Source organism: Cricetulus griseus, chromosome 4 (genome assembly GCF_003668045.3).
Source record: "Cricetulus griseus strain 17A/GY chromosome 4, alternate assembly CriGri-PICRH-1.0, whole genome shotgun sequence".
NCBI lineage: Eukaryota > Metazoa > Chordata > Mammalia > Rodentia > Cricetidae > Cricetulus > Cricetulus griseus.
In genome coordinates, this window is record NC_048597.1 from 81106729 (window position 1) to 81167676 (window position 60948).

Consider the following 60948-nt stretch of genomic DNA (forward strand, 5'->3'; position numbering starts at 1 on the left):
TGTACATGTAAGGTGGGTGTCTGCAGAGGACATTGGATTCCCCAGGAGCTGGAGGTAAAGGTGGTTGTGAGCTTCCTGGCATAGGTTTTGAACACTCAGCAAGAGCAATATGTGCTCTTAACCACTGGGACATCCCTCCTTCCCTGATTTAGAGTGTTACCTGGGTTTTTACCTCAAAAAAACTTCCATCCCGTGGAATGGCTCGCTGCCTCTCTTTCAGGCACTGTCCCAGTTTTCTTTCTGTTGTTGTGATAAAATACCTTGGCTGACAAAAAGCAACTTAGGGAGGAAGGGCTTTATTCCACTTACAATTCCAAGTTATAATTCATTATTTCATAGAGGCAGGAGTTTGAGACAGCTGGTCACAGTCAAGAGCAGAGAGAAATTAATGTACCCATGCTACCTGCTTGCTTGCTGCTACTTAGCTAGCTGTATTCACTCATATGATTCAGGGCCCAGCCTAGGGGATGATGCCACCCACTATGGACTGGTTCTTCTTACATCAATTAGCAGTTATGACAATCCTCCCACAAACCAACCTGACCTAGACAATTCCTCAGCTGAATGATCTCCTCTCTGATCATTCTAAATTGTGGCAAGTGACCTTTTATTATTTTTATTGTGAGTGTGTATGTGTGTGCCCATGCATGCCTTGGAGACCAGAAGGAGCCAGATTCCTTGGAGCTGGAGTTATTATAGACAGCTGTGAGCCACTTCATAAGTATTGGGCACTGAACGTAGACCCTCTACAGAAGTAGGACAATCTCTTAAGAGCTGAGTCATCTCTCCAGTTGACATTTAAGACCAACCGTCTCAACTAGGTTCTTAGCTCAGTTCTGGGAATTTAGATACAGCATTTTATTCCATAACACTTGCAGCTGACTCTCAGAAGTTACCACCTTCCCAAATTCTTGGCTGCTTTGCCCTTCAGCCATGCACTAAGGCCAATGTATATTATTTTGGAACGTTGTCCCTAGACAGAGCCTAAAGACTCAGGGTAAGGGTGGTCACCAGGCTACGGGAAGATTATGACAGGTGGCCCTAGGGGCACAGGCCTTGACAGGTTGTGAAAAACATTGAAGGAAACAGGTGCAAGAGCCTGTACTGGGTGACAGTTATCCACCAGTTGAGAGCCAAACAAAAAGCCTATCCTCTGCTTGGCAGAGACATAGTAATCTCCTCCCCCATGCTCATTCAAGGTCTAAGCATCAGGAAAGCCCCAGGGACACAGTCATCCAAGGGGTCTCTGTTGTACTCCAGCTGTCTTGGGCTTCATAATCGTCTGCCTATCACAGGTTCAATTTCCAAAGATTTGGTTGTTGTTAATGATAATTACTATACTGCTAAAGAGAGGATAATGAACCCACAAACATCTGGAGACAGAGCAGTCGTCTGCCACAGGGCCTGTCGTGCAGAGTAAATGAATCAAACCTCATAATTAATAAAATTGGATGCCAGACATGGTATGCAAGCTTGTAATGCCAGAGCCTGGGAGGTAAAGGCAAGAGTTCAAGGTCATCCTCAACTACATGGTCAATTCAAGACCAGCCTGGGTTTTACATAAGACCTTGCCTGGGGGAAAAAACAAAAACAAAAACAAAAAACTGGACTGAAGAGTTGGTTCCACTATTAAATCTTATGCTACTCTTGCAGAGGACCTGAGTTTGGTTCCCAGCACACACAGCACCAGTTCACAACCACCTCTAACTCCAGCTCCATGGACATCTTATGCCTCTGGCCTCCAGGGTCACATGCACTGAGGTGCACATGACCACATGCACACATACACATAATTAAGAATAAAGAGTAAATCTTGGGGCTGGAGCAATGTAGTTAAAAGTATGGCATTCTCTTGAAGAGGAACTAAGTTCAGTTCCCAGAACCCACATGGAGGCTCACAACTGTCTGTAACTCCAGTTCTAGGGGGTTTGGACACCCTCTTCTATCCTCTGTGGACACTGGGTATGTGCATAGTATAGACATGTAGGCAAAACACCCATACATGTTAACTTTATAAATTAAAAATAAATCTTAAAATGTGTGTATGTGTGTATGATATCCATGCATGTATGTATGTTTGCATGTGTGGGGAGGGGTGTGCATGTGTGTGTGCATGCATGAGGAGATCCAAGATTGATGTCCAGAGTCATCCTCTATCACTTGTTCACCTTATTCATCGAGGCAAGGTTTCTCAGTCAAACCCAGAGCTTATCAATATGGCTAGTCTCTAGTCTCTCTAGCCAGCTTGCTCTGGGAATCTTGTTTCCCCTTTCCAAGCCTGGAATTATACAGGCAGGCCATCAAGTCCCCCTGACATTTACATGGGTTCTGGGGATCTGAACTCAGGTCCTCATGCTTGCGGGGGTAGGTGATTTTTACCTACTGAGACATCTCCCCAGTCCCTCCACCTTATTTTTGAGACTCTCTCTGAACCTCGAGCTCACCGATTTCCACAGACTTGACACCTGACCTTTGTGTCTTTACTTGATGAAGCCTGTCCCTGACATAGCTCATCTCAGTCCTATGCTTGCTTCATTATTCTGCATGAAGGTCCATTCTCCCAAAAAGGAGCTGTTAGAATCCCTCTTGCTTGGGACGAGGGATATATTTATCTGCTGCTAGCCTCCCTTGCTCCCTTCTGCATTCTCCGTATAAGGCTCCAGTTCCTTTGTAATTCATCAACAGAGGCCATGCAGAATGAGCTCAGCTCTTACCCTGTAGCCAAATTGCCAGCTCACCTTTTAGAAGCCCACACCTCAGTGGAGGACCCTCAGATCTCTGTGTCCTGAGGCTGGGGATGACTCGCCCATGAGTCAGGCATGGGGCTGAGCCGGCACTACTATCCTGAGCTGCACCCTGTCTTCCTGAGCTATGTGTGAGGGAATAGGCTGAGGACATTGGTTCATTCATTGAACAAGCATGTCCTGGGTGCCTGCTGGGTGCCAGGCACTGGGCTGGGACCTCTTGTTGATGCCATCTGTGGTGGTTAGCTTTATTTATTTCCTAGAGTCACATGGGAAGAGAGTCTCAGTGAGGGGCTATTTAGGTCAAGTTGGCCTGGGGACATGTCTGTGGGGATTGTCTTACTTGAGTTAATTGATTTGGGGAGACTCAGCCCACCATGGACAGCACCATTCCCTAGGTTGGGGGGCACCATGGACAACACCATTCCCTTAAGTTGGGAAGGGGGTACACTAGGAACAACACTATTCCCTAGGTTGGGGTGGGGGGCACCATGGATAGCACTATTCCCTAGGTGGGGGGAAGGGTGGGCACCATTGACAGCATCATTCCCTAGGCTGTGGGATGGTGGTCCTGAACTGTACAAAAGAGGAGACATTGGGCTGAACGCATGCATCCATTCAATTCTCTCTGCTCTTGACTGTGAATGACATTCTTGACTGTGGGTGTCATGTGACCAGCTGTTTGAAGTCCTTGCCTTGAGTTCCCCACAATGATGGAGTGTGATCTGGAATCATAAACCAGACTAAGACCCTTCTTCCCCTAAATTGCTTTTTGCCAGGGTATCTTATAGCAACAGAAATGAAACTAGGACAACCTCTTACATAATTCCCCTGCTGATGCTGGGAGGAAGATGCCCACATGTCCATCCTATAGATATGGAATCTGAGGTTCCAGGAGACTACAGTCCCTTGTCAATGTCACCTAGCTGGTGCATAACAATGAGTCTTTGTGGACACCTGCCATCCAAGCACTATGGGGGGGGGGTAGAGGTAAGTGGATGGGGTGTTTAGGTGGGACTACAATATGGAATGAGTTTGAGGTCAGCCTGGGGTACATGAGACTATCTCAAAACAAAACAAACAAGGGCTGGCAAGATGGCTCAGCTTCTTGTAACCATGGTGGAAGGAGAGAACCAACTCCCAAAAGGTTTTGTTATTGTTGTTTTCTGAGACAGGATTTCTCTGTCTGGCTTTGGATGTCCTGGAACTCACTATGTAGACCAGGCTGGCCCTCAAACACAGAAATCTGCCTGCCTCTGCCTCCGGAGTGCTGAGATTAAAGGTGTGTGCCACCACCCATCTCCAAAAGTCTTCTAGCTTGGTGAAGCCATGAATTTATTGAAAGCTTACTTGCAGTAGCATGGATGAGGGGTTACTTGCAAGAGTGACTCCCAAAAATACCATGAAAAGCCCAGACCCAAGAGAGACTCCTGAAAATTTCAAGACAGAGAACCCCCCCATTCAATTAACTTTCTGCCTCTTGTACGCTCTAACATCTCCCAAGACTACCTGTAATAGGCAGGATTACATGGGGGCTCAGAGAGGGTTGCTCAGGAGGGAAGCCAATTCCAAGACATCTCTGAGCCCAGGATAACTTCATCTCGAGATCCTTAATTCTGTCTGTACAGACCCTGCTCCCCAGGATGACACAACCTGAGGTCTGGGTAGACATGGATTTTTTCTTTTAACTTTCACACGTATTTATTTATTTGTTTATTGACAGGGGTCAAAGGGAGTTGCATGCCACGGTGCCCAGGTGGCAGTCACAGGACAACTTGCAGGAGTCCATTCTCCCTTCCCACCCTATAGGTTTGGAATTCCTCCAACTTGGCAGTGGTGCATTCACCCAGAACCATCTTCCTGGCTCATGAATTTCAGAGGGGACAGTTTTCCACAAGTCTTTCTCCTAACAAAATTCCAAATTCCAGTAGACCTGAATTAACAGACATTTGAGGGCCAGGTACTGTGCTGGGTGCTCTGGAGCTACAGCTGTCAATGACTCCCATGAGGCCATTTCTCTCATAGATAATCCTTTCATGTGGAGGGATAGTTCAAGGGACATGTGTATATGGTGACCCACCTCCATTCTGCATCTCCACCCTCGAGGCAAAGGCTCTGGGATGCCAGGCACTGCCTGTTCTAGAACATATTCCACTTGTTCTGGAGTGTATCCGACCTGTTCTGGATTGGGCTCTGCCTCTTCTGGAGCCAGGCCCTGGCTTCCACAGCATGTGCGCTCAGGAGATTGTCATGTTGATGAAAATACCAGGGAGCCATCTGCAGGGTTCTTCCTCTCGATGCCTCTCTGGAGCCTGAAATAAACGAGAAAGAGATGTTCCTGGCAGGATCTGCTGAGGAGTTTCACCGCAGGAATGAAAATTGGCTGCAGTAGCAGAGAAATCCTGGAAGGGAGAGGGATTTCTAGGCTAACACACCTCTAGGAAAGAATGTAGGTGTGAGGCTGCGGAGGAGGTGAGCCCGCCGCCACCCATCCATACTGCATGTGCCTACTGTGTGCATGCATACAGGTCCATACACACCAACGCAGGTGTGCGCACCTGCCGGCCACAGGCAAGTATGAACATGAACTTGAGGAGCCCAGCAGACATTCCAGCCTAGATTTTCTCACACTGTTCACAGCCTCCCCTGTCACCTTCAAGCCTGCCCAACATCTGGAGTCACCTTGTCCTGATATATTTCGACCAAATTGGGCTCGGCACCCATCCAGGACCTGGGAGGGAAGCCAGATTCTCCCTGGCTCCCTGGGGATCCTTTGCGAGCTGACATGGCTCTGGGCCCACCTGGCAGCATATTCTGGCTTCCTCTGTGTTCTCCATCTGCCCTGCGATGTGGCATGCCCCAAGCCAGCCGGTCCTTCCTCAGCCAGACGCCACAACCACAGAGTAACAGACTCAAAGCAGCCGATAGGTGGCTTTTCCCAGGCTCTGTCACAGCCTTGACTGCAGTCAAACTGAAAGGAGAAAACCTTGACTCTAGATGTCCCTCAGCCAACCAGGCCTCTGGGTATCGCTCCTGACCCCTTCTCTTGCCATCAGAAACTGGCCTCTAGACTCCTTTACCCAGCAAAACATTGCTTAGTGACATGTGTGTTTATAATTTCAGCACTTGGGGACTGGAGGCAAGAAGACCAGAAATTCAAGGTCATCCCTGGCTACAGGAACCCTGCCTCATGACAACAACAAAATGAACGGCCTATAAAGAATTTGAAATTACCTTCTCACCTCCTGCCTCATCTCTTGCCTCTCAGGTCCTGCTCTGAGTACCCTAGGGTATTATCCCAAAGGGTAATAGATCTCTGAATCCTTCTAGAAACATAAGCTCAACAGCCTGGTATTTGCCTGAGAAGCTCTGGCCTTAAGCTGAACTGGCAAGTATCCAGGAATTTATAAACTGAGGCCTGCAGTCTTACAGAGGTGAAACCTAGGCCAGGAAGCACTGTGCTTATCTGAGTCAAGCCACAAGGTAGTGTATTTGGTGTTTGTTCATTTGGAGACATGGTCTCAAGCAGCCCACGATGGCTTCATGTATATATAGTCCAGGATGACTTCTAACTTGAGACCTCCTACCTCCATCTCCCTAGTACTGGGATGCTAAGGATCAAACCCAGGGCTTCATGCATGCTAGGCAAGCACTCCACCAACTGAGCTATCTCCCCAGCCTTCCCATTTTGAGTCAGTGGTTCTGGATATGCTGAGGTCTTCACCCCATCCCACAGGACCAATAAAGCTATGAGGGAGTGGGGGCTCCATACCTCAGAATCCTGCATAGACAGGGCTCTGTTATAGCTGAAGGTTCTAAACCTGCAGAAAATGCCTCCCCTAACATCTTGTTTCTCACTTTATATTTGACTATGAGATGGGCAGACCTTAGTGCCCTTCTGTCCCTTCCTTCCACGGCAACCTGCAAAGTATAGGGTGGCCCCATCCTCCTTCCCTCATGGGAAGCAGCTTTGCTAAAACCATAGTACTATTATGAATGGAACACTTGTTCCCTAACCCAAAACTCACATACTAGAGCTCTAACCCTCAGTGGAATCATAGTCAATAAGGAAGTATAAACAAAGCTAAATAAAGTCTTAAATGTAGGGCCCTGAATCTCGGTTCTGTTCCCAGCACCCATACTGCAGCTCATAACCACGCATAAGTCCATTTCCAGGAGATCCAGTGCTCTCTTCCGACCTCCAAAAGCACTAGGCACATACGTGGTACACACTGATATATATGTAGGGAAATGCACATAAAATAAAATAAATAAATCTTTTTAAAAATTTTAAGCTTGTGAAAACAGGACATGAAGCCAGGCGTTGGTGGCTCATGCCTTTAATCCCAGCACTCGGGATGCAGAAGCAGGCGGATCTCTGTGAGTTCGAGGCCAGCCTGGTCTCCAGAGCAAGTGCCAGGATAGGCTCCAAAGCTACACAGAGAAACCTTGTCTCAAGAAAAAAAAAAAAAAACAGGACGTGAAATTACTTTAATGGGTCTCCCTCAACACTTGTGTGTATTTGTGTTCATGTGTGTATCACAAGTGTGCGCCACCATACCTGGCTTTTTACATAGGTGTCAGGGATGGCGCTCAGGTCCTTGTGTGTGATTTTAGTAGAGTCCACAAAAGCCTGGATAAAGGGAAGTCAGGTATCTATTGGGGAATCACTGATGAATGGCAAAGCAATTGTCTGCGTACTTTGCCCTTAGGTGTCTGACAACACCATCTGCTCCTAGACCACTTCCCTGGGGCAGCTTCAGGAAGAATGGCTTTGATTCACATGGGACCTCCAGCCCTCACATGGCTAGTACACTCCTCAGAGGCCTGGTCTGTGGAAAGAGTCAGTAAACATTCTGGTTATAAGTGAAGTGATTCCAGGAGAGTGGGACAAGTAAGATGGCAAGAAAGAATAAAGACCTGAGACATCAGAGTTCTGGAGATGCAGCTCAGTGGTAGAGCACCTGCCTAGAATCCTCCAGTGAGGGGTTGGGTTGTGGCTTCAGTTGTAGAGCACCTGACTAGAATCCCCAGTGAGGGGCTAGGGACATGGCTGAGGGATAGAGAGAGGCAAGGGCATGCCTGGGCTGTGCCCTTGGGTGTCTCTGAAGCAGTGGTTCACATATACATGGTAAATAGCATGGGTTTGGCCACATGCTCATCCTCAGTGTCCCCAACAGATGTGGTTTCAGAGTGAGAAGCAGGGGGAGACACACAGAGAGAAACAGAAACAGAGACAGAGAGACAGAGACAGAGGATGCACAATTCTTTCCAGAAATTCAGGAAGCCAGGCCGACTTATGTGAGTCTCAGCACCCAGTATTACCATTCTTTTCCTGGGACCCAGGTCTTCACACATGTTGTCAAGTTCTTTAACATGAAGCTATGTTTCTCTTTCTTCATTCTGAGATGCTCAACTCTGGAGCCCAGGCTGGACCTGAACTCATTCTGTAGTCTACAGCAGTCTCCAATTTGTAATCTTCTGGCCTCAGCCTCATAAATAGCTAGGATTCCAGACCCGTTCTTGTTATGTATTTGTTGTTGGGGACACACATGTGCGCGCATGGAGGTCAGAAGCCAGCTTCCAAGAGAGTCAGTTCTCTCCTTCCACCATTGGGTCCCAGGGATTGAACTCAGGTCACCAGGTCTGACAGCAAGCACCTTTACCCACTGAGCCATCTTGCCGGCCCTTATTCATTATCAGTTGTTATTTCCAGCATGCATTTACAGAAAGACAGGCTCAGAGAAGTGGGATGACTGTCCTAGCTTTGCAAAGCACGCCTTGTTCCCTAGGCCACCACCCACCTGGGCTCCATTACCCCCCTCCCTGTCTACCCTCCCTTCCTCCTGTTTTGTCTTTAATGAGCCGGGTTCTTTGATAATAGCAGTGGGCCTTTTATGAACTAAACAAACTAAAGCTGAGGTTTTTTTTTTCCCCTTTCACAAAAGAGCTCATTGAATAAGCAATGGGCTTTTCTGCAACTATTTTTAAAGATGGAGCTGCAGGCACGGCAGTGAGCAAAGTCATATAGAGTCAGTCCACTCCTGAAGGTCACCCAGAACTCGGGGACAAGATCCACTGTTGGTGGCTACCCTGTAGACCCCATGTACTGGGCCTTTTTGCAAAACATTGCCACTATCAGGCAGTCTTCTTGGAACAGCCCTGGTAGCGGTATCCCTTTGTCTTCTAGAGGGTCCCCCAGCCTGGTCTCTTTGGCCCAAGGATTTTGTGCTATTTAGACATTGGTCCCCCTGGAACATTGCACTTAACTTCATAGAGCACCAACAGGGGCCGCCATTCCCACAAGCAAAGCTTTTCCATACTCCCCACATCTCATTCCTAGCCACTTCTTTTCCTTTGATGTACACACATGCCTGTGTGGGAGTGGGTACATGTGAGCGCAGTGTTCACAGAGGACAGAAGAGGGCGTCAGAGCCCCTGGAGCTGGAATACAGGCTTTTACATGCATTCCAACCTAGGTGCTGGTCCTCTACAAGAATAGCAAGTGCTGGGCAGTGGTGGCACGTGCCTTTCCTGCACTCGGAGGCAGAGGCAGGAGGATCTCTATGAGTTTGAGGCCAGCCTGGTCTACAAAGTGAGTTCTAGGACAGCCAGGGCAGTTTCACAGGGAAAGGGCACATGTGTGTCCCCAACAATAAATAAAAGTTAGCCTTGCTGGAAAAAAAAAAAATACAAGCAATGCTAGTACTCTCAGCCCCAGAACCATCTCTTTGTCCCCCAATTCACAACTACTTCTAAGGCCTCAGGGAGACTAAGGCCCAGAGAGGTCCACAAGGCTGTGTTTAGTCAAGATACCAGCAATCAAACCTGAGGTTCTCTGCTTCCTTGTGACTCTAGCTTTCAACATTGTTCCCTAACCCATTATAAATAACATGGAAGGTTCTAGAACTTTAAAGGCCTATCTGGGCCATGCTGCTGGGAACTGGGTTTTTATAAGAAGTAGGTGGAGAAATCTTAGTCGCTGTATAGAAATCTTACTTGCTATGTGCAAGTAGCCTCAATTAGCCGATCTGTAGATTGGGTTGATAGTGGCAATAGTGACATTTAATGTTTCCTGGCTCCTCAGCTCATAATTAAGAGTCCACTAGAGGGAGTCTTTGTGGCTTGTGCAAGGCCACAGAGCTTGCAGGGATGTGAGCCCAGGCAGCCCTGCTTACCTTACATGGTTGTTAAGAGCACAGTTTTTATTATACCATGTATTTATTTGTGTGTGTGGTGGGGCATGCTACAGCAGCCATCCACCATGTGGGAACTGAACTCAGGTCACCAGACTTGGTGTCACATGCCTTTAGCCATCTCACTGGATCTTGAACCTGAATTTAAAAAGAGAGAGAGAAACCCTGTCTCGAAAAACTAAATAAATAAATAAATAAAATCTTGGGGACTAATGCACGTATCAGTGTGGGTGTGCTAACCTGCAAGTGGGTTGATGTCCATGTCTTCCTGTCACCACCCTAGTTTTGAAATAACTTTCATTATATTTTGTTTTGTTTTAATTCTCATTCTCTCTCTCTCTCTCTCTCTCTCTCTTCTCTCTCTCTCTGTCTCCTCTCTCTCTCTCTCTGTGTGTGTGTGTGTGTGTGTGTGTGTGTGTGTACATGAGCCATGGTATACTTATGAAGGTCAGAGGATAACTTGTGGGAATCAATTCTCTCCTACCACGTGGGTTAACTCAGGATGTCTGATAGCAAGCACTTTTATCCCCTAAACTATCTAGCCTGCCCCACCTTGTCCTTATCTATCTCACTAAACCTAAAGCCGAAGCTTGCAGTTCTGACTAGTGCCAAGAGAACCCCCGGCCCCTAGAGTTTTACTCGGGATCTGGGGATCCGAACTCAGGTCTTCAACTGAGCCGCCCTCTCTGCCCTTCAATCTGGTATTTCTCCAGGAAAGTCCTTCAAGGCACAGGGCCTCTATTTCTCCTTTGGAGCCTTCATGCCCCCTGGTGGCCACAGAAGATCCTGCAACTCCACCACTCCTGATCCAGCTTCCACCTGGTTACTCCCAGAACAGGCTGGCTGTAGGCAGGTGGGCTTTCTGTTGCACTGGGGAGCAGCTGGGAAGCCCACCATGAGGGTGTCGAGGAATCCAGAGACGATTCTCAGCTGTGTCATCCCCAGCTCTGTGGTTTCGGAGAGATATTCAGTTAGGCAGAATATCATCATCACTAAACAATTTATGCATTTAACGAAATCCACCTGTCTAATTTCACACACAGAGAGCAACAGTGTTGTGTGCTCAAACGTCGAATCTGATAATCCCTCTTTCCTGCCAGGTACCTAGAGCCTGAAAACATCCCCCTGGGGAGGTAAGGAACGGGAGACAGTGGTTGCGTGGCTGTTAGGATCCACCCTAGAGGGAGTTACAAAGCCACTGTCTCTGGATTGGTAGTGTAATCCAGGCAAACCTGGCTCCGCCCCTTGAATTTGGCACGGTGCCTCTGCGCACCCTGGCAGGCACGGAAGTTTCTTTAAGAGAAAAACTCCGCCTACTTCTCTTTTTCTTCTGCTGTTGTCTCTCTGTCTATCTGTGTCTCTGCCTCTATCTCTTCTCCATTTCCTTCCCTTATCTTCTTACCTCCTCTCCAATAAACTTTCATACAAGTCACGTCTGCAGGTCTCTGTTCCCCATCTGCCCAGTCCCAGCCTTCTGTAGTGGAATCCGCCAAGGTCCCACGCGTTGTATTCCCGCCGCTGTATTATAACAGGTAGGACCTCTGCGCTTTTGTAACTGTCCTGGAAAGATGGAAGATGTTCTAAAGAGACACTTGTGTCCCTCCTTCAGTTATCAAACTCTTGAAACAATGGACCCCCAAGAACTTGAACTTCCGGCCAGAACAAGCTGAGGCCTGGTGCCAGCCAGAGCTTGTCTTCAGAAGATTTCACACAGTCAGACCATCTTGCAGGGGATTAAACCTATGGACCACTATGCCCTGCTGTTTTTTTTTTGTGTGTGTGTGTGTACTTTTAATTGTCTAATTGAGACACCAACCAAGCTTGGCTTGTTACGGTTTGCTGGGGCCCAGATTCTGACCCTAACAATTCTGGTAACAAGAAATCTCTTTGTCCCAACAACTTTGGGACACCTCCTTCCCCTATGGTCCCGCTCCCTGGGGGACCGGGTCATCAGGCACCCCAGGCCACCTGCTGGTCTCTTGAAATTTGACTCATCCTGGTGCTCTCTCAGAGACAACTACACTATAAACAAATCCGGTTTATCCGGGAGAGCCTTTCACAAAAGAATCATTGCCTGTGCCCTAGGCCCTCCGGGAAAGAAAGGGACCTGCCAGGATGTGGCCAACCTCTCACTGTGAGGCTGGCTTGAAGCTCAGAAGTTAGACACACAAATGGTTCTGGTTTGGGTTTGTTGGTGTTTTATCACATATTCTTATTTATTTATTGTCAAGGAGGCATGAATACAGAGGTTAGAGTACAACTTTTGGGAGTCTGTTTGAAGAACCAGCCTGCCTCCATCTTAGGCTTAAAAACCATCTTACAGTAAAGATAAAGTTCATTCCTGTTATGATTAAGCCTCTGTTTCTCAAGGACTGAGCTATACCCCACCTGTAACCTTAACTACAAATTCCTCTTCCAGGAATGGCAATCATGTCTTTGTTTCAAAAAGTTTATATAACCATCTTGCACCCCTACCTTTGTTTCAAAAGGTTGTTATATGACCACCTATGAGTACCTTGTCATGACACGCTGTTGTGGTCACCTTGCTTTGACCACATGTTATGTTCTGCTCCTGTAACCCCTCCCTTTTACCCCCATTTGTAAACCCCCTACCCCTGAGCTCTATAAAAAACCTTGTCTTCCTCACATCCAATGCTGACCTCTTGAACCCCACCTTAGGGGGAGGCAGCCTATGTACACGAATAAAAATCTTGTTTTAATTAATTTGGCCATGATGATTTGGGTCAGTGGTCTTTCTCTTCCCATCTTTGAGATTAATAGTTTTTCTTCTTCTACCATGTAATGAAGGAACCAGCTTCCTTTTGGCAGCCATAACTGCCGAACACGTGCTTGCCATAAACCTGCCTTGGTCACTTAGAGGTCAGATGCCTGTCTCGTGACAAGGAATCTTAGTCACTAGAAAGTCAGATGCCTGTCTCGTGACAAGTAACCAATCAGAGGTTAGCTGGTGGCACTATGCTTTACGACCCTGGGTGTGCTTTACGGACAAGCGCACAGCAATGACGTAGAGAGCATAGCAACCACCCTGGGAGGGCCTATGGGCCATAACAACCAGTTGACCAATCAACACAGGGCAAGCCCTCCAAGCCTGGAGGCACACCAATCGTGAGCCTGTGCGTACCCCTAGACACTCCCCTTACGCTGCTCTATAAGATCTTTTGGGAGCCCGTTGGAGCCGTCTTTTCTAGCTATCCACCATGGCGGGTGGGTTAAAGACCCGAGCTAACATGGGGTTAACTCGTTAAATTACAATAAAGCCTCGTGCAGTTTGCAGCAAGCTCTCGAATCCGCCTGGTGATTGGGGTGACCGTGAACGTGGCCTGGGACCCCGGAAACTTGAGTTTTCGGGGGTCTAACAGTAAGACCTGGGTATTGAACTTTTACCCACTGAGCTGTGTCCACAGCCCTGGTTTGTTTTTTTGTTTGTTTTTTGTTTTTTGTTGTTGTTTGGTTGGTTTTGGTTTTGTTTGTTTCTAATAGACAGAAGTAAACAAGGTAGACATAGGTGAAGAGGGTAGGAGAGACAGGGTGCTTTGTCCCTAGCCACCCCAGTGTTACCAAGGACCAGGAGCTCCAGGGCTAAAAAGGCCAGATGTGGTGGCATGGACTTGTAATTCCAACACTCTAAAAAGCAGAGGCAGGAGGCTTGCTGCAACTTCATGACTAGCCTGATCTACCCAGAGAGTTCCAGACCAGCCAAGGCTACTTAGTGAGTTTTGTTTAATTCTCTCCTCTTTCTCTTTCCCTCCCTCCTTTTCTTCCTTCCCTCCCTTCCTCTCTCTCACAACACACACACACACACACACACACACACACACACACACTACAGAAAGGGTGGGGTGGCAGTGGCTAGCAAACATTTTGTTCCAATTGGCCACTTTACTTAGCTCAACACATGCCTCACCCTCTTCTTGACATTGTGGGCCACACAGCCTCATGTCTCAGTCTCCTAGCAGCTGGGATGATAAGCATGCACCGCTGTGCCCAGGTTAGTAAGTGTTTCTGAGGCAAAGGAAGAGAAGTCCGAGGGTCTTTGTGATCTGACCTTGTCTCGTGGTAAACTAGGGTGAAGAGAAGCCTCCATCAGGTTTTTTTCTAAGTCTTTGTCTACCTGTCTGGACTACATTATCAAATGGATGTTTTGTTTTGTTTTGTTTTGTTTCATTTTATTCTGTGTATGAGTATTTGCATGTGTGTCTGTGCATGTGTATGCAGTGCCTACAAGTGCCAGAAGAGGGCTTCAGCTCCCCTAAAACTGGGGTTATAAATAGTTGTGAGCTGCCATGTGGAAGCTGGGAATCGAACCCAGTCCTCTGAAGATCAGGCAGTGCTCTTATTTAGAAAAAGACTGGAAAATGTCACTCCTTAATTTTAGTATGTGGGTCTTACGGCATTTTCCTTTATAAAAGGGTGAAGAGACAACACTGTCCACATTAGTCAGTTGATTCTGATGATAACAAGAATGATCACTGGGTACAAGGTGAAACAGAAGAAACTAACTTAGCACCAGAGCACCTATGTAGAATCCCCCAGGGAGGGGCTGGGGTGTGGCTCAGTGGTAGAGCACCTGCCTAGAACCCCCCAGGGAGGGGCTGGGGTGAGGCTTCAGTGGTAGAGCACCTACCTACAATCCCCAGGGAGGGGCTGGGTGTGGCTCAGTGGTAGAGCAATTCTTTGGAATCTGACTCCCTCTCTGGCCTCTGGGAATACTTCATGCACAGGCACATACCCTGCCTCCCTTCCCCACGTATACAGTGAATTTTAAAAATTAAAGTTAGGGACTGGAGAGATGATTCCGCAGTTGAAAGCATTTGCTGCTCTTGCAGAGGACCCTGGTTTGGGTCCCAGTAGCTGCATGGCAGCTCACAACCATTTGGGTTCCAGTTCTAGGGAATCTGATGCCATATTCTGACTCCCTGGACACATGGATAATACTACACACACATACACACACACACACACACACACACACACACACAACCCAATATTTTTAATTAAAATTTTAAAAATCTTTTGAGAGAGAATCTTTGGGGAGGGATCTGAGCAAGCATTGCTAACTGGGGAACAGGTGAAGCCACCACCTATCCTGATTCTACTAAGGAACATCCTTCACATTCTGACTTAGAATGCTCTCTCCCTCCAGGTACAGGAAGGATGCCTCCCATGTGACAGCTGTGCCTCAAGGGAAGGTCCATGTACTTGATACACCTCCAGTTTCTTTACTTTCAAATACTTCTTAAACAGAGGTAACATCTGTGGGGTACTACATCCCAAGCCCCATCATTGGCTCTTTGTTGCTGTCTTTGTGTCCCTTGGGGGAAAAGCAGTGACCCACAGGGTGACAAGCTGTGAACTGGTTCACCCCATGAATGAAATCCTTGTGGAACTCGAGCTTTCCTCAATGGCTCTCCTGCTGAGCCACACCCACCCACCCCCCAGCTCTACTTACTCTTCATTTTGATGCCCTGTCACAACTGCTAAACTAAAACCAGTTCTGTTACTCTTTATTTTGAAACAGGGTCTCACTAAGTTGCCCAGGCTGACCTTGAACTCCCTCTGTAGCCAGGATGTGGACCTCCTGGCTCAGTTTCCCCAAAATCAAGAATGACAGACCTGGTCTGTCAGTAGCTCTCAGCTACTGCTCCAGCCCCATGCCTCCCTGTACGTGGCCATGCTCCCCGCCATGACAATAATGGACTAACTCTCTGAAACTGTAAGTCAGCCCTCAGTTAAATGCTTCCTTTTAGATGAGCTGCCCTGGTCATGGTGTCTCCTCACAGCAATAGAACAGTGACTAAGACAGTCACCAAAACTCTTCATAATTATTGGGACCAATGAAGAAATTTGGCTTCTTCTGTGATAGACTTCAAGCTGAGTAGCAGTCAAGTTTCCATCATGTTCCCCAGGAAAGGTCAAGAGAAAAGGCTTAGGCCGCCTGATGTTCCCAAATCATGCCACTATCTGTGTGGGTTGATACCCCACAACACTTTCCAGTGTGGTGATTATATATATATATATATATATATATATATATATATATATATATATTCATATACCATAACCAAAAATAACTTGAGGAGGAAGGGGTTTATTTCATCTTACAGATGACAGTCTGTGCTGTGATACTCGAGATGAGGGGACCTTGGAGGATCCCATGATGGAATGAACACACCAGACAGAAAGAGGTCATTTGGGAAGCGTTATTGGGAAAGAGAAGGGAAGGGGGTAAGGGAAGGGAAGAGAGTGGGGAAGAGACAAAGAGAGACAGAGAGACTGGGAGACGTGCCTCCTCAGAGAGAGAAAGTAGGCAGAGCTTGCCTCTTAAAGAGACCTTTTGCACCTTCGTACAGAGACGGGGTGACTCTGCCAGGTCCCCAGGGGCAGAGCCAGGTTTGCCTGGATGATAGCAGTCCATCCCTGTCAGGCTTCTCTAAAGGAAGAACCGATGGGATGAATTACATTAAACGGTATTTGTTAGACCCATATGCAGGATGTAGTCCAGGTGGTCCAACAATGTCTGCTTCACACTAAAGAGGCCCAATATCCTGTAGTTGTTCAGTTCACAAGGCTAGATGTCTCAGCAGTGTCGGTCTGGCACTTAAGGCCTGGAGCAGTGGTTCTCAACCTTCCTAATGCTGCAAACCTTTAATCAATACAGTTCCTCATGTTGTGGTGACCCCTAACCATAAAATTATTTTTGTGGCTGCTTCATGACTGTAATTTTGCTGTTATCAATCATAACATAAATATCTGTGTTTTCCGATGGTCTTAGGCAACCCCTGTGAAACAGTTCTCAACCCCTCAGGTTGAGAACCACTGGTCTGGAGGTTTCCTGGAGAGCTGCTGGTCTTCAGTTCATGTTGGAATCCAGAAGTTAGTTTTAATACGGGTGAAGGGAATGCCTCAGGAGAGAGCAGGATAGATGAACTTGCCAGAGAGAGCATGGGCAAGCAGGCAGAAAACAAAACTTCCATCCTCCATGGCCTTTAATCCCAGCTACACCAGAAGCTGTAGGCTGGATTCAAGGGTGGGTCTTCCTGCTTCAGATAATGGGAAGCTGCCCAGCGGTTAGCCAGGAAACATGAAGAAATGCTGCTAACTTCTTGTTCCCAACCTTTCTTATACAGTCCAGGTCTACCTTGGGTGGGGTGGGGGGGGCATATGTGACCTCCCACCATGGGCTGGGCCTTCCCATATCAATTAGCAATTATGACAGTCTCTATCTCCAGCTGTTACATCCAGAGGCTAATCTGTTCCAGTCAGTACCCACCCACCCCCAACTGAGTGAGATGCCCTCAGATAACTGCTGGGCTGTGTCAAGTTGACAGCTGACCATTAATCAGGAGAGATGGCAAAAGCTGAGGCCACCCTGGCTTTGTTCACTGTAGCATCCTGAGTGTGGGAATAGGGAAGATTTCCTGAGTGGACAAGAGGTAAACTCCAACACCAAATGGTGTGATTTGTACAATGCTGTACCTTAGCTGTTGGCTGTCCCTGGAGACCCACATATTTTTTTCTTTTTAAAAATTTCCTTTTTTCCATTTTCATGTGTGCTTATGTATGTACATGTTTTTACATGTGTGTGGCCATTCGTGTGAAGGTCTAAGGCTGATGTCCAGAATCATCTTCCACCATACTCTTCTTCAATGAGGCAAGGTCTCTTAGTCAACCCCAGAGCTCACCAACATGGTTAGTCTAACTTGACAGTTTGCTCTGAGGAATCCCCTGTCTCTCCCTTCTGAGGCTGGAATTATGAGCAACTGCCATGCCCACCCACGACCTGAGGCCACTCACCATCCACAGCCACCCATGATCTACAGTCACCCACGATCTGTGGGTTCTGGAGATCCCAACTCTGGTCCTCAACACCTGCCAGGCAAGGGCTTTAACACTGAGCCATCTCTCCAGTCCTAGTCTGCTTTTTGATACAGAGTCCCAAGGGGTGCCAAACTCACTATGTCACTGAGGATGACCTTGAACTCTTGGTCCTCCTGCCTCCACATCCTGGGGATTACGGGTGCCTGGTTTATGGGGTGCTTGGTTTCATGCATGCCAGGCAATCACTGCCAACTGAGTCACCTCACTGTCCCAAGACCCACTAGTTAAAGAAGCACCCTTAATTCCCAGAGTGAGGCTATTGGGAAAGGATGAAGATGACAGAAGAGGAACCCGTGTGTGTGTGGGGGGGGGGGGTTGTTATTGGAGCAAGCTCTCAGAAGGGATGGAGGCACTCCATGTCTTTCTCTTTTGCTTTATAGCCATGGCATGCCTTTCTGCCATGCATTTCTCACCATGGGCCTTTGGTACCTCACCAGAGACTCAAAGCAAACTGGACTGGAGTCTCCAAAACTCAGCCAAAGAAATCTTGACTCGATGTTGGATCCTGGGAATTTAGATTAGTGCTGAAAATCCTGGGAATCGCGGAGGATTTGAGCGGGGATGAGTTGATCAGTAGTTTGAAAAACTGCATGGCTGCAGATAAACTAGGCTATGGCTCAAGAACCAAATAAATACTCAAGGACCTAGAGTAGAAGGAAGTTCATCCTCTGCCTGGCTAGCCTTCTGTGACTTCTTGCAAAAGCTTGTAGCACTCCCTGGTGTCTATTACTGGAATTGCACTGGGATTTCATGGAGGAACCAGGTGGTGAGAGGTTTGGATTATGCAGAAGGTTCCAGTTTAGAGGACAAGCTTGGGGTAGACTGGAATCAGATGTGAGAAGTTGAGAACTCAAAGGGCAAGCCAAATGTAGATAGGCTCATCATGGGCTCATGGTATCGTCTGAGCTGGAGACAAATATTAGGAGTCATTTCAATGGAAAGTGTGCTAGCTAGTTTTATGTCAATTTGACACAGTTAGAACCATCTGAGAGGAGGGAGCCACAGCTGAGAAAATGCCTCCATAAGATCAGACTGCAGACATGCCCATAGGGCATTTTCTTTTTTAAATTCCTAACATTTTTATTATTTGGGAACTTCACACCATGAATCCCAAACACACTTAACTTCCCAGTCCTCCCAGGTCTGCCCCCCTCCCTTGTAACCTATCCCTCTACCAAAAAGGAGGAGGAGGAGAAGGAAGAGGAGGAGGAGGAGGAGGAGGAGGAGGAGGAGGAGGAGGAGGAGGAGAAGAAGAAGAAGAAGAAGAAGAAGAAGAAGAAGAAGAAGAAGAAGAAGAAGAAGAAGAAGAAGAAGAAAAGTCCAATTTGTGTTGCCCATATACTCCCTGGAGCATGGGCAAACTCCCGCTGCCAGCCCCTTAAAGGAAACTGAGTCCCTTCCCCACCTGTACCCCCACCAGAAGCCATCAACTGTGGGGAGCTACACTTCAGCATCCCTATCACAGTTTTTAAGAGTTCCCTTCAATGGCTTCCTATCTAGGCTGCTAACTTTTTTGGAGGGTGGGGTGAGGTGGAGATAGGAGTTTGTTACAGAAGCCTCCTCTGTCCTTCTTTCTCAGCTGTGAGTCTGCAGTCATTGATACCATGGCAAAGTGCTTCCTTGCCCTCTACAGTCAGTGGGAGCATGGAGCATGGGCTTACACATGGTTTCTGGAGATAGCATGGACCACAGACATCCACATGGTCTCCGGCATCATCATGTCTCTGGTAGCAGTACAGGCTACAAACATCAACATGGCTCTCTGCCGCTGTGTGCAAGAGGATTATTCCACAGCAGTCCTATTATGTCTCTCTCTGTCTGCCTTATTCTTTTGAGACAGGTCTGTCACTGAACCTGGAGCTAGGCTGGCAGCCATCTTCCTGTTTCCATCCCCACAGTACTTGGGTTATAGGTGCGTCCGTGTGCAGCCATGCCTGTACATAAGAGTGCTAGAGATTCTCAGCTGTTCTGTCCTGGAAGGGGTTGAATGATCTAGAAGCTGATTGCCACTCGAGCATGGGAGTGGGAGTGTGAGCCTGCTTGCATGTGTAACATTTTGCTAAGTCTTCAGGAAGGTGATGCAGCTGTGGGGGTGTCTTGGGAATCTGTGCCCCTCTTGACTCTTGGACTTGGCCAAGGCTAGGCAAAGGAAACAGTCAGATAGGACACATGACCTAGTGGGTACTGCCACCTTCTGGAAACATTGGGAACTATAGGCAGACAGCCCTGCTCTCTTGGATCCTCTGAGAACTCCAACAGCCCTTTCTGCCCCCCAACAGAAAACAGGGTCCCCCTCCATACCCTACAGACCCAGAGGCCTCTCTAAGTAACCTCTCAAAGAGCTGTTGTTTTTTCAAAAGCATAATAAAGTCGTATTGCAAAGGAAAGCAATCACATTACAATTCTAGTAAGTTTCTGTATATGAATATATATGTGCATGTTTGCCTATGTGAGTAATTGTGCACATATGTGTGGTTAAAGGTTAGACTAAAGGCAACCTCAGGTCTCATTCACAGTAGCTCTCCACCTTGCATTTCTCACTAACTTGGAGACTGCTGATTTGGCTAGGCTGGCCAGCCAATGAGTGAGTCCCAAGGATCCATTTCTGCCTCCCCAGCACTGGGGTTACAAACACAGGCCCCCACACCTGTTTTCTTCCTTCCTTCCTTCCTTCCTTCCTTCCTTCCTTCCTTCCTTCCTTCCCTCCTTCCTCTCCCCCCTTTCTTTCTTTTGATTTTTTTGAAACAGGTTTCTCTGTGGTCTAACAGCCTTAGCTGTCATAGAACTCACTCTATAGACCAGGCTGGCCTGGAACTCAGAGATCCTCCTGCCTTTGTCTCCCTAATGCTGGGATTAAAGGTGTGTGCCACCACTGCCTGGCTACCACCATGCCTGTTTTTTGTTTTGTTTTGTTTTGTTTTTTTTATTGTCGTTGTTGTGCTGTTTTTTGTTTTTTTAAACATGGACTCTGGGAATCACACTCAGAGTCTTAAGCAAAGCACTTTTCCCGGTTCAGCTCTCTCCTCAGGGCCTGTAATGATTAATCTTCACTGTCCCTTTGATGGAATTTAGACGCATCTAGGAGAGAAACCTTTGGGCAAGCCTGTGAGGGCATTTTCAGATAACAAGGAGGAAAGACCCTCTCTGAATGTGGGCACAATTTCATGGACGCATGGAGTAAATCTTAAAAAGGAAAAGTGGCTTTTTCACCTCATGCTTCTGCTGCCACACCTTCCCTGCCATGATAGGCTGTCTGCCTTGGCACACCACGAGCCAGAACAAAACCCTCCTCAAGTCACTTTGGCCAGGTGTTCTAATGGCACTAACACAGGTGGGTCATTGCACCTATAAGGGTTTTACTTAGTCCTCGTCATCGCAGGATGCCTGAGAGACAGCCTGCTGCTTCCAGCATCGCTTACAAAGCTTCATTGACACACAGGGAACAAAAGCACTCTGCCACCAAGTGTTCTTGATGAAGCTTTTATTCAGGGACAATGGCAGGATGTTATGGGAATGAGGGGTACAAAAGAGAACACTGTTTTAGCAGGATGTCCAAGGGCCAACCAACAGTTACAGTGACAGGGAGCTACCTTTACAGTCTTGTCTGTCCTTATCCAACAGGTGCAGGCTGCCATGGCACACCTGGATGTGTGCACCTGTGCCCATCCATCCAGCAGGTGCAGGCTGTCCTAGTGTGCTAGTTATGCAGCTAAGCCTGGATGCTTATATCTGTACCTACTTCCCATCCTTAGTTCTTTCCTTTCCTTTCTTTCTTCTTCTTTCTCTTTTTTTTTTTTTTTTTTTTTTTTGAGACAGGGACTCCTATGTGGCTATGGATGTCCTAGAACTCACTATGTAGACAAGGCTGACCTCATACTCTGGTCAGAGATCCACTTGCCTCTGCCTCCCCAGTGCTGGGATTAACAGTGTGTGTCACCACACCAGGCTTCTACTTAAAATCTTTCAAGGTATCTTTTGCCTCCTGATTCTGCCTTCTGCTACCTTGGGAGTAACTGAGTGGGTAAGGTGCCTCACATAAACACACACACACACACACACACACACACACAGAGAGAGAGAGAGAGAGAGAGAGAGAGAGAGAGAGAGAGGGGGGGGGAGGAAGGGAGGGAGAGAGGGAGGGAGAGAGAGAGAGAGGTGCCAAATCCACACTAACCCAACCTTTATTTTTGCTCCAATTCTTTCTCTTAGTGGACACTGATCTTAACAGATTTCTTCAAAAGAGGGTCAATTTATAGAGCATTCTACACTCATTAGTGTTTATTCTGCCCTGCCCCCACCACCACTCAGCTTCCAGCCAACAGGCAGGGGACAGAATGGCCTGGTAATGGAACTGCAGAGGCAAAGGACAGAGGGCCAGGCTCAGGCACTGCATTTGAGTTTTGGTTCAGGCCCACCCCAGCAGCAAGCCTTGTAGATACCCAGAAGATGATGTGCCGTCACATCCGTGTGTATCCTTCCTTGTAGTGAGTGTGCCCATCTGAGTGTGTGCTATGCTACCTTTCACTATGCAGCCTTAACCACTTGTGACCTCCTTCCTAATTCTCTCTGGTTCCAGCAGAGCTGCATTGACAAAGGCTTTATGAATCCCCCGTGAGCAACAGCAGTGCTAACAAGAAAGCAACGGGGAAGAGGCAGCCAGGTCCACTTGGGAGAGTCTTAACAGAACACAACGAATATCAGAATCCTGCTCAGGAGGCGGGGGGGGGGGGGTGACAGGGGAAGGTGTACAGCGGTGACTAGAGTGCACAGATGAGTGGATGACAACTGGGACGGGGACACAAAGGACATATGACAGTAGCTGAACTGTACAGATCAGTGGCTAGTCTGGGCAAATGGCCACACCCGAGTAAACCCCTCCTGCTCAGTAGCATATGCCACCCTGCCCGAAGCTCCCAATGGGTGATCAGTGAACACAGAGAGGTACGAGGTGGGGAGTTCACACGTTGTAAGTTTTCACAGGTTTGTAGAGAGGTGGCAGCAGCCCGTGGTTCTCCCGGACGATTTCCAGGTACTCAGATGGTGAGTCCAGAAAGAGGGAGCCACAGCACAACTGGCAGCAGCACTTGAGCCCAGTGACCTCGGGGCTCTGGTCAGACAAGGGGGAAAAGTCAAAGTCAGCCACTCACGGTGAATAAAACGCGTGGGTCACTACCACCCCCAGGAGCCTCCTCCGCCAGCCCATTCGGTGGGTTTGAGAGCTCAGCAGAGAGGAGACAGTCAGATGGGGAACCAGCTAGCTGGGCAATTAATTCTACCCATGACTCTTTGGTGTATCATCCCAAACATCAGGGTTTAGCAGGAGTCCCTCCAGGCATCATACCTGGATCAGTGGTTCAGCCTCCATCCTACAGAGCACCTACCTCCACTATGTCCTTCTGTTGAGTAGCGCTCCGCACAGTCATGTACATGATGAAAACCAGCAACACAGTGATCAGCGTGGCACATGGGAAAGCAAAGACAAATGGCTGGAAGGCTGGGAGGGAGAGAGGAAAATTAGAGGATTGTATAGCTGGTGTTGAAATTCTGCTTCGAGGGTAAAAGCAGGTACCGCCAAGCCTGATGACCTGAGTTCCGTCCCAGGCGTGAACACTTGAGAGAAGGGGATATCTGACTCCTCAGAGCTGTCCCCTGGCCTCCACATGTGTGTTGTGACAAACATATACAAGCACACACAACAGGCGTATAGTAGTGGTGCGTGCCTTTAGTCCCAGCACCGGGGAGGCAGAGGCAGGTGGATCTCTGAATTTGAGGCCAGTCTAGTGTACAGAGTGAGTTCCAGGACAGCCGAGGCTACACAGAGAAACCCTGTCTCAAAAAAAAAAAAAAAAAGAAAGAAAGAAAGAAAAGAAAAATAAGAAAGAAAAGAAGAAGGATACACAATAGGTAAATACATAAGTGTTTCTAAAGATATATTAGCGTGTATGTGTTTATGAGTGTGTGGACATGTTATGTGTGCAGGTGTGTGTGTGTGTGTGTGTGTGTGTGTGTGTGTGTGTGTGTGTGTGTGTGTGCGCACAGATGTGTATGCACGTGGAAATCAGGACAACTTCAAATGTCATTCCTCAGGTTCCTTTGGCTTTTTGCTTGAAACGGGATCAAGACCTTCCGCAGGCTGGCAGCACCAGAGATCCATCTGTCTTTGTCTCCTAACTGTGTCCAGCTTTTTAATGGATTCTGGGGACCAAATTCTGATCCCATGTTTGCAAGGCAAGCACTTTCCTGACTGAGCTCAAATGTCTGGCTCTAAAGAAGCAAGCACAATGGAGGCAAGCACAGGCAAACCCCATTGGAGAAGTTCTTCTCCCATGTACATGTATTCTAACTAGACAAAGTCCATAGAAAATCCAGGACTTAATTTTAAAAGGGGGAAAGCTGGGGAGATGGTTCAGTGGTTGACCACTTGCTGCACAAGTCTGAGGATTAGAGTTCAAATCCCCAGAACCCACATAAATCCCAGGTGGGCACAGTGGCTTACCTGTAGCTCCAGCCATGGAAGGTGGGGACAGGAACACTGGAGCCAACAGGTACAGAGACTAGCCATATTAGCAAGCTCTGGGTTTGATTGGGAGACCCTACCTTATTGATTAAGATGGAAGAGTGATCAAGAATGGTTCTTTTAGATATTTTATTAATATTTAATTATATGTTATGTATATTAGTGCAGTGCCCATAGAAGCCAGAAGAGAGCATTGGATCCCCTGGACCTGGAATTACAGAGGCTGCGGGCTTCCCAATGTGGCCGCTGGGAACCTAACTCCAGTTCTCAGCAGGAGCAGTGCGCACTTTTAACCCCACTTTGGTTGTATTTGTATTTTGGCTGTCACTTTTATTTCTGTTTGTGTGTGATTGTTTTGCCTATATGTGCACATGTATCTGGTGTCTGTGGAGGTCAGAAGAGGGCATTGGATCCCCTGGAACTAGAGTTACAGCTGGTTGTGAGCCTGCCTCTGCCTCCCAAACACTGAAATTGTAGGCATGCACCATCACACTCAGCTTCTACCTTATTTTTAAAGATAGGGTCCCTTAACTGAACTCAGAGCTCACCAATTTGGCTAGACTGGCTTGCCAGGGAGCCCTAGGAACCTTCCTGTCTCTATATCCCTGCCCCTAGTACTGGGGTTACAGACACGGATTGCTGCACCCTGCTTTTATGGGTCCTGGGGATCAGAACTTGAGTCCTTGAGCTTGCACAGCAAGCATTTCACCAACTGAGCCATCTCCCCAAACCTGGACTAGTATCTTCTCTATGGAGTTTGTGGGGTTCTGGACACTCACCATAGCAATGTTGGAGCCAGCAGAGCCCAAGGGCCCCAATGAAACCCATGAGGTCATCCAGTGCCTGGATTGGGGTAGAGTTCTCAGGGTTCAGAAAGAAACCAGAGAATAGAGTGAGCAGTAAGGATGATGGCAATGAGGAAGTGGGAGCACGTGGGAGCAGACTTCATTGTTACTGTTTAATGATGTTGATGCTCATGGAGGTATTGGTGGAGTTGATAGGGGCTGTGCTACTAGGTTGGCAGAATTTGGTAGTGGTGCTGGTGGTGGTGCTAGGGTGGGTAGAGTATGGTAAATAATATTTAGTGGGGGTGATGAAGTTGGTAGAGTGTTAGGATAGTATGATGGAATTTGGTGGATGACACTGGTGCTGCTAGAGAGTTGGTGGTGGTATTGATGGAGTTTGGTGGTGGTTTAGAGGCCAGTAGAGTGCGATAGCATTGGTAGAGATTGCCAGTGGTGCCTAGACATTGGTAGAGTGTTGAGGATGATTCTGGTGGTGTTTGGTGTTGGTGCAGAAGTTGACAGAGTGCTAGTGTTGGTAGAGTTGGTGGTGGGGCTGAAGTGATAGAGTGCCATTGATGGTATTGGTGGAGCTTGTTATTGGTACTAAAGTTGGCAGGGAGTTCAGGATAATAATGGTGGAGTTTTGAGTTGGTGCTGAGGTTGGCAGTATTGATTGTTAGTGGAGTCTGGTGATGATGATGTTGGCAGAGTGTGGGGGTGGTGGTGGTGGTGGTGGTGGTGGTGATTTCAGCATTTGGTCATTGTAATGTGGGCTGTTTCTTTACCCAAGAGAACCACTCATGACCTTAGTGCTGGTGGAGTCAATTCTTAATGACCTAGGTAGGTTCAGCTACCAGATAGGGTTTTGATGCCTGTTAGTGGCACTGCAGCAGAAGGCAAGGCGTCACTTACTGGAGGGCCACACTTGAATCCTGTGGTACTGGTGAGCCCTGCTGATGGCATTCTCAGCACGGAAGATGAAGCAGTAGTCCCCAGGGTCCTGGAAGACGTGGGTCACGTTAAAAGACGTGCTGGTCACCAACACGGCGTGGCACTCTCTGTCCTCCACTGGGAGACATTCCGGCTTGAGGCCCCAGCACACCTCCAGAGGTGGGCTACGGAACAACAGATACACATTTTCAGAAGTGACTTAAGGAGCAGGAGCCTGACCAAGCCCAGGGATGGTGAATAGGGCAGAGACTTCAGAGTCTTCTCCATACAGGATTCCAAGCTGCCCTGGTCCATGTGATGGTTCATCTTTAATCAGACTTAGAATCACCATGGAAACAAACCTCTGGGCATGTCTGTGATGGGGTTTCAAGGTTAGCTTAATTAAGGTGGGAAGACCCATCCAGAATTCAGGTGGCACCATTCAATGGCTTATAGTCCTGGATTAAATAAAAAGGGGAAAGTGGGCTGAGCACCAACATTCATCACTCTCTGCTTCCTGACTGTGGATGTCACATGACCAGCTGTCCAAAGATCCCTCTGCTATGCCTCCCCACCATGAATGGTGAGCTCAAACAAACCCTGCCTTCCTTAGGTTGCTTTCACCAGGTACTTTGTCACAGCAAAGACAAAAATTAACTAATACATCTCAACATCAAACATTCCAGATGCAAGATGGGTAGAGAGGCCACAGAACACCCATACAGCACTCCAGGGGTTCACTCACCTCCCGAGGAAGTTCAAGGTCATTGTCAACTTTTGGAATGTCTGCAGGAGGGTGGGCCCCGAAATCTGGATGCCTTGAAGGGCCTCTGTAAGGAAGGAGGAACCCATAAGCCTGAGGATTAACACAAGCTGCATAGGTTGCATGCCCACCTCTGTGTCCCTGCCTCTCACCCATTCTCTTACCCACTGTCACTAAGTCATTGACTATGCCAGAAGAAAAGTGCCAGCCATTATCAGAGGCAAGGAAATCCTCCCAAGAGCTGGAGAGACAGCTCATTGATGACCTAGTTAGTTAACTCTGTCAGCTTGATGCAGCCTAGAGTCACCTGAGAAGGGAGTCTCAATTGAGGGATAGTCTAGGTCAGATTAGTCTGTGGGCATCTCTGTGATGGATTGCAGGAGGACCCAGGCCAATGTGGGCAGCACCATTGTCCAGGCAGGTGGTCCTGGACTGTATAAGAAAGCTATCTGAGCGTGAGCCAGTGATGAGCTGCCATGCAGCAGTCCTCCATAGTTTCTGCTGTGCTTCCTTGACATGAGTTCCCTTGTGAGAGGTAATGTTGTGTGGAATGGCAAGCAGGTGGCCTTCAGGTTCCTGCCTTGAGTTTTCGTCCTGACTTCCCTCAGTGATGGACTGTGACCTGGAACATCAGCCAAATAAACCTTTTCCTCCCCTGAGTTGCTTTTAGTCAGAGTGGGGCTTGTTGTTGTTGTTGTTTCTTTTGTTTGTTTCTGAGACAGGGTTTCTCTGTGTAGCCCTGGCTGTCCTGGAACTCACTCGGGAGACCAGGCTGTCCTGGAACTCAATGATCCACTGCCTCTGCCTCCCGAGTGCTGAGAGTAAAGGTGTGTGCCACCACCACCTGGCATGTCAGAGCGTTTCATCACAGCAACAGAAATGAAAATAGGACAATCAGTAAAGTGTAGAACTGAATTCCACCCTCGGCACCTGGAAAAATGTTGGGTACAGTAACATCGGCTTGAAATCCCAGAGCTGGGGTGGTGGAGATGTGTGGATCTCTGGGAGTCACTGGCTAGTCAAACTAACCTACTAGGTGAGCTCCAGGCTAGTGAGAAATGCTTATATCAAAAGAAGGTTGTTGAGGCAGAAGTGGTGGCTCACTCCTTTTACCCCAGCACTTGAAGGCAGAGGTAGGCCAATCTCTGTGTGTTCTGGGCCAGCCAGGACTACACTGTCAAAAACAATTAATTAATTTGAAAAATGTGGATTGACATCTGAAAACTTAATGTTTTCCTCTGACCTCCACACACAAATCCACACATGTGCATACTCACCTACACACACACACACACACACACACACACACACACACACACACACAAAGCATGAACTCAGCTGAACATGTACATCATGCACAAACCCCCACATATACACACATACAAAGAAATCTCTGAAAACTGCTCAATGCCAGATAGCAAGACTGATGTTTGCCATTCTCCATAGCCAGCTTAGATCCGAAACCATAATGACTGGAAAACAAGGAGCATCAAGGACCAGCGAGCTCCCTTGTGGTAGGTGTCGGGTCAAGCTCAGGCTCTGGGGGCAGGATGGCCTGGGCTCAAATGCCAGCTTTGCTACAGAGTGACTCTGTGACTCTGTCTGTGGCCTTGTGTGTCTCTCGAACAGACATTAACAAAGGAGATGGCTCCAAGAATATTCTTTCAAGTGTAGCCTGATGTTGGCCCAGAATCACGTGCATCTGGAAGAACTGTTGTCTGGGGTTCAAGTACAGCCAACCTGGAGGGAAACCTACCCCGAAGCCTTAAGGTGGCTGAGAAGTCGCCACTCTTCTGTGCGATGCCCTTCGTGGCATCCGGCTTTGTCTGCTCCCATTCTGCCACCACCCTGACGTTCACCGTGAAGGTTCCAACACTCGAATAGTTGTAATAGGCCACAGGGTTGTCAGTTATCAGCAAGGTCCTATACGATGACAAAGAGAAGGGACATAGACGTGACTGTTTCCCCTTCAGGGAATTCAGAAATGAATCCAGCAAGGCATCCTGGGAACACCTGCACTTAAAACATTTGAGAGACTGAGGCACCATCTTAAATTCAAGGCCAGCCTGGCCTACACAGACAAGCTTTGTCCCAAAAGTCAAAACAAACAAAAACCCATAGCTTTTAAATTTGTTGGTTCTAGCTTTCTACATTTCTGTTTGTTTGTTTTTGTCTTTTGAAGTGGAGTCTTATGAGCCCAGACTAACCTTGGACTTGCTCTGTAGCCCAGACTTGCCTGGGCTACATGTCCTGATCCTCTTGCCCACACCTCCTGAGTGTTGGAATTAAAGGCCTGTGCCATCATACCAGGCTCTCATTCTTTCTTAGGGATGAAAAGATTTCTCAGTGGTTAAGACCATGCATTTGCAAAGGATCTGAGTTCAGATGGTTCCCAGAATCCTTGTTGGGCAGCTCACAACCACCTATAACTCCAACTGGGGAATGTGTCACCCTCCTGTGGCCTCCATGGTAACTGACACTCATTTGCACATATCCATACACAGACATGATCCCATATTCACATGACTAAGAAAAATAAAAACAAAGCCTAAAAAAAAAACCCAAGAACAATTAAAATTACAAATATGAGGTTAATAAGATGGCTCAGTGGGCAAAGGTACTTGCTACCACGTCTAATGACCTGAGTTTAATTGATCCCAGGGATTCATGCAGTGGAAAGAGAAAACCAAATCCTCCAAGGTGTCCTCTGAACTTCACACTCAGAGACAAAGAGAGGGAAATATGTCTGCATAGTTCTGGCTGTCCTGGAACTCTCTTTGTAGACCACGCTGGCCTCGAACTTACAGATATCTGCCTGCCTGCCTCTGCCTCTGCCTCTGCCTCTGCCTCTGCCTCTGCCTCTGCCTCTGCCTCTGCCTCTGCCTCTGCCTCTGCCTCTGCCTCTGCCTCTGCCTCCTGAGTGCTGAGACTGAAGGTGTGTGCCACTTCCGCCAATAGGAAATTTTTCTAAAAAGAGTAAGTAGCTGGTCATGACGGCCCACACCTTTAATCCTAGAGAGGCAGAAGCTTGTGTATCTCTGCATTTGAGACCACCCTGGTCTGTATAATGGGTTGCTATGCAATCAAGATTACATCGTGAGACCCTGGGGAAGGGGGAGCATACCCATCTCCGAAGTCCCATCGGTAGAAGAAGGAAGCCGACTTGAAGAAGTCACTCGGGTCATGGAGGATAAAGGAGAATCTAAGGCTTTTCTTGGTGATGTAGGAGTTTGGCCAAGACACGGAGGAGTTTTGAGTAATGACTAGGTTTCCTACAAGAGACTCTGAGAAAGACAAAGGGAGAGTGAGTCCACAGAGGCACAAGGCAGGGAGAGCCTGAGTATGGCCTTGGGCTGGAGCAAAGCAGCCACTCCCTGGCTCAGCCTCCTCCCGCCGGTCAGAACTATGTGTAGTTTTGGGGACCCATAGGTCCTTCAACACAGAGACATCCCAGTCACCCCTGCTGGGAGCTACGCAGCACATGTTAGATGCTCAACCTGTGTCCCTGCCCCCACCTCCCTTTTACAGTGGCACCACTCTTCCTGGCAAAGGGCCACCCACCAGGAAGAAAGGCACAAGCCAAAGCAGAACATGATGCCCACATTTGTAATTCCAGCACCTGGGAGGCTGATACAGAAAGATCAAGAGTTCAAAGCCATCCTTAGCTACACAGTGAATTGGAGGCCAGCGTGGGCTACAGGAGGCCCTGTCTCAAAACAAATTTTCATCAAAACTGAACACATGTAGACTATCTTTGCTGTTAATATCCTCTAAGAAATATAGCATAGCAACTATTTACATAGTGTTTACATTGTATCAGACACTGTAAGGCATCCGGAGATAATTTAAAGGATGTAGGAGGGGTTGGGAATGTGGCTCAGAAGTGAGGCAATTGCCTAACACACAGGAGGAGGCTCTGATTCCATCCCCAACACAAAAAGCATAGTGGAGGAATAGAGCTGGAGAAATGACTCAGTGCTTAAGAGCATTTGGTGCTCTGTCATGAGGACCAGAGTTCAGATCCCATCATCTAGGATTCACAGGCTATCTGGAGCTGGAGTTTTGAGGTATCTGGTGCCCTCTTCTGGCCTCTGTGGCAACTGCATGCATTTACATTAGAGTTTATGGGCTTAGTAACAAATTCTATACTTGTATCATTTTCTATATAATTTTACAAACATGGGTGTTTCCACTCAGGACATTATAGACTCACTGGAAATGTCATGATTAATAATTACATAAGTTGGGGCTATTGAGATGCCATCTCAATAGTTAAAGGCACCTACCATCGAGTCTGAAGGTCTGAGTTCAATCCCCAGGTCCCCCAGAGTAGAAAGAGAAAACCAATTTTTGCAAATTATCCTCTGACTTCCACATGGACACCATGGCATGGGTACCCACATGCCTACACACCCTCACTAAATAAATAAACGTAAGTAAAGAGATTTTAAAAATATTTACATACATTAGCTATGTGTCATAGCACATGCCTATAGTCTTAGCACTGGGGAGACTGAGGCAGGAGGATCTTCTTGAGTTCAAAACCAGCTTGACATCTTTATCAAGATGTTTTCCCTCCCCCAACTCCAGAAAAAGGCTCACAAATTACTTCAGTGTCTTCAGCCAGTCCCCTAAGGATTGTGGATTTCACTTATTTAAATCTTTGTTCTATTACTGTCCTCTTGTACAGAAAGCATTGCCTAAATGCAGGCTCATTTCCTGAAGGCAGATTCATTTCTACTGTGAGCTCCAGGTGGATGCTAGGAGCTGGGCTCTGAACTCTACCAGAAAAACCAGTCCTCTTAGCTGCCCAACCATTTCCAGTCCCTGATTCTTTATTTTTTAAATTGTTTTATGTGTATGAGTGTGTGTGCCTAGCGCTCTAGGAAGTCAGGAAAGGGCATTGGATCGCCTTGGGCTAGAGTTACAGACAGTTGTGAGCTGCCATGTTCAGGCTGGAAATTGAATCAGAGTTGTCTTCGAGAGCAACAAATGCCCTTATCCACTGAGCCAACTCTCCTTTTTTTTTCTCTCTATGTAATAGCCCCAGCTGTTCTGGAACTCACTCTGTAGACCAGACTGACCTCCAACTCACAGAGATCCACCTGCCTCTGCCTCCCAAGTGCTGGGATTAAAGGCATGTGCCGCCACCACCACCTGGCCAGTCCTTTTTTTTTTTTAAATAAAATGTTTTAATTACATTTATCTATTTATTCATTGTGTGTGTGTGTGTGTGTGTGTGTGTGTGTGTGTGTGTGTGTGTGTGCACCTGTGCCATGATATGGATGTCAAGGTCAGAGGGTAACTTGTAAGAGTGGGTTCTCTCTTTCCACAGTGTAGGTCCTGGGGATCAAACTTAGGTCCTTAGGCTTTGCAGCAAACACCTTTACCTGATGAACTATCTTGCTGGCCCTATTTTTTTTTATTCTTTTTAACTTAATAAACAGCCAGGAAAGAATCCACACTTATAATTTGCATTGGTTTGATTAGTGATGATTATCAAGGCTGGATGTTTTTCTCTGGACCAAGATCGTGGTAGCAGGGAGATGGCTCAGTCAATGAAATACTTGGTTTGAAAGCTTGAGAACCTGCATTTGATCGCTCAAACCCACATTTTTTCAAAAAAAAAAAAAAAAAAAAACAAAGCTGGGCATGGTGGTGGATTACATTTGTAATCCTGCTGCAGAATATTTGTCTAACTATGTAAAGATGTGTTGTATTTGTTTAATTATTTTAAAATGTGCTGCTGTTTTACCTTGCCTACCTAAGGCACCTGACTGGTCAAATAAAATGCTGAACAGCAAGTATCGAGGGAGATGGAATAGGTGGGACTTCTGGGCAGGGAGAGTAAGTAGGAGGGGGAATTTAGGCTCAAGGAAGAAAAGGAGACAACACACCAGGATCAACCAGCCAGACATGGAAGAAGCAAGAAAACAGGACAGACACAATGAAAGGTAAAAAGCCCCAAGGCAAAATGTAGATGAATGGAAACAGATTAAATTAAGTTAAAAGAGCTAATGGGAGAAGCCTACGCTAAGGCTGAGCATTCATAATTAATAAGTGTCTTTATTTGGGGACTGGATTTTGGCCCAAAGAAAATGCCATCTACATAATCCCAGTGCTGCCAGCTGTCTAATTTGTGAGCTGGATAATGAGATATTCAGCCTCAAATAAAAGGGGGGGTGGATGCAGCCTGTAGAACAATGCCGGAGGTGCTCTCTATCTCTCACACACATGCTCACACACACAAACACACACTCGAACATATACACACAAACACACATGCACAAGACTTGAAAACAGGTCTGGTGGTATAGCTCAGTGGTGAAGCACTTGCATACCATGAAAGAGTTTGAAAGCAAATAGGTAAACATAAAATATTCTCACCTTTGATGGGGAGGACCAGGGCACTCCTGGCTAATGGCTTGCACGTCCAGCAGTCAGGAGCAGTGACCCAGACAGTGACTGGGAAGTCCCCAGGCACATTGCCCACCACATGAATGGTCGAGGTTAGATTCTTCTCAGTTTTGGCAGTGAGTACCAGTGGTGCGTGGATCCAGTGGAAACGGTAGAGGTGGGTGTCTGCAGGCAGGGACAGGCTGCCGTTGTCCTTGACCACTAGGCTGGCTGAGATGGTCACTTCTGTGCCAATGGTAGCAGGTCCATCAGAGGAAAGACTAAGATTATAGAGACCTAGGAGACATATGCAGGCCATGTTTCAGGAAGGCAATGAGAAGCCCTTCAGCTGCATTTCCAATCATCAATAATAACAGTGGGGCCAGTGAGGTGGCTCATCACACCAAATCTGATGATGTGAGTTTGATTTCCAGGTCAAAGAAGAAAGCCACCTCCCTCCAAGTCTTCTTCTGCCCCCCCCCCAATAAATGTAGCATCACAGAATGTCCCTATTTATTTACAGGGGATCCTTACCAAGACCCATACTTGATGTCTGAAATCAGATCAAAGACAGCATCAAAGCCAATATATCCTATGTTTTCTTCCTTATTTGTTCATTCATTCACTCACTCATTCATACACACAATCATAGTGAACTTTAAATCAGGCACAATAGGAGATGTACAATAGTAACTAATAATAAAATGGAAATAAGATTGGCGGGTATGCCAGTAATCCCAGCACCAGGGAGGTTGAGGCAAGAGGATTGAATGTTTGAGTCCTCTCCAGGCTATATAATGTCTGTGTTCAAGGCCAGTTTGGGCTATATAGTGAGACTCCAGCCAAAGAAACAACAGAGCTGGGCAGTGGTAGTGCATGCCTTTTATCCTATTGATGACTCAGGAGACAGAGGCAGACCTTCATAGTCCAGACTGGTGTTGAACTTGTGCCATTCTTCCTGCCTCCGCATCTAGAGTGCTCCGATTACAAGCACATGCCACCACACCCAGCTTGACTCCACTCATTTCACCCAAACCCACTTTCCCGGCTGAAGTCCGTATTGGAGGCTAAAGCCTTCCTAGGCCTCAATACAGCAAGTGGTGTATATTCCCTTTCTATTCTATTCTGTCTGCACTGTAACCACGTGTAACTAAGTGTAAATTAACCTATTGTGGCTGCTTACCTATACTTAAACTAAGCATTGTGTTTCCCAGTCACTGCCCCCACATCCCACAAGTTGAACAACAATGTATCTAGTGGTCAATCTTCCGCAGGCGCACAAAGCGTCTCTGTTTGCTCAAGGCTCTATTTCCCATAGACAGTTGAGTCCTCTGAAGTTTTGCTCTCTTCACTTCTTGTTTAGGTAAAAAGAGACAGCTGGGGTCAGGTCAGGGGCCCCTTATACAGCTCAGCAGGTAGAGTGTTTGCCTGGAGTGAATGGAGCTCTGGGTTCCATCCCATCATTCCATGAATGATGCTGACAAACACCAATAATCCTAGCACTCTGGAAGTGGGAACAGGAGATCCAGAAGTTCAAGGCCGTACTCAGCTACATAGTGAGTTTGTGGCCATCCTGTGCTATAGAAAAGTTTGCTTAAAAAAAAAAAAGCCAGCTGTCCCAAACACACCCTCTTCTGCATCACCACTCTATACCATTTCCAGGGTTCCCACATTCAGTCATCTGGATTTCTGCTCCTGGCCCAGATCTATATCCTACCTCTCCTTGCCCCAACAAGCTTCAAGCATTCGATCTAATCTTAGAACTTTCTTTCGGGGTCTAGATTCACATCTGGAAAACTTCCACCTGGAAGTCAGCCACTTTAATTAACTCTTGCAGTTCCAGGAGGCCCACAGTGGCACATACCTTTAATCCCAGCACTCAGGAGGCTGAGGCAAATGGATCTCTGTGAGTTCAAGGCCAATGTGGTCTCCATAGTGAGTTCTAGACCAGCTAGGGCTAAAAAGTGAGACCCTGTCTAAAAAATAAAACATTTCCAATTCCCAGGATGCTTTGGTCCTTCTGACTTCAGGGCTTTTGTTTATGCTAGATCAGAGGGCAATGGCACTTGCTTCCAAGCCTGGCGACCTGAGTTTGATCCCTGTATATGCAAACACTCTACTGAAAATAAATCAAACCTAGAAATAAAAAGAATGCCTGTCCTACCTTCTGACCCACAGTAAGTTTTAGGAAGTTCTCCCATGCCCTGACCCCTCAGTGTTCTCCTGATAGGTTGGACACACTACTGTCACTGACACACCACCATCCTGAACGACGATTTCTTCATCTGCTTCTGTATTGTACAAGAAAAAGGCTTACCATGTAGTAAGGAGCTGGGGACATAGCTCTGTGAATAACAATGCTTGCTGCATAGGCGTGAAGACCTGGGTTCAATCCCCAAGACCTATGTAAAAAAGCCAGGCATGATGAGGTACACCTGTCCCTAGACTGGGGTGGCAGGGACAGGAGGATCTCTGGGACTTGTGAGCTAGTCAATCTAATGGAATTAACAGGCTCCAGAGTCTACTGTGGTTGTTTAAATTTAATTAAAACTAAGAATTGGGTCTCAAGGTCACATTAGCAAAAAAGCTAAGTGTTTAATCACAACAATATGCTATTAGTGGCCAGTATGAGGCAGTGCCTGAGGTGGACAGCATCTGAGGAAGACATCCCAGGTCACCTCTCACCTCCACATACAGGAGCATGCACGTGAATGCAGTGCACCATTGTGTATACCCATGCACACACATGTGCACGCACATGTGCACACACACGCACACACAGTATGGTAAGTGTTCAGTGGTACTTCCAGTGATTAGCTGGAAAGGAAGATGTGACACAGAGTCCAAGCCACCTGGCACTGTGGCAGAAGACTGTTCACCTGGGGGTTACTGCCTGAACCCCTCCTGTGTGCCCCACTCCCATAGGTGCTGGCACTACCTAGCATGGTCATGTTCCTCCTCAGAAGATACTTTCTGGAGTCTTCAGCAGAACCAGGAGAGGAGTCCATCTGCCCTGTTTACCTCACAACATTCCCAGTCCCAACTAGGGACTTTGGTTTCAGTCTTTTCTGTTGTTCTGCCCCCATGTTCCTCTTATGAATTCCTTTTCTTCAAATCCATTTGTTGAGTTATAAAGCTGTTTGAATCAAGATGCACTTTGGTGCAAGGTTGACAGGTTAAATGGTATTTATAAATTAGTGTATTAGCCGGGCATTGGTGGCGCACGCCTTTAATTCCAGAACTCAGGAGGCAGAGGCAGACGGATCTCTGTGAGTTCCAGGCCAGCCTGGTCTCCAGAGTGAGTGCCAGGATAGGCTCCAAAGCTACACAGAGAAACCCTGTCTCGGGGAAAAAAAAATGCTAAAGGCATGGGCCACGACTTTGATCCAAGATACCATGGGTTTGAGGGTTAATATGGTCAACATGGTGGGATTTAGTTTAGTTTTGAGACAGGATCTCTCTACAGAGTCCTGGCTGTCCTGGAACTCTCTATGTAGACCAGTCTGGCTTCAAACTCACAGACATCCACCTGACTGTACATTCAGTGAGACCAGCTGCCATGGCCCTTACTGCCATAAATTCCCTGACATGATGGACTCCAATTCTGAACACTTATTTATTCATCTCTTTTGGTGAGGCACATCTGTGTGCATTCTCAGACATACGTGTGCATGTGTGTATAATAATGGGCATGTAGCAGGGGTCAGTTTTCTCCATCTAATATATGGGTTCCAGGAATCAAATTCAGATCTTCATCGTTGGCAGCAAGTACCTTTATTACCCTCTGAGGCACCTGTATAGCCCCATTTCCAGTTATTTTGTTCATACCGCCCAGGCAAGTACATAATACAAAAGGAAAGAGCTGCTTTTGCTATCCCCCGGGGGCTATTTGCCCTCCCTCTAGTTGACAGGCAGCATATCCCTTTCCTCAAGGGCTCTTACCTTTCTCCCCTCCACCACACAGCCCTTCCTTCCTCCCACTCAAGTGGAGGAGGAACAAGGACCAGAGTGAGGCTCTAAGGTGGCAGGGATACTAAGCTGCATGTTAATTGCCATCCTGCATCTGCAGTGAGATCGGGCTGACGCAGATAGGTTGCCATGGAAATGGAATCAGGGGGCAGCTGGCTGGAGCGGAGAAGGAGGAGGATCCACATTGTTGCAAATGGTTGCTCAGCTCATAGTAACTCCCACTAGCCCACAATGATCTTTTAAAAAACAAAAGCTGGGATAGAGAGGTTAAGAGCCCTTTCTGTTCTTGCATAGGACCAGAATTAAGTTCCCATCATCTACTATAGACAGCTCAGGATAGCATCCAGATCCTGGGGATCCAAAGCCCTCTTCTAATCTCTACAGGCATCCAAACACATGCGTGTATACATTCACACTGATAAATGTGCACACACATAGATAAAAATGAATTTAAAAATTAAAAAGAGATTTAATTAAAATGGAAGCTGCACCAGGCATGGCGGTGCAGCATGTCTCCACTGCACTTGAGAGGCAGAGGGATGAAGATCTCTATGAGTTCAAGGCCCAATTGGTCTACACAAATGAATTCCAGGCCAGTTGGGGCTACATAATGAGACCCTGTCTCAAAACAGAACAAAATACCACCAACAATAAAAACACCCAAAACAACAACAAATTGGAAGCTGGGGCTTAGTTAGTAAAGTGACAACCTAACACCCATGGTGTCTCAGATCTATCCCCAGTACCTCGTCATACTGAGTGTGGTGGCACACACCTATAATTCCCAAAACTCTGGAGGTGGAAGCAAGGGGATTAGAAGTTCAAGGTCGTCTTTGGCTGTATTAGTATGAGACCAGCCTCCCAGGTGGAATGAGAGCCTGGACCCCTTTCACTGGGTCAAGGTGACCTCCTTCTTCCTCTGGGCTTTTGGGTAGTGTCCAGGGTATCCAGGCTAAAGTGGACAGTGAAGACCTTTGCCAAGTGTGGCTGAAGGAACCAGACTCAGTGCATCCCCTGTGACTCTTCTCATCCAAATCCATCTTTTAGGTTTGGGAGCCCTGGTGAATATGGAGCCTAGGAACACAGGGAACAGCCAGCCACCAATGCAAGGACTTGGGAGCACCCCAAAGTGCATTCAAGTGACATAGAACTAAAAGTGACAAAACAGAAAGAAGGGGCAACTTCCTCAAAAGCATGGTGGCCCCAGTTTCCTACAAGGTTTCCAGGGCTTCAGTGTTTTCCCGTGATACATGTGAAGCCTGGAACATTCTAGAAAATGACTACTGTGGCCTTTTCACATAGCACATGTAGGCAGCCAAAAATACTTGTCAAAATACCTGTGATGGTCTAAATAACACAAAAATCCACCTGCTTCTATCTCCCAAGTGCTGGTATTAAAGAGGTGAAGTCAGGAGGAGGTCAGGAGTTCTGGACCAGCCTACACTACATAAAATCCAACTGGAAAAATAGTGTGTGTGTGTGTGTGTGTGTGTGTGTGTGTGTGTGTGTGTGTGTGTGTGACTCATGCTTATAATTCCAGCACTGTGTAAGGGGAAGCAGGAGGGTGCAAGATAGAGGCCAGTCTGGGCAATTCATGAAAACCTCATCTCAAAATAAATACTGCCTAATATGATGGCACATGCCTTAATCCAGCACTGGAGAGCCTATGGTAGGAAGATATCTGAATCTGAGACCAGAGTGAGTTCCAGGACAGCTAGGGCTATACAGAGAAATCCTGCCTTGAGATAGATGGGTGGGTGGGTGGATGGATGGGTGGGTGGGTGGATGGATGGATGGATGGATGGATGGATGGACAGGCAGATATTTAGTTGTGTATTTCTTATAATTTAAATCACATAACTTCCAGACACACATAACACAATGGATCAGGGTTCCATTTCTAGATGAATTCTATGTTGAATTTCCAGGAGTGGGGGAGGGTGCAGGTGATTTTATACATGCAAAATTCCCATAAAATCCTCTGGTGCATGCCAAAAACGCAGGTTGTTTTTTTATTTTTAGTTTACTTCGTGGCTCTGCCATTCTCCCAGATCTGCACCAGGTCGCCTCTTCCCCCACCACCCCTCTTTTAATGGGCGGATGTGCTGTGAAGAATGATGTCGGTTTTTTGTTTGGTTTTTTTTTCCCCCCAGCTGCTCACAACCCACCGGTCTCTGACAATTCTCGAATCTGAGTCGTTTGTTACTCCTAAAATGGAGTAGGAAGCTTGACGTTGGTCTTTTCATCACGGAGAGATGGGTCCTTGTGAGCCCGGGGAAGAATCTGTCGGCTCAAGGTCTCATTTAAAAAAAAAAAAAAAAAAAAAAAAAAAAAACCATTCCCAGGGAGGAAATGGCAGACTGGCCTCCTCGGCTGTACATTAATACCTGCGCCGCCACCTAAGCCAACGCAATCACGGTGGAAATCTCTAGAAAAAGGCGACATCTTAAAGCAAAAATGCTGCCCCGTACCGGCAAAGGGGGGCGGTTCTCCCTGGGGGTGACTGAGGCACGATGACCTCTCCCAGCCCACCCGGGGTTCTCTGCATGCATCCATGCTCTCTGTCCCACCCCTAGTGAGTACCAGTCCCAAGCATTGGGATGGGTGTGCTTCCCAGGACAGAGTGCTGGAGGCAGGCATCGAGGGGGAGCAGGGAGACGCCCCTGGTGCTGGGTGACTTCTGGGCAGAGGGGTGCCCAGCAGGAGTAGGATACACCGAGTCATCTCGGTAGCTCAGGTTCTGGATAACTCTGGACAGCTCCTGGGAGGATATGGCTTACCTGCAGCCGCCCTCACTGGACCCAAGGGCAGGAGACAGGCGAGCCAGAAGATGAGGCCGAGGTTGGACCAGACATCGGTGGCCTTGGCCATGGCGCAGCGTGGGTGGGTACCGAGGGGCTCCGGGCCGATGCGCAGGAAGCAGGGCTGGAGCTCTGCAGTGGCGGCTCCGTATGGCTAAGTGTGGAGATGCAGCGCCTGCCTGTCCCCGCCTGCATCTACCTCCGCCCACACAGCCCTCCCCGGAGCCCCAGAGTCCCTCCCCTCAAGGGATCACAGAGGCCATCCTTACTTCACCAGATGCGCATGCTCTCTTCCCGCATCATGCTTCTGTTGGGTCCAGAGCCATCTTATCAGCCCGAGACAGGGTCTCTTTACTGAACCTTTAGCTCACCAAGTTGGTTAGACTGACTATCAAGGAGACGCTGGAGTCTGCCTGTCTCCATTCCTCACAGCGCTGGGGCTACAGATGCTCGGTAAGCCTGACTTTTACATGCGTGCTGGTAATCCGAACTCACATCCTCATGCTTGCACAGCAAACAATCCACCAAAACCCCTCCCTGGCCCTTAATCCCTTTTACTGCCTTAAAATTCCACTACTTTGTATACATTTTGTACTTAAATGAGAATGTTTCCCTCAAACTAGCAACAGTTCCTTGGGAATGAAGGAACTGTTGGTGGTGCCCGTGGTGGTGGTGCCCGTCTTTAATCCCAGCACTTGAGAGGCAGAGGCAGGCGGAGCTTTGTGAGTTCGAGACCAGCCTGGTCTGGTACTGCTCCTGGGAAACCCTGTCTTAAAAAAACATAAAAATAAAAAAAGGAATAGAATGCACACACTTACCTCTTGTTAATTTTGTAGCCCTGGCTGTCCTGGAACTCGCTCTGTAGACCACCACTACCCAGCTTGTTTTTGCTTTTTGAGACAGGTTTTCTGCTGTGTATCTTAGGCTGTGTAGCTGTTGTGTCACTTTCTTCTTAGGAGGACAGCCATGTAGCTGCTCCCTCTGAGATCCAGCCAAAGTTTTCCCTTGCACGGATGGAGTTCCCCTGAGTCCGTTACATTTCCATAGTCTCTACACTGTGGTACTTCCCAGGGCCACAAGCTCTCAGACAAGGCAGGATTGCATATTGCTAGCTAAAAGGTACAGAAGGGAGTGGCTGAGATAGCAAATGAGGGCCGGTGACCTTCCCCATACTTCTCTTTCTATGAGGGGAAACTCAACAGTGAATAGGATATATATATATATATATATATATATATATATATATTTGTTTATTTGATTAGAAACAAGTTTGTTTTACATGCCAATCCCAGTTCCCTCTCCATCCCTTCCTCCCCTGCCCCCCACCAACCCCTTATCCCATCACCCATCCCCAGGGAGGATGAGGTCTTCCATGGGGGATCTCCAAAATCTGTGTGTATCGTTTGGAGTAGGGCTTAGGCCCTCCCCCATGTATCTAGGCTGAGAGACTATCCCTCTATGTGGAATGAGTTCCCAAAGTCCATTTGTGTACTAGGGGTAAATACTGATCCACTACCAGTGGCCCCATAAATTGTCCAGACCTCCAAACTGACCTCCACATTCATGGGGTCTGGATCAGTTTCATGCTGCTTTCCCAGCTATCAGTCTGGGGTCCATGAGCTCCCCCTTGTTCAGGTCAGCTGTTTATCTGGGTTTCTCTAGCCTGGTTTGACCCCTTTGCTCATCACTCCTCCCTCTCTGCAACAGGATTCCAGGAGTTCAGCTCAGTGTTTAGCTGTGGGTGTCTGCATCTGCTCCCATCAGCTACTGGATGAAGGCACTGGGATGGCATATAAGGTAGTCATCAATCTCATTATCGGGGAAGGGCATTTAATGTAGCCTCTCCATATTGCTTAGATTGTTAGTCGGGGTCAACCTTGTAGATCTCTGGACATTTCCCTAGTGCCAGATTTCTCTTTAAACCTATAACAGAGTCCTCTATAATGCTATCTCTTTTCTTGCTCTCCTTTATTCTTCCCCTGACTAGATCGTCAGGTTTCCGCATGTCTCCCCTTCTCTTTCTTCTAACTCCCTCTGCCCTCCTCCCATGCTCCCCATTAGCTTAGGAGATGTTGTCCCTTTCTCCTTCTCTGGGGCTCTCCTTGTTTCCTAGCTTCTCTGGCGGTGTGGATTGTAGGCTGGTAATCCTTTGCTCTATGTCTAAAATCCATATATGAGTGAGTACATACCATGTTTGTCTTTTTGTGACTGAGTTACCTCACTCAGGATGGTTTCTTCTAGTTCCATCCATTTGAATAGGCCCAATCTTGAGGGGCTCTGGCAAGAAGTTGCAGCTTCTCTGATGATGATGATGATGTTTGTCATACTCAGAAGACCCAGCGACCAAGGATAGGTACGACTAATAGAATCTCGTTCATTTTAGCAGTGTTCTGTTTGGGCTAATTTTTCCCGGTAATAGAAAGCTTACTTATCTATCTACCTAATCCTATGTGTGTATGTACATGTGTGTATGTATAGTCAAATGCATGCTAGTGTATGTGCTGAGGTCAGAAGATAACTTGCAGGAGTTGAGTCACTCCTTCCACCACCAGGGTCCAGGGCATTGAACTTAGGTCATTAGGCTGGTGAGCACCTTTGCCTACCAATTCATCTCGTTGTCCCTTCATGATTTTTGTTAATGAAAGCCTCTTGAAAGTGGGTTATTCTGTCTGTTGATCTTAGCAAGGAGGTACAATTGAGTATCTTTTGGTCGCAGATGGCAGAAGCCCCAGGGCTCATATTTCTACTAAGGCAAGATAATGAGTCAGGGAAAACTTGGTGAGGTAAAAAAAAGGAAAGGCACTCTTTTATCTTGAAACCTGATTAAAATCTCTTGCCAGGAGAGAAGCAAGAATTCCTGCATACCTATATATGCATACATCATGTATATTCATAAAGACACATACATACACCTTAATAAAAAAATAAGATTTTCTGTTTTTGTTTTTTAAGACAGGGTTTCTCTGTAGAGCTTTGGAGCCTGTCTTGGAACTCTCTCTGTAGACCAAGCTGGTCTTAAACTCACAGAGATCTGCCTCTCAAGTGCCGGGATTAAGGCAAGAAGGCTCACCCACTCAATCAGCTGGGTGCTTACCTAGCTCAACTTTGTTTCCTAGATCAGGGTGATTACTGTGTGAGTCATAGGTGAAAGAGCTTCCCGGTCTCTCTTCCCAATCAATGTGAGAGATGCTGCCATTTGTGTATTGTTCTGTGCAGCATTTCACTGAAACTGGTGCTAATGGTTTCTCTTAAGATCTCCAGATCTGTGCACATGCCTGCTATACTCAGATGTTTACTGTTTGGTCTCTGAGAAGTGCTACTCACACAACAGCAACAAAATGATTCCCTGGTCCAATAAAATATTTGTTATTACAAAGACCCTTTGGGTCTTTCTTTCACATTCTTACTGTCCCCTTGTCCTCCATGGTGGGCCTTGCCCCTTGCCCCTCTGCCCATCCCCCCATCTCACTTCACCACCACCTGCTGGGCACAGTAGTAGGAGCCAATAGTGCTCACTTCACAGAGTCGGGGCTGTAGCTCAATGTCTGTGATGGTCATGGAGAAGCCTGTGTGTTCTTTGTCTGTGGTTGCCATCCTGGCATTCCTACTATAGGGCCCTTTGGTCCTCCTCAGCTCTTGGTCTGGTTTGGAGCTAGCCTCCATAATAAGAAAATTGGGAGTGTCACCTTTACTTTCTGCTGGACAGAGAGATTCTGTCAGACAAATGGGCATGCACCCTGGAAACTGACAGGAGATGGCAACGTGCCTCAGCATCAGTGAGACAAGTGTGCTTTCCTAGAATTTAGAGCACACACATTTAAAACCAAGATGTGTGTGAATAGAAACATCTCTCCTGCCCACCCTCTTTTCCCACTAATTTGTGGGAGTTTTTGTTGTTGTTGTTGTTTAGATTTTATTTATTTATTATATATACAACATTCTGCTTCCATATATATCTGCACACCAGAAGAGGGCACCAGATCTCATAACAGATGGTTGTGAGCCACCATGTGGTTGCTGGGAATTGGACTCAGAACCTCTGGAAGAGCAGTCAATGCTCTTAAACTCTGAGCCATCTCTCCAGCCTGTTGTTGTTGCTCTTATTGTTCCTTTGTTGGGTATAAATGTTCACCTCTCTGTGTATTTAACTGGCTTTGTGTCTTCTGTGTACATATATTTACACAGATATATTTAGTAGAATACTGATATAAACCAGGCAGTAGTGGTACATGCCTTTAATCCCAGAACTCAGGAGGCAGAGGCAGGCTGAACTCTGTGAGTTTGAGGCCAGCATGGTCTACAGAGCAGGTTCCAGGACAACCTCCAAAGCAATACAGAGAAACCCTGTGCGGGGGGGGGGGGGGGGGGGGGGGGGGGGGGATACTGATATAAAGAGTAAATCTCCTAATTTAATTTTTGTTTTGTTGTTGTTTCGGTTTGGTTTTTGGTTTTGGTTTTTTTTTTTGGGGGGGGTTGGTTTTTTGAGACAGGATTTCTCTGTGTTGTGGCTGTCCTAGAACTCATTCTGTAGACCAGGCTGGCCTTGGACTCACAGAGATACACCTGTCTCTGCCTACTGAGTGCTGGGACCAAAGGCAGGTGCCATCACTCCCCAGCCCTCCTGATTTAATTTTGAACATAGTGTTTACATTAATCATGACTATTCCAAATACTGCAGAAAAAATTTAATTCTTCCATTTTTATTGAGAGTGATGAAAAGCATTCTTTAAAAATTCTTTTTTTTAATTTTTGATTATATGTGTGTGTGTGTGTGTGTGTGTGTGTGTGTGTGTGTGTGTGTGTGTAGCCAAGAGTGTAGTGCCCTCAGAGGCTGGAAGGGGAAGGTGGAGTTACAGGCAATTGTGGCCACCTGACATGGGTACTGAGACCTGAGCTCAGGTCCTACGGAAGAGAAGTTGGAGCTTTTAGCTGCTGATTTTAGCTAGCCCCTTGAGCAGGGCTGTTGATTGCTATCACAACCTTGAATTCATAGTGGATATGTTATTACTGGTTCAATGGTAAGGAAGTAATTTACATAATGACTTCAAATATTATTTAGACTAAAGCAATAATAGCAGTTCTTGAAACTGACATAGCCACAGGGAATAAATATGTTTCTGTCCTGTCCACGTACCACAAACATTTTGCCTTTTTTTCCCAAATGTTGCTGAGTAAACTTTAATTGACAAAGAGGAACAGAGCACTTACTATTTGTTTATCTCATAATTGTATTGAAGTTTCCAGTTGAAGTTAGTGTGCACTGAGCATCCAGCTGCCTCTAAATGTAGCTTGCTGTTGGAATAAACGAAATAGTTCCTTAAATGTGTAAGCTATTGAAACTGGATATTTGTGAGTTGGAGGGAATTTTCACAGAGGATTTGCACCTAGTTAGCTCTCAGTTTTTAAGTTTGTAGGGTTATTTGCTTTTGTGCCTGTTTCCATGTTTTTGAAAATAGGCAAGTTTAGGGCATAATACATAAAGTGGTTAGGATGCCTTGTGTAGGTGTTAGGATCCAAAGAGTTAAATTTAATGCCAACCTCCTGAAAAAGGCTGCTAACAATCTATCTCACCCTAACTTTGAATGCATTGGTCCATAAAGATAATAAGGACAGGCTGAAGTTCTACACGGATCCCTCTTACTTTTTTGACCTCTGGAAAGAAAAGATGCTGCAGGACACAGAAGACAAGAGGAAGGAGAAACGGTGTCAGAAGGTGCGTGGCTGGGTGGGATGCACTCACCAGTGTGCACACGGGTCCTTTGCTCAGATAGTTGGGCCGTTACATCTAGTGCTCAGGTTTTCTCAGGGTGCCCCCTTTTCACACGACAGCCCTGAAACTTTAACCTAGAACAACAAGGCCATTTTAAAATAAATATGACAGGGTTTGTTCTACAGCACTTGTCTGTCTTTAACAAAAGAAGTGGCTACCTTTACAGTTTGGTTTCTGACTGTTTCATAACTGCTGTCCCTTGGCTCCCTCAGTTTCATAGAACAGTCAGTGCTCCCGTCAGGCATCAGGGTGCTTTGTCTTACTCACAGTCATGCTGTGGGGAGCCACCTCACTGTGACTGAGAACTTGGTGAGGTGTTCATGAGAGATTGGGAAGCATGAGTGATCCGTGCTTTCAGAGATCTATCCTACAAATGAGCCTCCCCTTGGGGAGGGTGGAGGTAGAGAACAATAGGAATCCAAGTCAGCACATTTAGAGCTAGCTGCCCTACACACCATCTTGCAAGGACAAAGTGACTCGTTCAGGTTCAGAAACTTCTACTTTGAAAATTGCCCCCTTAGGGCTGAGAGTTTAGACCTATCCCATTGAGATGAGTGAATCTTCTTTATAAACTGTGTTCAGAAATCAACCCCAGGTCACAGCATGGGGAGGCAGATGCAGGCAGATCTCTGGAAGTTCAAGATCAGCCTGGTCTACATAACAGATTCCAAGCCAACCAGGGATACATAGTGAGACCTCATCTAAAAAGAAAAAGCATCAAACCACCTACCAGAAAAACAAGAACAAACAACAGTAATATAATATTGCCGGGTGGTGGTAGTGCACACCTTTAATTCCAGCACTTGGGAGGCAGAGGTAGTTGAATCTCTATGAATTCTAGGCCAGCCTGGTCTACAGAGCTAGTTCCAGGTCAGCAAGGGATACACAGAGAAACCCTGTCTTGAAAAACAAACAAGCAAAATAAAACAAATATATAATACGAAAAACAACCACCCAGCTTGCTTAACAAATACTAGGCTACACTGGAAGAAATACTTAGCCCTCTGTGGATAGTCTGAGTTTTGAAGTGTTTAGCTGTACTGACCTAGTTGGAGTGGAGATGAAGATGAATACAAACTTAAATAGGATTTAAGATCGGCCAGGTGCAGCTCAGCAGCAGGGGCAACAGACAGTATGCACAGATCTTGGCTTCACTTCTCAGCACCAACAGATCACAACTCTTTTTAACCCTGTTCCCATGCTCTCACCTGTCCTCTGCTTGATCTGCACACACATGGTGCACAGGCATGTATGCAGGCAAGCACTCATACACTGTCCCGACCTGCAGGACGCCAACCTGGGGCAAGAGAGTCAGGGATAGGGAATGGGGACAAGAGACACAGAAAGAACGACCACAAGGCAGGTGGTCTGTAAGATGTATGTTAGATTACACTCTCTTCTTACACTCATGGTTACACGGGTATAACTGGGGAATCTGGGAAGAACTGCTGAGTTTTACAAAGAATTCAAGCAAAGAAGTAGTGAAAGAAAAAATGTATTGAAAGGCATTTTTCTCTAAGGCACAATAGCTTTCATTGCAAAACCCAGGACTTTCAGGAGGGCCTTCCATGGACACTTCCTGCCCTTCCAAACGGTCCTCCCTTCTTAGGGTCCTGCTCAGGAGAGGTTTCCCTTGTGAAAGTTTTATTTGTTTGTCTGTTTGTTCAACGTGGATAGATATTTTGCCTGTTCTGTATAGTGTGTATCACTTGAGTGCCTGATGTCTACAGAGGCCAGAAGAGGGCATCAGATCCCCTGAGACTGGAGTTACAGATGGTTGTGAGCCACCCTGTGGGTGCTGGGAATGGAAACCAGGTCCTTTGGAAGAGCAGCCAGAGTTCTTAACCACTGAACTATCTCTTCAGTCCTGGGGATTTACTTTTCTGTCCCATAGCCTGTTGAAATAAAATTCTTTTTGTTATTGTTGATGGCATATATTTATTGTACTGGTTTCATAGGGATATCGTACTCGTGTGTACGTGTGTGTGTGTGTGTGTGTGTGTGTGTGTGTGTGTGTGTGTGTGATGGATCCCTCTCCCCATGTTTGAGCTCCTATATTTTGGGTTTCTTTGTGCCCCACTATGTCTTAAAAATGACAACCCATCTTTTGCTTTGAAAATAATGCCATATGGCAGTGCTATTTGAAGTTGGATTACTTTACATACTGTTTAAACTTTAAGTTTGCTCTGGGGTTAATCTGCAAAGTGGAGTTTAAATGTGAATTCTGAACTTGGGTGACTGTCAATGACTCCAATTTTGCTTAGTTGTCCCTTACTACTTTAATGTAGAATATTGAATTTCCTTTGTTCTTTGTCACCTAACTATGATCATGGGGTGGTTACAGTAGTGACCCAGGAAGACCTTAATTGGAAGAAGATAGATGACAGAGGGCTGATGTCTCACTCCAGACAACTCATCTTATAGGCTCTCAATTCAGGAGGACTTCCTACTTAGTTTTTGTTGTTGTCGTTGTTTTTAAGTTGACAGCACCTAAGTAAGAATACTTCTTGCAGGTGCAAACAGTGAAGTCATGAGGTCACATTTGTCACAGAGACTCACCCAGTGACTGACCAGCCAATTTCAACTTTGGCTTAATGTCTTGCTTCTGTTTTATCAAATCATTGTGATCCATTTATGTCCCATCCTGCAGGACGTCAACCTGGGGCAAGAGAGTCAGGGATAGGGAATGGGGACAAGAGACGCAGAAAGAACGACCACAAGGCAGGATTCTAATCAAGGGGCAAACTTTACTTTTCTCAGGCTAGCTTATATAGTCAGGATATGGGGAGGGGCAGAATGGGTTGTGTTGTGCACCAGGTGTTAGTATAGGCAGGATATTAGGAAGCCACAAAGAGGATGTTTGGCAGGATAAAGAGTTCATGAGTAAGAGGTCCAGGAAGGGTTGCCTAGATGACTGAACCTGTGGGTGGAGGACTGGGTTAAGTTGTTTATTTTCTTGAGCTGAGGTTCTAAGGAGCTGCTACGTAAAGGTTAACTATGTGACCTGCCAAGCATGGCCTAGGATCTCATGCCAAGCCCTGAGATTTGGCTCCCAACATATATGGACTTCCGGTCTATAGCATTACAAGTTAGAATTCAAGCTGAGTGCACAGCTCAGTTGGAAGAGTGATCGCCTGGCATGTGTGAAGCCTGGAGTGTCATAAGTCCAGCATGGTGGCACATGCCTCTAACCCTAGCACTCAGAGGTAGAAGCAGGATGATCAGAAAATCAGGGTTGGTTTTTCTTTTTCTGACTCTTTCTGGGTGTTCACAATGACTAAGTGAGTGAAGGGACCAGCTCCCCATTTCGGCATCCATGACAGTAACACATGCTCGCCATGACCTTGCCTTGGTCACTAAGAGGTCAGATGCCTGTCTCGTGGCAAGGAACCAATCAGAAGTTAGCTGGTGGTGCTATGCTTTACGGCTCTGGGTGTGCTTTAAGGACAAGTGCACAGCAATGACGTGCAGAGCATAGCAACCACCCTGGGAGGGCTTATGGGCCATAACAACCAATTAGCCAATCAACAGAGGGCAAGCCCTCCAAGCCTGGAGGCACACCAATCCTGAGCCTGTGTGTACCCCTAAACATTCCCCTCACCCTGCCCTACAAGATCTCTATGCAGCCCCTACGAGCTGTCTTTGCTAGCCATCCACCATGGCGGGTGGGTGAAAGACCCAAGCTAACATGGGTTAGCTCGTTAAACAACAATAAAGCCTCATGCAGTTTGCAGCAAGCTTTTGAATCCACCTGGTGATTGGGGTAACCTCGGTCGTGGGCTGAGACCCCAGAGGCCTGAGTTTTCCGGGGGGGTCTAACATCTGGGGGCTTGTCCTGGATTTGCGACCACCCCTCACCTGAGTGGATTTGATCTTGGAGGTAAGATGATTTGAGCTCGCAACTTATATGTTCAATGTTCTGTATGTCTCTTGCTGTTTTGTTGGTTTGGTGCCATGACTTGAATTTGATCTGTGCCGGCACAGGACTTGTATTTGGGAATTTGTAATTTGGACCTCAGGGGGAAACAGACGTGTTTCAAGACTCTGAAGTCCCACCCTGGACGAAAGTCCGAGGGTCATTTGATTTGGATCATAAGGAAAACAGACGTGTTCTGGGAACCCTTGGTTCCGCCCTGGACGAAAGTCTGAGGGTTGTTTGTAATTTTGGTTTGGGGCACCATTCCTTTGCCTCGAGGTTTGTCCTGTCTGATGTCTGTCCTGTTTTTGCTGTTTGTGTCTGTCTCCATACTAACCACCCCCATCCTGGGATTCCACCTCAACTGTGATTGGCAGATGTGCCCAGAGGACAGACTGCTGCCCTGAGGACACCCAGGAGGTACGAACGGAGGCCAAGGACATTTGGACCCGCCTCAGTTAGCAGCGATTGTAGCTGCCTAGTTCTGCCGCCAGTCTTCCCTGGCGCCATTGCCTTATAAGCAGCGTGGGAGGATTGGGTTGGTGTCTGTTCTTTCCTGTCTATTCTGTCTCTGTGCTTTCATCGTTGGTTTTCAATTCAGGATCCACCACGACACCCCCTTTTGTTGAGTCACGTGGTGCCACACTAGGTAACTTTCTTCTCCAGTCTTTGTTTCTGTACGGTTTTCTGTAAGGCTTGGAGGGTTGGAATGGGCTGGGTGACTGAGCATGTTTGTTATCTGTGTTATCTGATGTGTTGTGGCCGAGTCTCCTAAGGCTGCTACTCTGAACTCCAACCACTGCTGCAGCCGTCACAGCTGAGTCTGGCCAATGTGAGTCTGTTTTTCTATCTTCACCTGCCAGTCTGTGAGGCATGCAAAGTGGGGCTGTCTCTGCCCCAACTGCCATCCTGCCATGGGTCCTGGCTTGCGACAGTAGTTTCCCTGCTCAGGGCACATGGCTGCAAGGCCGCCATCTGCCTAGCTGCCCGGCCTTCTCTGTGCTCCACACACATGGTATGCAGGGGGACCGAGGGAGTCTTTTTCCCACCCCTGCATGGGCCAAGGGTCTGGGGTTACCAGCAGCAGCACCCCCTCCCCCAAGTCTCTTCCCTGAGCACATGGAGCTCGGGCGGGTGAACTATCTGGTCTGATTTGGATGTTCTAAAAAAACGGCCTTAATATAAAAGGGACTTTGATAAGAATTTTTATGTTGACTGAGAAATGAAAGAGAATGTACTAAAGTAATAAAGAGAAAAAGGAAAAGAGAAATTTGTCCAAGAATGTCTAAGAAAATCAGAGGAATAAACCAAAGGTATATAGAAAGTTATAGAGGGTTAAAGCAAGTCGTAGAAGGTCAGAGAAAAGGTTGTTAAAAGAGAAAAATGTAAACTGTTTGTTATGGTTTCTCATGTCTACAAATAGTAAATTTTAAAAATTGGTAACTTAAGTTAAAATTTTAACCATATTAAGTTTATTCTGTTTATAAGTCCTGTTTATTTCTCAAGTAATTTATGTATACTTGTTTTAAAATGTTCTGTTTCCTGGCATAACCTAAGTTCTGTTACAAGCATGTAGCTAAAACAAATTGTGAGGGTCACTGCCATTTTGTAGCCAGCCACGTGGCACAAAATGACTGGTAGCCATTTTGCTAAAGTTGAAAAAAGATACTTAAACCGCCATCTTGACTAAAGATGACCGCATGGAAATTAGAGGTACCATCTTAGAAACAAGTTTTTCAGTTAAGATTTAAAATGTTAATGCTTCTATATATTACAGAAAGACATTAAGGAATTTAAATTTCTTTTTAAAACCAGTTTTTTAAATGTTTATGTTTTTTTAAAATGTCTTTTTATTAATGTTTGTACTTAAAGAGCTTCAATTTAGAATCATTTTTAAGCAAAGCCTGACAATGTAAAGTTCTTGTTTTATAAAAGCTGCTAATCTATTATAAGATGTTACAGTTTATGTTTTCAGAAGTTAAGCTTAGGGCGTTGGTGGCACACACCTTTAAGTTTAGGACATTGGTGGCAAATGCCTTTAATCCCACCACTTGGAGGCAGAGGCAGGTGGATCTTTGTGAGTTCAAGGTCAGCCTGGTCAGCAAATCGAATTCCAGGACAGGCTCCAAAGCCACAGAAAAAACCCTGTCTCATTTAAGCAAGCAGCTAAACTGTGTACATGTAGCTACTGTTTAAGGACTGTAAGGTAACTCTATGCAATTTTAAATTCAGCTGTGCTAAGTTTCAAATATTTTACTACGTTAAAACCAGTTACAGTCAGGCTGAAAATTAATTACAGAAATAAGACCTTACTTAGCCACCTGTATGCTTCTTGGGTGCTTAAGGCAAGTAACTAAAACAGACAGACAGACCTCTAATGCTTCAGAAACCTGCAGAATATGGCATTTAAATTGTTATCTTTAAAGTTTATAATATCAGACAGACTGCCAGATCCTGACAGTGACCCAAAGTCTCCAAAGAAGATTATGAGGTACCCCAGTTCCTGCACCTGGACCAGTGAGCGAGATGCTCAGATGTGACACCTGCTGCCAGCCAGGACCTGGCCGAGACTGTGGACAAAGCTGCTGGACACTGGAAAATTGATTGCACCCCCTTTACCTAGATAAAACAAGGTCAGTCTTTTCCATGTCCCTCTTCCACAAAGAAAACAACAACAACAAAAAATCTCTCACCTTATAGGCCTGGCGAAGATTGCTGTTCTTTGAGACATCTGCGTCCAGCGGTAATGGAGTAACTTGGGTATGGCTAACTGTACATGGACTGGCTTCTGTCACTTTTTAGTATATTCGGATAAACTATACCCTTCTCAGATCTCTGAAATATTAATGGTTGTCAGCTTGACAGCATCAGACATTCAGATCCACTATAGGCTATAGTCAGCATGTTAGCTGATAAAGTAATGACTACCTACTGTTTAGTCACAAGTTCAAGGTTTTTAAGTTTATTTTGGTTGTCATCTAGGTATAAACTTAAAGGGCTTTTCATCAGGTCAAAGGCACCTCTGTCCAATCCATACCTGGCTCTCTGGACAGAAGAAAAATGTACTTGCTTCTAGCCCAAATCTGTAGTTATTGCTAGGACTCAAAATTATAAATATGTTCCTGCTGTTTGAACAGATATCCAGATATCTGCTTTTTCTGCACTGTGGGCTTCAATAAACAAGTTTTAACCTCTGTTCCTAGTTTAAACATGTCTTAAACAGGTTTCTGCTTCTGGCAGACATCTGAGTATCAGTTGCTGACTATAGGCTGTTCTAAGTAGACTGTGAGCCCTGGACTTGCTGTGGATATGAACCAGTCCAGCTGATGTGGACACTACCTGTCTCTGCAACAGAGTCTGCCAACAGCCCCTGATGGATTCCCCATTGCCTAAATTCCTTTTTTTGCTTTTGACTAGCATTTCAACCTTCTGGGGTCCCTAACTTTGTCCCAAAGTCAGCAGGAAGTAGAATGGGAAAGAATTTGCTGCCCATTTTCCCTGGTTAAAATGCTAAGTCAGAAGGGACTCCCTTGCATGGGGATGCCAATATCTCTCACTCCCTGATGGGGGCTCTAGAGAGACAGCAATTCCATGATTGGAATTTCCAAAAAAAAAAAAAAAAAAAAAAGAAAGAAAAGAAAAAATGGGGGAATGAAGGGACCAGCTCCCCATTCCGGCAGCCATAACAGCTTGTCTGACCTTGTCTTAGTCACTAAGGTCAGATGCCTGCCCCGTCAGCAGCCATAACAGCTGAACACATGCTTGTCTGACCTTGTCCTAGTCAGAAGTTAGCTGGTGGTGCTATGCTTTACGGCTCTGGGTGTGCTTTAAGGACAAGTGCACAGCAATGATGTACAGAGCATAGCAACCACCCTGGGAGGGCCTATGGGCCATAACAACCAATTAGCCAATCAACAGAGGGCAAGCCCTCCAAGCCTGGAGGCACACCAATCCTGAGCCTGTGTGTACCCCTACACATTCCCCTCACCCTGCCCTATAAGATCTCTATGCAGCCCCTACGAGCTGTCTTTGCTAGCCATCCACCATGGCGGGTGGGTGAAAGACCCAAGCTAACATGGGGTCAACTTGTTAAACAACAATAAAGCCTCATGCAGTTTGCAGCAAGCTTTTGAATCCACCTGGTGATTGGGGTGACCTCGTGTTGTGGGCTGAGACCCCGGAGGCCTGAGTTTTTCCGGGGGTCTAACATGAGGATGTGGTGGGTCCTCTGGAGTGAAATTCTGGATTTCCCTGGGTCTTCTGGCTGTGCTGACAATATAGGAGCCAAAACGTTGTATATCATCTCTGTGAAGGGAGTCAAGGGACAACTAAACAGACTTACTGCTGCTCATGTGGGTGACATGGTGATGGCCACCGTTAAGAAAGGCAAACCAGGGGGCTGGAGAGATGGCTCAGAGGTTAAGAGCACTGACTGCTCTTCCAGAGGTCCTGAATTCAATTCCCAGCAACCACTTGGTGGCTCACAACCACCTGGAATGAGATCTGGTGCCCTCTGCTGGCATGCAGGCAGAAGACTGTATACATAATAAATAAATAAAATCTTAAAAAAAAAAAAAAAAAAAGAAAGAAAGAAAGAAAAAAAGAAAGAAAGAAAGAGAAAAAGAAAGGCAAACCAGGTGCTGGGTGGCAGTGGCACATGCCTTTAATCCCAGCACTCAGAAGACAGAGGCAGGCGGATCTCTCTGAGTTCAAGGCCAGCCTGGGTCTACAAAGCTGCTATACAGAGAAACCCTGTCTCAAAAAGCAAACAAAAAAGGCAAACCAGAACTAAGAAAAAAGGTCTATTCAGCAGTGGTAATTCGACAACAAAAGTCATATCGAAGAAAAGATGGGGTGTTTCTTTATTTGAAAACAATGCAGCAGTCATAGTAAACAATAAAGATGAGATGAAAGTTTCTGCTATCACAGGTCCAGTTGCAAAGGAATGTGCAGGCTTGTGGCCCAGGATTGCATCCAGTGCAGGCACTACTGCATGATTCTCCAGCGTATTTGTAAAATATATCTATTAAAAGATCTTTGCAGCCGGGCGTTGGTGGTGCTCGCCTTTAATCCCAGCACTCGGGAGGCAGGAGGATCTCTGTGAGTTTAAGGCCAGCCTGGTCTCTGGAGCGAGTGCCAGGACAGGCTCCAAAGCTACACAGAGAATCACCCTGTCTCGAAAAACCAAAAAATAAAAATAAAAAAAAATAAAAAAGATAAGAGCGTGTGTGGTTCTTGACGTGCCGCGAACCTTCGAACACAAGTGCGATACTACCCTGTGAGGAAGCGTTCCAGCGACTCTCCTGTTCCCGCCATCGCAGTTGCCAGCGCGGATGTGCTTTTTTTGCCCCAGACTCGTTGGACTACTCCAGTCCTCTCTGATAGGTGTTTTGAGAATCCGTTGATGGTGCTTTGCTGCATTGCTGCTCCTACTTGACAGAGATCATCTCCAGACTATACAGGACAGGTCATCCAGGAAGGAAGAACCAGGGCACAGATGTCCTTCACAGGCCCGTCCCATGGCCCTCGTGTCTGCTGATTCCCGAATTGCAGAGCTTCTCACAGAGCTGCATCAGCTGATCAAGCAAACCCAGGAAGAATGCTCAAGGAGTGAGCGCAACTTGGTGAACATCCAGAAAACCCACGAGCGAATGCAGACTGAGAACAAGATTTCTCCTTATTACCGGACAAAGTTGCGTGGCCTCTACACAACCGCCAAGGCTGATGCAGAGGCTGAGTGCAACATCCTCTGAAAAGCATTGGATAAGATAGCTGAGATCAAGTCTCTGCTGGAAGAGAGGCGGAAAGCAGCCAAGATCGCAGGTCTCTACAATGACTCGGAGCCCCCACGGAAGACCATGCGCAGAGGCGTGCTGATAACACTGCTGCAGCAGTCAGCCATGACCCTGCCCCTCTGGATCGGGAAGCCTGGTGACAAGCCCCCACCCCTCTGTGGAGCCATTCCAGCCTCAGGGGACTATGTGGCCAAACCTGGAGACAAGGTGGCTGCTAGAGTGAAGGCTGTGGATGGGGATGAGCAGTGGATCCTAGCTGAAGTAGTCAGTTACAGCCATGCTACCAACAAGTATGAGGTAGATGACATTGATGAAGAAGGCAAAGAGTGAGTGTCCCGGTGGGGAGCAGTGGAGAGTCACCAAGCTTCTGGGAGAAGCCTCCTGGTCACGGCCTATATTGTTCCCCCAGGAGACACACCCTGAGTCGCAGGCGCATCATCCCACTGCCCCAGTGGAAAGCTAACCCTGAGACAGACCCTGAGGCCTTGTTTCAGAAGGAGCAGCTGGTGCTGGCCCTATATCCCCAGACCACCTGCTTCTACCACCATGCCCTGATCCACACACCCCCACAGCGGGTAAGGAGCCACCATGAAAGGCCTTTGATGACATCAGAACCTTAAGGGTTGGTCCCCATCATTCTTCAGCTTGCCTGCTTGCTGCCTTCTTGTTGTCCTTCATCTCCTAAACATAGGCTTTCCCAGTAGCACCAGACCCCTTGACTTGAGAGCAGAGAAGAAAGTAGGAGAGGCAGGCAGGGAGATGCATCTGGGGCTCTGGGCAAGGAGGGGCTGCCCTGGCCTAGAAGCATCTTGACCAGCCCTTCCTGTGTGTGCTCTACAGCCTCAGGATGACTACTCAGTCCCGTATGAAGACACTTCCTATGAGGACGGCTACTCCCCTCCTCTCAATGTGGCCCAGAGGTACGTGGTGGCTTGTAAGGAGCCCAAGAAAAAGTGAAGCTGGCTGGCTGGCTTGAGTCTGCCACTGCCGACCTCATGGGAGAAGGCAACAAACGAGTTCCTGTAATAAAATAAATACTCTTCCCTCTCAAAAAAAAAAAGAAAAAAAAAAAAAAAACCTCGACATTTAGAGCAGTCTCTACCTACCCAAGGAGTAGGTGGGTGTTTGCTAGGACACAAGTCTAAACTTGTTGCAGTGCGTTTGATATTGCTTCCTGCCCAGGCCTATGAGATCTGAAAAGGCACGCCCCAGGTCATCTTTCTACACACCTGCTACCTACAGTATTCAGAGAACTCTGGGAGCTTGGATTCTAGGCTCACAATTGAACGTCAGTGTCAGTTCTGCTCCTAAGGTGAGGGAGGGATACAGGGACCCAAGAGTCCTCACCAGCGTCAATTTGTTGTTTTGACAGATAACTTAGTTGGAATTTTAATTTTGTCATGCAAAGCACATACCTGTTTTCACTCTATATATGCTCTAATTTAAGCATGTGTAGATGGAAAACCTGTGGACTTTTTTTTAACCCTTGAAATGCTTCTCACCCTACCATCTAAGATGAGATTGTTCCATGCATGGCCTGATGCCGAGGGTCGTTGGAATTATTTGATACTTTACTTGTGTGCGCACATCGTCTAGATAAGGTTTCATTTCTCTTAGCTTACCAGAACAGAGCTAGGTGGGTCATTTTGTCAAAACTTGCTTTTGTCTCATAGTCTTTCCTGTGACTTACTCTTGGCATAGATAACTTACTAGCAAACAGATCACAGTTCATTGTTGGGCATCTTGAGTTAATTTGGAAAGTTTGGCTTACTTTATTAAAACTGCACCCTTTTCTCTTTTTACACTCGAGGCCAGTCCAGTGAGTCCATAACCAGAGCCTGCCATGCTCCGAAAGGCCATCTCCGTTTTCTGCAGACTTGAAGCTTGTGAATATAGAGATCAAAATACTGTCCAGATTAAAGTTTACCAGAAATGCAGGCAAATGGGGCAGGAGGTGGCTGGATCCTAAGCCATGGAAAATGCCCCCAGTAGATTGGTATAGTACGAATAATAATAAAAAAAAAACCCAGAGACAAATATTTGTGTTCAAGCTGAAGATCAGAAAAGCAAAGTAGACAACCACTACCACTACCAAGGCTGGGGTGATCCTGTCCTCAGCGTGGCTGGAGACTGAATGCAGCCTGAGACCCTGAGCTCCTGTCTTATACACCTCTCTAGGGCTGGGATAAAAGGTGTCCACTGCTGCCGCTCAGCCTCTATGGCTAACTAGTGTGGCTGTTGGGATTAAAGAAGTGTACCACCACTGTTTGGCTTCTATGACTGTGGCTAGCTTTGCATTCTGATCTTCAGGCAAATTTTATTAGATCATAAACAATGTATCACCACAGATTGGCTTAGTGGTAGCATTTGAATAATGTTTATGGAGAAAATAATAACAGTGTTTATCCCCTGCATATTGTGTTCCCACACAGTTGTACGGAAGGTTGTATTTTGTGTCCATTGCTGCAGTAGGCTTAGCACATACATTCTCTCCATCCTCAGATGGCCACCACCTTGTATTTGTAAACTCAGTAGAAACAGGGAGACCTGTTTGGTTTTCCTTCACTGGGAGCTAGCAAAGAGACTGATTGTGTTTTCAGTAATCCAGCTGAAAAAGGTTCAGTGGCAACTTGAGCAGGAAGCCAAACGGGAGGAGCCTGTCGGGAACGATGTGGCCACAATCTTGTCCAGACGCATCGCTGTGGAGTACAGTGACTCAGGTAATGACTCAAGTTTGACGACAATGACTGGTCTGACTGTCACAAGGGCCAGGCACCAGGTGGACAGCCAGGGCACCGTATGGAAGTGTGTTAGGAGCGTGTGTGATCTCTGCACCCACATAGTGGTGTTAGCCTGTAGTTTTCGTAACTTTTGTATTAACAGTGTGATGTTGCTTCTGCACATCCTCTGGATTTGTTGAGCATTTACTATGTAATATTTAAGTGCCCATTGCTGTGACTCGCTATCATATTAGTAATTTTAAGAAGCTTTTACCTTTCTTTCTTGTTTCTATTTTACCAGCACTAAGACCTAACTTGTTGGCATCAACCTCATGACTTTGCCACTTTGAGTCTTTTGTTATACTTACAGTGGTTTGCCTCTGTTGTTCCTCCTGTGTTCCTGTGTCCTGTGGAACTCCAGAACTCACATTTGGCAGCATTCCTTCATGTGGTAGGGTCCTTATGTTCTCAGGGTGGAGGAAAAGCATTACAGCTACCAGCCATTGTCAGGGTTTCTTTTCCTGATATCACATCATAATGAAGTTAGTGGCACTTTACTCATAAATAGTCATGAGCTTATCAATTGTTGGTTGTCCTGTAGTTTCATCAATCAGTTAGTTTTAGTTTGTTGTAGCTAGTGAGAAAGCTTTTGCCCACTGTGTTCTGTACCCTTTGAAAGAATGGAAGGTGGCTAAAATCCAGTTTAGATTACCTTCAGAGTATCTTTTTGGCAAATTTGATCTAGTCTAAAATGTAAACCCAAGTTGCTTCTAATACAATACTTTACAAAAGAGCACAAAGGGGCTGGAGAGATGGCTCAGTGATTAAGAGCACTGACTGCTCTTCCAGAGGTCCTGAGTTCAATTCCCAGCAGCCACATGGTGGCTCACAACCACCTTGAATGAGGTCTGGTACCTTCTGCTGGCATGCAGACAGAAGACTGTATGCATAATAAATAAATAAAATCTTTAAAAAAAGAGCACAAAGTAAAAAGTTTAAATTTTCTGTTTCTATTTTTAAAAAACAAATGGAGAACAGAATTTCATAGTATATTTGATTTCTATAAAATTCATGCTTAGAATTACAGTTATAACTTTTTAAAATGATTTTATTTATTATTTATACAATGTTCTGCCTGCATGTATGCCTGCAGGCCAGAAGAGAGCACCAGATCTCATTATAGATGGTTGTGAACCACCATGTGGTTGCTGAGAATTGAACTCAGGACCTCTGGAAGAGCAGTCAGTGCTCTTAACCTCTGAGCCATCTCTCCAGCCCTACAGTTATAAATTTTAAGATTGTTTTAAATTGTCCCCAGCTTTAGTGTTTCCTATGTATTTTAGCTGAGTATCTGACATGTTTTTTTCTCATGGTATAGACTCATAAAGGTGGATAGATGGAGTGGTGGATGGGGAGTGAGTGGGCAGATGGATGGATACGTAAGTAGGAGGTGGATAGATGGATGATGGGTGGGTGGGTGGGTGAATGGATGAGAGGTAGGTGGGTGGGTGAGTGAATGGATGGATAAATGGGTGGGTGGACTGGTGAGTGGATGGATGAATGCGTGGTAAATAGATGAAGAGAAGCTGAGCACATACAGGATCTGTAGTTGATGTTATCCTCAGGAGACAGTGGGAGATCCCACCATGATCTGCATTAAATTTCTGTGACCACAGGTTCAGAGTGAATTCTGGAAAAGCCATGGCGAAGCACTAGTGTATAGGTAGATGTCCCTTCAGACGTGGTGACAATATGGTCACTGGGTAGAGAGACCAGGACAGTGGCAGTCTTAGCTGCATTGAGTCTCCATAAAAATCATGCATTATCTGTGACCCTCGTGTCATATGAGGTACTTTACTTACATCTTCTCAGAAGGATGCTTGCCCTCTTTCCCCCCAAGGAAACTAGAGTAAAGCCGCACTGTTGACTGTGACCTGGCTAGATACAGAACACAAGCAGGGGGTAGCATTCCATTTGTGGAGCAGTGGAAATCAAGCCTAGCCTGGGTAGGTAGTGAGGAAATGAATGTGTGCTTCCTTGGATGGCTGCTTTTGAACACCAAGAGTGCCCTGTTTGCCTCCACTGTGAGTCTTAACACAGAAGGCCAGAGTCTTTGCACAGCCTGGAGCACAGTGCTTGACCTGGCCAGAAGCCTCTGTTCTGTGCCCAGGCTCCTGGAGAGCGAGCAGTTTTTTTTTTTTTTTTTTTTTGTAAATGATGAAATGAGAGACGGATTTCCCACCTTTGTAAACAGAAAGTAAATGTAAACTGCCTTTAAATACATGGCATATCCAGTCTTTGATTGTAGATGCTGTCCCAGGCATCTGTGCTGCTTCTCACACATTCTCTCACTGGAAGCAGGATTTCAGTAGAAACTCCACCATATTTCCAGGGGAAAACACAGAAGCCAGCCCATTGCCTGGAGATAGAATTGAGATTCTAAGCCCAGTCTTCTGCTCAAACCTGCTCTTGCAAACTTGGCACTCAGGCTGTAGAGGGATGCTGGTGGTAGCTCCAGATATTTGTCACTGTGCTGGAACTGCCTGGAGCCTCCAAGATGTTCTGGCACAATGAAAATGTGAGTTCAAAGATCCAAATGTCTCCCAGAGATGTCTGTCTTACAAAGTGAGTGACCATTCCGAGTCTTTTCATAGCAGCTTGCAGGCCAGATCCAGGGGTCAGTCTGTTCCCATATGTGTGCTTCTAGCCAATGGTTGAGCCTATAGAGCTGTGGAATTGCTCTCATA

At 46.6% G+C, this 60948-nt stretch overlaps 2 protein-coding genes and 1 pseudogene across 4 annotated transcripts; 2 read left to right on the plus strand and 1 right to left on the minus strand.

The window, feature by feature from the left end:
• Positions 1-22796: 22796 nt before the first annotated feature.
• On the minus strand, positions 22797-40070 carry Tmem130 (transmembrane protein 130). Of its 3 annotated transcripts, none has more exons than XM_027413613.2 (8): positions 39980-40070; positions 33222-33527; positions 29959-30118; positions 28591-28757; positions 26817-26901; positions 26054-26256; positions 23221-23333; positions 22797-22946 (listed from the first exon to the last, which is right to left on the minus strand). In XM_027413613.2, the coding sequence occupies exons 1-8, from the start codon at positions 40068-40070 to the stop codon at positions 22797-22799; spliced, it is 1275 nt and encodes a 424-aa protein (XP_027269414.1). The 3 variants fall into 3 exon arrangements, with proteins under 3 accessions (XP_027269414.1, XP_035299630.1, XP_035299631.1); XM_035443739.1 differs by having other exon boundaries at positions 22797-22981; positions 23217-23333; XM_035443740.1 differs by lacking the exon at positions 33222-33527.
• On the plus strand, positions 40069-54683 carry LOC107978343 (annotated as a pseudogene).
• A 230-nt stretch (positions 54684-54913) lies between these two features.
• LOC100763699 (SAGA-associated factor 29-like) lies at positions 54914-56533 on the plus strand. Its single transcript, XM_027413614.2, is given in 3 exon segments — positions 54914-55807; positions 55891-56056; positions 56322-56533. Coding segments are annotated over 3 exon segments (885 nt in total). The 5' UTR covers positions 54914-55205; the 3' UTR covers positions 56439-56533.
• Positions 56534-60948: the final 4415 nt, after the last annotated feature.

Coding starts and splice junctions, on each gene's coding strand:
- Tmem130 (XM_035443739.1), bottom strand. CDS start 40,070: ATGGCCAAGGCCACCGATGTCTGGTCCAACCTCGGCCTCATCTTCTGG. Junction 33,528..39,979: donor TCCAGTGAGGGCGGCTGCAG/GTAAGCCATATC, acceptor TATGTCTCCTAG/GTCTCTATAATCTTAGTCTT. Junction 26,902..28,590: donor AGCCACCTTAAGGCTTCGGG/GTAGGTTTCCCT, acceptor CCTTCCTTACAG/AGGCCCTTCAAGGCATCCAG.